The sequence below is a fragment of the Vigna umbellata genome, chromosome 3 (assembly GCF_029865625.1).
Source record: "Vigna umbellata cultivar VRB3 chromosome 3, Vumbellata_1.0, whole genome shotgun sequence".
Taxonomy (NCBI): Eukaryota; Viridiplantae; Streptophyta; class Magnoliopsida; order Fabales; family Fabaceae; genus Vigna; species Vigna umbellata.
Genome location: NC_142167.1, coordinates 31,905,391 through 31,977,479, shown reverse-complemented (window position 1 = coordinate 31,977,479; position 72,089 = coordinate 31,905,391). Strand labels below are relative to the sequence as shown.

Genomic DNA, 72,089 nt, shown 5'->3' with positions numbered 1-72,089 from the left:
GTTTTCTCTCAACGAATCCATTTTGTTGAGGTGTTTCAACACAAGATTGTATCCCTTTTTTCCTATAAAAATATGTCATTGCAAACTCATTACCATTATCTGATCTAACAGCTTTTACATCAATGCAAAATTGTGTTTTTATATAAGAAACAAAGCCAATAAGTTGTGATCTTGTATTTGATTTACTTTCCATCAATTTAATCCATGTGTATCTAGACATATCATCCACTATAGTTAAGAAATATTTGAAACCATTAACAGAAGAAGTACAATAGGGCTCCCAAAGATCAACATGAATTAAATCAAAAAGAGTTTTTGACGCAGTAGTACTTAATTGAAAAGACAATTTTCTTTGCTTAGAATAGTGACAAGTATCACAATGAGTGTATTTTGTATTAGGTAAAGTGGCATACATGTTGTGTAATTTGATATAACAAGAAGAAGAATGCCCTAGTCTAGAGTGCCAAATATCTATAGAGTTATGTCTTATTGTAGAACAAGCAATAGAATTCTCAGGAGTAATAGTAGCTGGTGAACCAATGGGTGTGAATGTAGGAACTATCATGATATACAAGCCATCTCTTTCTTCAGCTTTCCTAATCATCTGCAGGGTTGACTTGTCCTGTATTGCACATGAAAATTCAGCAATGGTAATTTTACAAGATAGAGATTTAGTTAACTTTGTGACCGAAATAAGATTGACTGAAAAATTAGGAACAAACAAGACATTATGTAAAATAAGGTGAGGGCTGAGAGAAATTGTGCCAGAAAAATGAGCAAATGAAGAGTTCTTGTTGGGTAGTGATATTGTAATTGGTGAGATTCTATGATAAGAAATAAAATGAGACAAAGAACTGGATATATGATCAGTAGCACCTGTGTCTAGAATCCATTGGGAATAGATATTACCTTGATCCTGAGAAGAAGTGGAAACATTATGAGAACTCACTAGATCGGTAGAATGTGTGACTGTGGGATTAGATTGAGGAAGAAGTGACAATAGACCATGAATTTGCTCTTGAGAAAGTCCGAGAGTTGAGGAATGTGACTGTGCCTGAGAATTATTAGAAGAAGGAACAACTGCAGAAGCCATTGAATTTCACAACCTCAAATTGGAAACAAATTTCACAACCTTAAATTGGACAAAAATTTCACAACCCGAATCTCTGGAAACTCCTCCAAATTCCTCAAAAATCAATCTAAGACTACGAGTGATTAAATTACCCAATTATTTCTCTTTGAAAACCCTAGAAAGCAAAGTCAAAACATGAAACATAACGATGCGAGAGTAACAGAGGGAGTAGCCATAAAAGGAGAAGAAATTGTAGGAAAGCCAAGAACGAAAGGTAAAAGATGGAGATATTGGTAGTGACAAAATTGGTTGCGGAAGAACGTGATCAAGAATTAATTTTCTTCTGATATCATGTTATGAGAAAAGAAAAGATGAAAATTGTATATCTTATTTAATGATAAGGAGAGAATACAACTTATATATATATAATTATTTAAAACAATATAAAAACAGAATATAAATATAGAGACAAAACATAAATATATCAACATAAAAAAAAATTAAATTCAATATTCTGCTTCGCATGACATCCGCTAATATTTAACAAAAATATATTAATATTTAACATGTAATTTTTCTAGTAAAACGAACATACCTTCATACATTACACATTTTATAAATCATTATTACCTTTTGTTTATAGTATTTTTAAATATTTGATTTTTAGTTTTACTTTCAATAAATATTTTAGTTTTAACTTTAATCTAAACAATACTATCTTTTCTAGTTTTTACAAATAAAAGCTCTTTTTTAATCACTATAAGATTATTTCCGATTTTAGCTTCTGGTAACCTATTATGTGAACATATCAATTTTGATGACGTTAATATATATGAAGTTCATAACTTACCATCATGTAATGACATTAGTCAAAGACAGGTTAAAAACTAAAACAAATTAAAATAAGACAGAGTCGTCATCCATGAGTTATTATTATTATTACAATCATAATAATAATAATTATTATTATTATATATATATATATATATATATATATATATATATATATATATATATATATATATATATATATATAGATAGATAGATATATATATCAATCATATCATAGCATTGATATCTTGGTTTGTTCTGATATCACTATCAATCCATTTTTTGCGGATCAGGGACTTTCCTAGCTATTAATATGCACTGTTTATTCCTATTCTACTCCATAACACATGTCATTTTCTATTTCCCTTTCATCATTCCATTTCATTTCTATTTCACACTGATATGCTTGAGTGGAATATTATGTTAATTTAAAATACAAATCTTGACTTTTTTAAAATTATTATCGATGAACACGATTTATAAAGATTTTACAACTATTAAAAGAAAGGACAAAAATGTTTCTGTTGGGTGCTCAGTAATTTAATCACCAATGATGTCCCTTTTGAGTTCTTTCAGTATAATACCTTAATGAAAGAATTTATTAAATTTTAATATTGGTTTTATTATATATTTTGTATATATGATTTTAATACTTCTATTTTTTTCACAAATATTTAAACTTAGTGTTTTAACAATACAAAATGTTTGAACCCTCAAGGCTGAGCCATAATAATACTCAAATTGGTGTAGTTTGGAGAATTAACGTTTGCATATTTTTCCCTTTTCGTTTTCGTTGAACATGTACCAAAATAAATGTGTCGTGATATTTGGTACAACATGGTTACATGAAAAAAATTTAAGGGTTAAATATATTTTTAGTCCCTCAACTATCAAGCAAATTTGTTTTTAGTCTCTCTTTTAAAGTAAGATACATTTTAGTCCTCCTCCTTAAGGAAACCTAAATTTTTGGTCCTCCAAAACTAACACCATTAAAAATCAGCTGATGTGGCTAACGTCTGTGCACGTGTGTTCACAGCTCTACTTCCTATCTCTTGCTACGTTGGTATTTTTTAATGCAAAGTGAGAATATTGGTTTATTAGGTTGATTGGTAAAGTTTGCTTCAAAGTGTATTGTGAAGGGTGAAGAGCGAAGACGAGAACGCCATTTAAGGTGGAAAGGAGGTTGAAGAGCAAAAGGTTAGATTTGATGTTCTTGAACATTGGTGTAGTTAGTAACGTAAGTTCATATTTCTCTTTGGTGTGAATAAATTGATGGATTTTTCGAATTAGGTTTTGGGTTGGGACTAAAGGGTTCTTTCTTGATTAACTTTCGAAGGGAAATGAAAGCTCACAGTGGAGGAATTGGTTGCACGTGAAGGAGCATTGGTTCAGGAAAGTCCCAAACATCTGGATCCTCCTCTCACTTAACTTCAAAAATGTGTAGTTGTGGGGAAAGATTGTTGGTGTTGAAGGCAACTACATTGAAGAACAAAGGGAGACTATTTTATAGATGTAGAAATTGGGCAGTAAGTGAGAAAAAATGCTTTACTTATTGTGATGAAGTTTGTATTACTGATTTGTAATTTCTTTTGCAGAGTAATGGAAGCTGTAACTACTTTGAATGGGTTGATGAAGGACATAATGAAATTGAACGAAGCTTACAATGGAAGAGTGAAGAAGTTGAAGTTTGTGTGGAAAAGACTGTATTGGATCTAAGGAAGAAGAAGGATAAGTTGAAGAGGAAATTAGAGGAGGAGAGGAAAAATTTCAAAATGTTGTTGGTGTTCTTTGTATTGTCATGGGCATTGACAGTGATGTTATGTATTATGTTTGTTTTGAAGATAAATTGTAATTAGATTCGTAGCAGATAAATTTAGTAGAACTTTGAAGTTGAGTTATGGCATTATGTTTGTGTTATGTTAATTTGTATGAAGAATATTGGTGTGATTTGAAATAGAATGAGTTTAAACATATAATTGGTGTTGTATCAATAAAGATGCAATTAAGCAATGCACTAAAGATGCAAAATGTAAATGGTAGAGGAGACTATGCTATCAAATGAAATAAATATGCAAGCTATCATATGCAAGCTATCATATGCAAGCTATCAAATGAAAATGAAAATGAAAATCAACATTTTTAAGCTGCTGGAATAGCAGAAAATACAACTGGTAGAAGCTGCTGATACAGAATGCATCAAACCAGAATGAACAGTACATGTAACACAGATTCAGCAGCTTTTTCATAATGAACACTAAAAATTTGACTTGTCAAACCTCTCATTCCTTCACAATAGGCAATTGTACCACTGAATCTTAAGCTGATATCTCAAAATAGATTGTGGACACTAAAATTAAGTGTAGGAAAACATTTTAAATCTGAGAAAGACACTAGAAGCAAAAATATAAGATGTTGAAGTATGAGTGATTTTTATCTCAGACTGCAACTGCTTTTGAACAAAGTGGCAGCAAATTTCAGTATTTCAAGTATTTGAAGTTAAAGAGAGGTGTATGGACTGTGATGTATAAGAAATCAGCAATAAAAGTAACAAGTATTGGTCATTGTAGTGGTCCCTGAACAATAAAAGTGAACATTGCATTGAATAAGAAAAAGTGGACAATAAAAGTGAACATTGCATGTGCTACTACAAGACAAAGAAGTGGTCCAAAAAACTGTACCCACTACAAATGGTCTGCCTAAGTGGGGCAAATTCAGTACATTAAATACTTCTTTAAAAAAAGTCACATGCCTACACTACAATTTCAATTGCTACTTGCTTGAGACCCTATAATTTGTGCAGCCAGCCTTCCAGATGATCTTCTTCCCCCCTCACGCATACTTGCCTCCCCTGCACCTGTGCTAGCTCCCTTTGTTGATCTTGTTGGAACTTGTGATATTGATGCAGCTCCTGCATCTATGCCACCTCCCCTTGCTGATCTTCTGGGACCTTGTGAGCTTGATGCAGCCCCTCCATGTGTTGCAGCTACCCCCCCTGACGGTCCAGCACTTGAAGTTTGTCTTCTTGATGTTCCTCCAAATGATCTTCCAGTTGTTGCAGATGCTACCCTTGTCTTCTATGAAACATGTAAGGTAGTTAGAAATAACATACTTCTATGACCTTGAAAATGTAAATAACCGAGGATGAATAATTACCTTGCTTGTCTGCCCCTTTTTACAACTTCTTACATTGTGTCCATATTGATTGCACCCACTACACTTCATACCAATATTTTTCTTGGACAACTTTGAATGGCTCTCATATTCATCAGCTTCTCTTCTTCTTAATTTTTTTGGCCTCCCAGGAGGTGTTTTGTAAATGGGTGGTAGTAGTGGTGCATAGTCAGATGTAGGCCAAAGTTGTTGTCCATTGATAGAAATTATAATAGGTGCATAACAAGTTTGATAGACATCTTTCTTGTAATAAGGATGAACATATTGTTCTGGATTTTCTAATTTGAAATGAATGGCAGCAACAGCATGTCTACAAGGTATTCCTACTAAATCCCAAAAATAACAAGTACAAGTGTGATTACTTAGATCAACTACAAACTTGTCCATTGTAAAGCCATGAGTAACTTCAAATTGTGAACCCCCTGCCTAAACTGGAAGCCAATTCCCACTCTTTTCAACTTCCCTATCCAACCTCTGTCTCGGTTTAGGCATAACATCACCAGGATATGTGTTAGCTTTTTCTCTAAGGGTTGCAAACCTACTCATTATGTATGACCTAATCCATTCCATCATTGTAATTATTGGTTTGTCTCTTGCTAGTAAAATGGTACTATTAAATGACTCAGACAAGTTATTGATCAACACATCACATCTAGGATAAGCACTAAAAACATATTTACACCAAGATTTAGTTGGTATAGTCATTAACCAATTATAAGCATCAAGATTCACATTCTTTAACTCACCCGTTTTTTTTCCCATTCCTGAATGTATATTGCCTTGGCAGCCCCTATCATAAGGTCTCTAATGAGCAGGCCTCCACTAAATTTCTTCTTGTAGTTATTGTACAAATGGCGTAAACACAGCCTGTGCTCCACCCCATTCAAGATATCATAAAAAACTGTCATTAATCCCTGCAAGCAGCAGTGTCATTACATCATCCATTACTACATAATCAAATGAAAATTCAAACGAAAGTGAAATAGAATGTGTCAAAAACCAAACAGGAGTTTACCTTTTGCTGATCAGAAATAAAGATCCACCTTTGACAATCTATGTCCCCAATATCATCAAGCAACAGTGTCAAAAACCACCTCCATGTGTCTTTACATTCATTTTCTACCACAACAAAAGCTAGTGGGAAATATTGGTCATTAGGGTCTCTTCCTACTGCCACTAACAACTGACCTCCATATGTTGTCTTCAAATGACAACCATCTACCCCTATGAATGGCCTGCAACTACCTAAAAAACCCTGCTTACAACCATCTAAACACATGTAAAATGACCCAAACCTTGGTGCCAAGGTGGGTTGGGGTTGATTGACCTTAATCTTGAAGGTTCCAGCCTTCACTCTTAACAACTCAGCCATATAATCATAAAGACGACCATATTGTCGTTCTCCATCACCCACTAAAGAATCCATTGGAATTTGCTTAGCTCTTCCCGCCTTCCAATGTGTTATTCCAACACTATATGATTTTTTTATTTCATCTATGATTTGGATCACTATCATGCCTCCTACATTCATAAATCTGTCAACCAATACTTGTGCAATCCATTGTACACTTGCACTTTTGTTACCAAAAACCCTTCCACATTTGTGCCCAACTAGAGTTTTCACTCTAAAGGTTTGCCTACCTCTTACCTTGCTAGCCATAATTAGAAAACCACATCCCTTCTTACAAACTGCCCTCACTCTCTTCAAATCATTCTTCACTAACTTCACTTCTTTTCCATTCAAAACGGTATGCTCCTTTAGCGCACTCTTAAAATCTTTCAAATCCTTAAACTTCATTCCCAATTTAAATTTGAACCCCTTGGTCATATCTTCTCCTTTATACTTTACAAACTGCCTCTTATTCTCAATCACATCCTCATCACTATCTACATTTGAAGACAACTCATCTGTATTGTAATCTTCATTTATCTCATGTTGTCCAACTTCTTCGTTAATCAAAAGGACCCCTCACTATCTTGGATTTTGCTCCTAACAGTTTTCTTTTTCTTTTTCATTCTCTTCCACCTATCTAAAACAGGATTAATATTTCTTCTCTCTTCCTCCACCCTCTCATTCTCCATCCCAAACCCATCATCATCATTTGGCATTCTTTCCTTTTCACTGTCATCAACATTTTCCACCACTTCCCCCTCAACGACATTGCCCTCTTCCTCTTGTTCTTCCTCTTCCTCACCCATCTCTACATTATCTCCATTAACATTCCCCTCTTCCTCACCCATCTCTACATTATCTCCATTAACATTCCCCTCTTCCTCTTCGTCATCCATTAGGAAGTCTTCTACTTCCACATTTCCCTCCACCCCACCAACATAAACATCTTCTTCACCTTCTTCAACAACATAAGCATGTTGATCATCCACAATAACCTCTTCCTCCATCTCCTCTACGTGTACTTCATCTGTCTCTTCACCAAAACTAAGGAAGTTAACTTCAACTGGCTGACTGGGTTGAAGATGTTGGACATAGATTTCAACCTCATCGTTATGTGCCTCTGCATAGTTAGCCAACAACATTGCTTCATTGTCATCTATGAGAATTCTGAGGTTGTTCATGGACTTTTGTTTCGACCCCTTCCACCAGAGCTTGAACTCTCCATCATACTTGAATTCTCTAACAAATCCCACTGCTTCAAAGTATGACCACATGTCGGCATCAATTCCTTTTATAATATGTATTTCTCCTCCGACATACTCTACTTCCTTATTCTTCATGAACTTCCCCATGTGATGCACAGAAACATCAAAAACCATTTCTTCCTACATGGTAAAATAAAAAATTTACACAAAATGCACAACAAACATGCCACAATAAACCAAAACTAGATAATTACCTTCTTCTTCGAATCGCCTTTCTTTGACACACGAACTGGAACCACAGCAATAGCGAAAGCAAATGCAAATTCAGAGAACGAACACGAACCCTAACTATTTTGAAGACAATTGTTACTAATTTTAAGTGTAAGAACCCCAATTTCATTCGCGTATATAAAAATCCCTAATTTTCTAAGTACAACAACCCTAATTTCATTCGCGTCAAAAATCCAATTAACACATGTCATCAAACAATTAAACACACGTGGCAAGAGATAAGAAGCAGAGCTGTCAACACACGTGCACAGACGTTAGCCACATCAGCTGATTTTTAACGGTGTTAGTTTTGGAGGACCAAAAATTAAGGTTTCCTTAAGGAGGAGGACTAAAATGTACCTTACTTTGAAAGAGGGACTAAAAACAAATCCGCTTGATAGTTGAGGGACTAAAAACATATTTAACCCAAAATTTAATTACCAATTTAGTTGTTATATTCTCTTGGAACAAATAATGAAAGTGGAAATACGTTTTTCACCAAAATCTTTCAAATAATATTGGTTGTAATTTTATGTAAATGCAAACACCTTTTTATATTTTTATAATATTAGTGTTGGAAAATTGAAATGTGATTTTAGGTCTCACATTGAGTAGAAATGAAAAAAATTTAACATCACATAAAAATAAAAACTCATAAATTTATTGTCTTTATATTTTAGGTTGGAGTTGGTGTCAATCTCTTATATGTGAGTTGATTTATATCATATTAGTGTTATGTCCTGTATCGAGAGTATTTTTAACGAAAACTCAGACAAACGTATTATTATCGAGATAAACAACTATACAAGAAAGGATACTCATGTAATGAAAGCTTAAGGAGAAAATATCAATATAAAAGACTTTAATGTAATATCTCATTTGTTATCCTCACTTGAAAAGATCATTCAATTAAAATTAAATAAAAGTTTTAGTGATCATAATTATTTTCTTCGCTCTCTAATAAAATCACACATAATGATATATGAGATAAATTTTTTTTTGAAAATCAAATATATTTCTTCATTAAAATTTAGTTTCAATTAGACTTAGTTTATATTAATAATTTGATTAGTATTTTTTAGATATTTATATTTTCAGAAACTATTTTTAAAAATTATAATTTCAATGTTGTTTCTTGAAAAGATTATTAGTGTATTGATTTTGAAAATAATTACAAGATTGAATAAACTGTGTCTTTGGAAAGTATATTTTTATATCAAAGAAGTTGTGCTTTATAAGTATGATTTTTGTCATGCAAAAGTCATGATTATAGTACATAATTTTGTTTTACGTTATATAACTTTGAATATTTATTTGAACTATTTATTGTTTTTATTGTGTCACAATTGTCTTATCTTCAAGAAAAAGAATTGTGTCATAATGATCTTGTAGGTGAAAGAAAAAATCGGACTCTTCAAGATATGACAAGGAGTATGATTATTTATTCCACCTTATCAGAGTCACATTAGGGACAGACACTAAAGATTGTAGCTTACATTTTAAATAGAGTATCAACCAAGGTAGCTGCCATAACACCTCATGAGCTTTGGATTAGGCGAGATGTCCAATTGAAGCAAGACCTTATAAAGCACAAATAGAGTATCAACCAAGGTAGTTGCCATAACACCTAATGAGCTTTCGGTTAGGCCTGATGTCCAGTTGGAAGTGAAAACAATAATGAGCAACTACTTTGTAGGTTATTCTGAAAGGTCCGGAGACTATAAATTTTATGATTCGAAATTAAAGATAATTTTTGTGACATAAACTACCACATTATTTGAGAATATTGAGTTTGGGGGAAGAATAAGGTTAGAAACTTTATCTTTGAGGGAGAAACGATGACAATTCCATATTTGATTCATACATTGTTTTTGTGAAGCAAGTTCATAACTCAAGATCCTCAAGAACCTATGCTTCATGAGCCAATATCTTTGCGGGGATCCATGAGAGAAAGAAGAAATGTTATTATAGATGATTATGTTGTATTTCTCCAAGAATATGAGAAAAATAATGGTATGATGGAAGATGATAACCCAATCATCTTCCATCAAGCTATGTAAGATCCTAATTCAGACAAATGGATTGAAGCAATAAATAAGAAGTATGAGTCCATACAAGACAATAAGGTTTGGAAACTTGTCATATTACCAAAAGGTGTGAAACCCATTAGTTGTAAATGGATATTTAAGATCAAGAAAGATTCAAAAGGTAATGGGAAGAGATATAAGACTCGATTTGTGATGAAGGGCTATACTCAAAAGGAAGGGGTTTACTTTAAAGAGACTTTCTCTCTAGTTTCATTAAAAGACTCTTTTAGAACAACCATGAATTTTGTTTCACATTATGATTTGGAGCTTCATCAAACGAATGTCAATGACGAGACAATTTATATGGTGCAACCAAAAACCTTTGTGTTAGGAGACCTAAAGAATATGGTTTGCAAATTGAAAAAAATCCATTTATGGGCTAAACTAGGCATCTCGTCAATGGTACCACAAATTTCATCAAGTGATTCTCTCATTTGGTATCGAGATGAATGTTGTTGTATCACAAATTCAGTGAGAGCAACTATTTTCCTGGTCTTGCATATTGATGGCATACTACTTGCCACCAAAATATAAACATGTTGCAAGAAACCAAGAGATTTTTATCTAGAAATTTTGAAATGAAAGATCTTGGTGATGTCTCCTTTGTATTTGGAGTTCAGATACACCAAGATCAATCTTGAGGTATTATACGATTATCACAAAAGGGGCTATTTTAAAAATATGCTTGAATGGTTTGGCATGTAGGAATGTAAATATGGGGATACTCCAATTGTTAAAGGAGACAAAAGTTCAGTTTTAATCAATGCCTAAAAGGAAATTTGAGAATTCAGGAAATGCAAGAGATTCCCTATGCATCAGAGTTAGGAAGTTTGTTGTATGTCCAAGTATGTACGCGTCTGGAAGTAACATATATAGTTGGGGTCTTAGGTAGATACTTAAGCAATCTAAGAATGGATTATGGAAAGCAGTAAAAAGAGTTATGAGGTATTTACGATAACAAATAATTATATACCCACATATAGGAGGTCAGACCAATTGGAGATAGTTGGATATTCTTATTTAAATTTTGCAAGATATCAAGATAATTTGAGATCCACTTCAAGTTACATTTTCTTGCTAGTTGGTAGATTAGTTTCTTGGCGTAGTACGAAAAAAACCCTTACGCTTCTTCTATGGTGACATAGAATTTGTGATATATGTTATGCATTATCAAATAAGAGAATATGATTGAAAAATTGTGATAAGACTCTACGTCATGGAAGAAATCGAAAAATCACTTTATTTATTGTGACAATAAATCAAATGTCATGATTAAGAAAAAAAAATTTATACTTGCTTTTATTATTGGATTAATATATGTATAAAATTAACTTTTTTAATAATATCCATGAAACTTTTTTTTTCTAACCATGGTTATATACTAACAAAAAGAGTTATAATTATTATTATTTAATTTTCAATAATAACTAAACTTACTATAATTCTAAAATTGTTGTTATAAATTGTTCCAAGTGTTTTTTTTAATGGCAATATCAGCCATTTAATATAAAATTTTACATTTAATTCCTTACATGATATATCCTTCAAATGATAGATAGGAAAACTAAAGTTAGAATTAACGAAAATTAAATTTGTTAAGACACACAAAAACAAAGGGGTAGTTAGACTTAAAAAGATGTTCATGATCGTTTCTATGTTAGTGTTTACCTTCAAAGTTGACAAAATGATAAAAAGAAGGGATGAAAAATTCATGATTAAGCATTGTAGTAGTAGTTCTTGAAAAATTAGCACTTGCAAAAGAGGCACCTCTTCAATACAAATTATTTCTCATTCATTTAAGTTTCCGTGTGGATCTAATCATTACTTTTATTAGGGATTATTAAAAATAAACAAAAAATAAATTTTAAAAGCAGTATATGATATAACAAGAAAAAAGTGAAAGAGTAATATTGATTTAGATACAATTACCAGATAAAATTATTATTAGTCAAAAATAACAATAAGTCATAATTAAGAGGATTAACCTATATCTAAACTATGTATAAAGAGGATATTTTTATCTTTATATCTTTTTTTCAATATTATTTTTTTAAAGTTTTTAAATTAAAATAATTATTTTATCAATATTTAAAATTTAATTTTTTTAATCTTGATTATTTTATTATTTTTTATTATCATAAAACACACGTACGTACACATATATTTTCACTAATTATTAATAACTACTTTTTATGTATTAATAAAGATATTATCTTTTTCTGGTGTATACACATATTTTTCTGCTCTTAGTAAATACTCTCTTAAACTTATATAACTATTCATAACAGAAAAGATTAGCAACACATTATTAAATAAATATAAAACTTATTTGCTTTTATAATTATATTTTTATTTATACTAATAATATAGAGTTTTTTTTGTATATATATATTTTTTTCAATTTTATTCTTTAAATAACTATATTTTAAACTAAAATAATTATCTTATCATTTTTACTTTTGAAATGAATGTTTATTTAAATTTAATTGCTCATTAAATAAAAATATTTATATAATTATTTTATCATGACTATTTATTTAAATTTCATCATTTGTTAAAATTACATTAATTATTTTAAAAAGGTACATATTCCATTAGTATATAATAAAAAAAATACATTTATTTTTTTTCTCAAGTAGATTCTCATTTTGAAAAGACAAGTTTCTAAAATGAATTCCTCGTTAATTTCTTCTCTCACTTCCACTCCACTCTTATCTTAAGATAAATAGTATATTGGGTCCTAGAAGGTGTCATTCATTCATTTATTAATTCAAAAACCAATCTATACATTTTAATTTCTCAATATTTAAAAAAAAATTAGGCTTACTGTTAAATTTTCTGAGACTATTTATTACTAAAATATATTTTCAAGAGCTAACTCGAAAACAAATAACATACTTCTTCATACATTAATTATAGTATTATAGAACCAAATTAATTTTTTTTCATTCTTTTAACAGTTATATCAAGAATGTCTCACATGTTGAAATTAAAAAAAATCACATTGACTTTACACATCTATAGTCTAATTCATTTTCATTTGTCTTCTCCCTAAGTCATATATATATATATATATATATATATATATATATATATATTATTTAAGAATATTGTGATTCATTAAAATTGGAAGTACTGGTTGAGTTTTTGTCATAAAAGAACATAAAAGAAGATTAGGTTGGTGAGTTAGAGCTAATGGTAGTTGCAACGTCTCTTAAAATGCACCTTAAAATATGTTATTCCATTGAAAGAATTGAAGAAAAAAGCCAAGTTTTTTATTCCATCACCTTTCTTCTCACTTACTCTGTCGTTTTTGAATTATCAACCAAAAATATTATTATCATACAATAATTGGATTCAATGTATATAATATTCAAGTGGTTGAGAGGGTTAAGAAACACCTCACCTTTTTCCTAGATCATGCCATATACGTAAGTGCATTATAGCAACCTTCTTAAGCAATTAACTTTACATTTAATATACAATATAAAAGTACTTTATAATTTATACGACTTTTTAAAAAATAAATTAAGTTAACACATTTTTATACGTTTATTTAATGTCAAATTTGCATACGTTTTTTAGATGTAACATGACACAAAAATAATTTATTGTTTAATTATTTTATTACTATCTGTTTCTCTAGTACAATTCCATCTCATTATTATTAAATAGCTCGGTTTGACCATTTAATGATACAACTGTCCCTTCCTTTTTCTTTGAATGGATGCTATTTGATATTTTTCATGTAAATATAATTAACGGTTTTAAATTGTCATTAAAAATCACTATTGATTAATCATAACTATAATCAATTGTTAAAGTAATTAAAATCGTTATTGATGATAGACATTTATGATGTTAAAAATAAGACGCAATTAGCTAAATCGAATGAATTTAAAAAAGTAAGGGACAAGGTTGCAAGTCTAATTTAATCAATAAAATTAAAAATAATAGGAACAATAAAATTGAAGATTGAATTAAGGTTGTCGATGGTTGGAATTCTTTTTCTTAAACCCTAAACCCACAAAATAATAACAACAAAATACCATTGTAATTGAAAGTGGGTCCATTCGTTGATACAAAAACGGTTAAAAATATTAAAATAACAACACACAGACTTAAAAAGTATTCTGTTTTTCTTTTCTCAGCCACACAACCTTTTCGATATGGTTTAAGACTTAAGTTTCGTGAGAAAAGGGTAATAGTTAGTGCATGAATTGCACATCTTTTCTGCATTAATTAATGATGAATTAATTATCAACTAATTGCGTATCATATCACCCTGTTAGCGACTCATAACACATTAATTTTTTAATAAATCAATCCTTTACTCCTTAACAACTCAATTAAGAACGTATTTTTAATAAAAATAAATGAAAATGGATAATTTTATTAACCATTTTAAAAAATAAAAAGAGACGATCACAATCACTTAATTTTCTAATCTTTATCTTTATTAATGGTTTCCTTAAGTAAAATAAGAGCTAATTACTTAATGCAGGACATAAACATTTTCAAAATCTAAGTATAAACGTTTACTAAAATTATCAACTTCTTTAATTCATTAAAGAAAGTGTGATTGTGTTGGAGATTGAAGGTATATTCAAAATTTTACATTACATAAAAATAAGTAACATCACTATTATATAAATAAAACAATCATAAAAAAGTTCGATTAAAAGTGTGTTACGATTTTTTTATGTGAACTTATTCACCATTTATTATTTATTAAAATCGATAATTCATCGGAAATTCAATAATTTATTATTTTTAAGTTCTAAATTAAAAGAAAAAGTATGTTGATCATAACCTTTTATATAAATTTATTCACCATAAAAAGACTTTCACAAATTTTCATTGTTACTATTATAGGTTTATATTAATCATTTAGTGTATTAAATTACCATGTAAACTTTCTTTTTCTTATAGACAGATAATACTTTTTACGTTATCAATTAATTAAAATAGTTATTAATATATATATATATAATTGTGTCCTAGATAAAAATCCATGATTTACATGAGGTTATGAAGTATGATCATATTATTATTGTTATTATGGAATGAGAATGTGCATCATAGGCTATGTGGCTATATACCATGTCGAGGCTGACACTTCGCAGTGATTTTTACATAAAACCTTAAATGGGAAGTGTCCAGAAAAAGAAGGTGAATATTTCCAAGGATGAGATGGAACGGCAACGGTGGAACTCACGTGCAAGACAGTGTTGTGTAGTTGTAACGTGAGATGTCAATGTAGCATAACAAGATTCTCCTGCATCAAACCAATCACCAATGCAAGCCAATCTACAAGTAGAAATGAACAGTAAAGTGTAAAAAAATAAAGTTTTTTTCTTTTTTTTGTTTGAAAGGTTAAGGTAAGGAAGCACGAGAAGTCCACAAAAGCAACCAGAAGGGACAAGGGAAGCTCGATCCCATGCCATGTGCGGATGGGGCATCATTTCAGTTTGTAAATAGCAAGTGTGTCTCTCAGCACAAACAGGCTTAAAGATGAGATCTTTGGTGTTGGATTTTCACCTATGAAATATTATTGTGGAGAAAGAAGGAAGAAGCCATGTGGGTGTCTTTCGTATATTTTAGTTCTCTCTTCTGACACTCCCCATCTCGTCATCTTAACTCCACGCACAATGGGAGTGTTGTGCTTGCTGAGTCATGGAACATGAACAAAAGCACCAGTGAAGGTTGATAGATCTGAAGACGGAACATGGAACATGCGTGAGTGTTGAGTGATGCAGTTTTAGATCTTGTTGAGTTGAACATGATGAGTGGGAGGAATGTGAGAGAGTCTCTTCTGGGATCTCTCAACAATCACCGTCGAGGGCATAGCTTCAATGGGGTGGCCAACAACAACCACGATGACAACCTCGATCTTTTCTCCAACAACCGTCGCTCCCTCTCTCTTGCTTCTTCTGATGAATCTTCTGATGGTGATTGCTTTGCTTACTCCTCCACCCTTTTCTTAATGCCTCCTCCGACGCTTCTGTTTCATGCTTCTTTGTTTCTAATAATAATGATTGGTTAGAGGGAATGACAAGGATGTCTTGTAATGGCTAACAGAAATATGATGATGATGATGATAATAATAATGCTGTTAAATGATTATAGATGATTGCTATCTGTGAAGGAATTACATGTTGATGAAAGTTGTGATTAATTTATTTTCCAATGAATGCTATGCTGTGTCATTTTTTTTTTTTGTGTGTTTTTAATGTGATCTCCGTGTTGTTGATTTAGTTTCGGTGAAACTGGGGAGGCTCTCAGTTGGAACAGCAAAACCGGTCAGAAGTGGGATTGATGATCTGTTATCATCTGCAGAAGGAGGGAAGCATGATTATGACTGGTATGTTATTCAAATTTGGAGTGATCTCAAGTTAGTATATTCAATTTGGTGAATAAAACCAAGAAATCATGTTTTTGAGAGAACTGACAGAACAAATAAGGAAAGTGGCTGTAAAATTTGTGCTATATTAGTTGTTTTATGTTCTTTGAGATTAATCCTAGATCCGGGATCAATTGCTGAATTTTTTTCTTCTTCTCAACACATCCTGCTATACTTTGACCGAATTCATAACCAATTCAGTTAAATTCAGATCAGAATGTTTTAGCTTCTGGGTTGGTGTTTATGCAATTTTTTTGAATTACTACATGCAGATAAACAGAATAAAGTAAATTAAGATTTCTATTGGTTGCCCAATTTGTAATTATTATGACTGTTTTGTGTTATTAGGCTTCTCACTCCCCCGGGAACCCCTGTTTTTCCATCAGAAGGAGAATCCCAATCAACCCTAGTTCCTCCAAGGAGAAGTTTGACTAGATCAACATCTACCTCTAAGGCCTCAAGGGTATGTATGTGATTTCTGCAAATTCATTTCATCTATGTTACCAATGTCCATGCTAACAGATTTGTTAGAGAGTGGATTGATGAGATATTAATATATTATCTGTAAATTTCAAGTGAAGGAGGATTATCCTTCTCCCCACCAGCAAGGAGCCAGGATATCTAGTTTTCATTTTTTTGGTGGTAGGGGGATAAAGTGATAGAAATGTGTGCTTGTTTTTGCTATTAGATGATTCCCAAGTTAGCTTCTCTAATGCTTATGAGAATTCACCAGTACCTTTGATTACTTAAGCAGCAGTTTCAAGTGCTTGTTTAAAATCTTTGTTCCAACTCAAACTCTATGTGAGCTGAATGCATTAGTGGTTATAAGAAGAAAGTAAGAAGGAAAAATGATTTGAGTTTTTTCCATAAGCTAAAACAAACTTGGTACCTAAACTTTTATAGAAGCAGTCAAAAGTTTACAGGAGAAACTCAGATCATCTAACTATCTTTTTTATGATATAATCTGTGACAGTTTCTGTGAGTTTGTCTGTCGACATGATGGTTCACAATAGAATAATATGATATTATTTGATTCATGGTGCTGACTGACTCTACCTAATGGAATAAGGCTTTGTGCTTGATTCAACTAGATGTGATTAAGTTTTAACTTGTTGATCATGTTTTTTTCAGCTTGCAGTCTCACAATCAGAGAACAGCAATCCCTCTAGACCAGCAAGAAGCAGTTCTGTGACTCGCTCTTCCATCTCTACTTCACACTCACAATACAGCTCCTATTCTTCAAACAGAAACCCCTCTTCAATCCTAAACACAAGTTCAGCCTCAGTTTCATCTTACATAAGACCATCTTCCCCAGTAACTCGTTCTTCATCGGCATCAAGGCCATCCACTCCCTCCTCTCGCCCCACAGTATCACGGTCCTCAACACCCTCCAAACCACGTCCAGTTTCCACCAACTCCATTGCTGAAAGGCATAGACCATCATCTCAAGGCTCAAGACCATCCACACCTAGTTCTAGGCCTCACATTCCTGCAAACTTGCATTCTCCATCTGCTCCATCAACTCGGTCACTGTCTCGGCCTTCCACTCCCACACGTAGGAGCTCAATGCCATCTTTATCTACTTCTCCTTCCCCTACACCGGGTTCTCTGTCTTCATCTAGCCGCGCTTCATTGAATGGACGCAGTTCAGCGCCTCCCTCAAGGCCAAGCTCACCAAGTCCACGAATTAGGCCTCCACCACAGCCAATTGTTCCTCCTGATTTCCCCCTTGATACACCACCAAACCTTAGAACAACATTGTCTGATAGGCCTGTTTCTGCAGGAAGGTCACGTCCTGGTGGTACCTCGTTGAAGGCAAATGGTTCTGAAACTCAAGCCTCCTCCACTACTAATCCAAGGAGACATTCATCTCCTGTTGTTAGCAGAGGGAGAGTGACAGAACCTTTGGCAAAAAGCCGTGGCTATGCCAACGGCCATCACGCTGATGCTCCTGAGCCTAGGAAAGTCTCACATACTCCTGAGCTTGCTGCAAGGAAATCTGTTAAGGCCTCAACTACTGGCACTGAAAATAATGGATTTGGGAGGACTATCTCAAAGAAATCCCTGGACATGGCTATTAAGCACATGGTTTGTAAACTTTACTCTTTCTGTTCTGCAGGATTAATAATGAAAATTTACTGAATAGATCAAACCCATCATATTCACTAATTTCACGTTTTATTCATGATCATAATAGACATTAGATTGAAGCTTTATACCCCTAAGTACTTTCACTTCGTCTGAAAATCATGGTCCAAATGATACAGTAATCATTGCATTTGATGCCATGATTCATCATTATTCACCTTGTTGTGCTTTATGAATTGGACTCTTCTTTTTGTAGTTTTTGTCGCCATAGTTCATTTACCTTTGAGCAATGTTACGCTGTTAGGCAAAGGTTCTGCTTGATTAGACTCTCATTAAGCACTTAGAGAAGAAAATAAGGAGGTAAAATGCATAAGTTTTTTCATAAGTTAAAATCAACTTATGAATGTTAGCTTTTGTAGAAATTAAATGAGAAGAGCTATATAAAGGATAGGATAAAGAGGGAGATAGAGGAAAGATAACAGGAGAAATGGAAGAAGGTGGCTGATTTGGTTGAAAAGATGTATCAAGAAAAAAGAAGAAAGTAGGGGATGGGTCCCACCACAAACTTTCCACTAAGGAATGAAAAGAATTGCATGGAAGTTGGCCGTGTAGGGCAGCATAATTGATCATGTTGCCCACGTGATCGATTATGTTGCAAAAATGTAGGAGATTGAAGTGTTTGTATTTCTCTTCTGTTCTTTTGTTTTCCAGACCCACCCTTTATTTCTTTCATTTGTATCAAATACAGTATAAAAGTAGTACTGGTGGAGAAAGTTATCCACACAAGGCCACAATCATAAGCATTTACTTTGTTGCTGGAGCTTTCTTTGAGTAGAGGCATACTTTAGTCAAGTTTGTTGTATCAACTGAAACCTGATTTTTCAATGTGTTTTCCATTTAACAGGATATAAGGAACGGCTCAGGAAATATCCGTTCACTATCAAACACCACACTCTTCCCTCAGAGTATTAGAACTTCCACTCCTAGGAGCCAGTCTCATCGAGTTTCGAGTGCTCCAGCATCTGTAGACATGAATGGAAGCCTGCTAAGCAGCAGTAACAATGGATCCAATTTTGATATGGGAAATGGTATCAGTAATAGGAGTATGATGAAAGCTAGAGAGGTAGATGAAAGACAATATTCTGCAAAAGTAAGTGAAGTAGACATCTATGAGAGTTCTCGTTATGATGCACTGTTGTTCAAAGAAGATTTGAAGAACACAAACTGGCTGCATGGTGTTGATGATAAGTGTGATCAAGGCCCCATATTTGATAACGGATTTGAGCACCTGCCAGAACCTTTTGGCCTCTTATAACATCATATCTAAAGAGGTTGTTCTTCCTAGTGCATTTGTAACATGCTGTTTTATGTTCTAATTATTATCTCGATTTTTTGAAAGGATGTGATGTTTCAACTTATATAGCTCAAAGGTGGAGAACAAGTGAAGATGCATTCATATGTTTTCTGTAATCTGCAGAGGAATCAGTGGATTTAACTTTGATCTCAAACTTATACAAACAATGCAGGAAAAAGAATTGCATGAAAGATGTTCAATTTTCTTTGGGAAAATTAGAGTTTTCAGAAATGAGGAATCTTGTGTGCATACCATGCATGCGTTAAAGAAAAGGCAAATGTAGTACTGTGAGTACATAGAAATGGAATGTTTTTATGCAAACACTATGGCTGAGTGTTATTTTACCTTCGTAATGAACAAAGTAGTGTGTTGCACTTCTACATTTTAGTTTTTTTTTTCTTAACACAAAAGTAAATTAATAAGAAAATTTGGAAATACATTGAGTATCTAAATATTTTTTACACTATAGTAGAATAAATATAATCAAAATAGTCATTATTGCTAGTAACATGGATGAAAGAAAAATGTCCACATCAATGAGTTAGCCAAACAGATTGAACCCTTTCTTTGCTTGAGTTGCAGTCCTTGTTATTCTCACCCCTCTTTTTCTTTTTTCAATCTCTAGTTTCTTTTAAGAAAACTCCTATTCTACCACTTTTTTCCACTTCTTTTCCCTGCTTCTCACTAAAAACTACTTTATTTATACCAACGGAAATTTATCTATATTAAATCTAACTTTGGAAAGAAAAAAGTTGTAGTGGAAGTGGAAGAAGGAGGATGAGAATAGCATGGACCTTGAGTTTCTTAGCATCCTGAAAGGGGCCAAAAGGTGGATATCAGAAAACAATTTGTCTATTTTGATAATTTATTTCTACACTACAATAATCTTATCTGCATCCCTTTTAAATTTCAGATTTACCATAATGTAATGAAAGAGAACACCTTCCAGAAATTTTAGATAAGGTAATTGATAATGAAGCATGCTCCATTTGATTTCCAAACAGAAAATGATAATGATAATTCTTCATTCGAAACCTTCTGTCAAATGAAACAGATTCTTAATTTATCAACCTATGCACCTTTCTTAGGCAATATAAATCACAATTATCAGATTTTCTTAATGTACCAGTTTGATTCTACTTGTAAAGTTAGACTAAAAAAATTGTTTTTGACTTCATTGAATCAGATACAAATTTCACTCTGGAGTTTCTTTTCCATTTATAAACAAACTCCTCCTTGCACTACCCTTCCCCCTTTACTTCATCCTCAAAGAACAACATATGAGGACACTCATACAGATGAAGTTTTAACGTTACTTCAAAGACTAAATTTCAGTGTAATAAATTATTTCTTTATTTGTATACTAAATGAAATTTTATCTCAATGTTGAACAACAATTTCGATGCTTTTTTGAGTTCACCTTTAGATGAATTCAAACTTACAATAACGTAAGGGTAAATGAACCTTTTCTTCTAACGGACACAAACGGAGATTGGACCCACAAAAATTTGAAACACATGGTTTGCAGGCTTACCATACTTTAGTTGTGGTCCTTTGGTCCTCCACATTCCACACATCATTTTCACTTACAAGAATGCAATGCTACACCATTTCAACACCAATGATTCTGTTTCTGCATGAGTGACCCTTGTCACAAACACAATGCCATATTACCATTTCCATTCCCATGCACAAGCCCTTCCAACCCTTCATTTAATGCAAAGTTGGAATCCAAAGAGAAAAACAATTCTATTCAAAGTCACAGCAGAAAGAATAAATTAAGTCTTTAGATATCAGCAAATTGTTACTCTGAATGATAAAAGATTCAGTTTTCTTAAACAAGTTTTCGAGTTTGAGTATTGTGAATGAAAAAACATAATTGAAAGAGAAAATCCTACAAAAGGGTACTCAATCAATTTCTTCCACAGAAATTAATCATCTGATATGTTTAACCCTTTTATGATTTTGTAAAATCCACGGAAACGTTCTTAGTCCTATTCAAAAACACTATATTCACATCCATGTAAATGAACCTTAAATATAATATATACTTTAAATTGGTCTTCAGAAACTTCTAACACAACCAAACACCAATATTCAAATTAAACCACTTTAACAGTTTTACCTAGTTTGAATAGAAAAAATGGTGTGAATAGTATTCCTAAATTGTTGTGTACCTTTTAATGTGTATCTAAAGCTCTTTTCTTAACTGTTTGCCCCATATATTTCACGATCCAGATCAAGTGAATCATTGGCGCTACTATTGTACCACGAGTTTTAGGTACTTAATATGAATAACAGATAACATCCCTTTATGAGTTAAATTAAACAATAAATTGGAAAAGTTAATTTTTGGATTAAACAATATGGAAAAATCTTAAACTTATCACCCTTAAGTTGCCCTTGGTGATCAAGAACAAGTAAAACTGGGGTAAATTAAGTTGTGTAACTGTAACTGAGGTAAGGGTCAATTCATTGGAAAATGGGAAACCGAAGGAAATCCATTCCTTTTCATCGAGATCTACAAGTTAAAATAGTGTCACAAGTTGCATTCAATAGTTCAAATATTAATTTATTTTCTGTAAAAAGAGTCTTGATCTTATTCATTCCTCATAATACCTTCCAAATAAATAGTTTAACAGTATAAAATTTCACCCTTAAGTATTTTTTAGATACCATGGTTATCCTGTGTTCATAGTTGGAAAAAGGATTGGAGTAGTGATTAGACACATTGTATTTGTACATTACAGAAATAATTTATTTAGCAAGAAATCTGGTGTTTGACTCATACGAAAACTTGTCCAACTTATAATATCAAGACAAAAAACAAGAGGAGAATCATTACGAGTATTTCACAAAGTTACATGCACAAAATCTAGAATTTTTAATTCATAACTTCAATAGTACGGTGAATCATATTTAGATTAAATTATTGTATTGGTCCCCGAGTAATTAAATTGGTTTATGGTGTGTATATATACTATATTATTACCATATGTATTACCACTATACTTTGCAGGTTTGGCTTAATGAGGAAGAAGGCTTGAAGTTGAAGCTGAGACTTGAACGTTGCCATATCATAAAGAGGAAAACCAAAAGTAAAATCTATACACAGTACTGTAGCATTGTATGATAGTTATAGTATGCTGCTATAATGCTTTGAATATGCTTCTCTTTCTCTCTGTATCTCTGGTTTTGTGTGTATGTGTGTGGATTCTGGCGTGTTCCTGAAGCTATGCCGTTAAAGCTTGTCTTTGCTTCCTCTTGGCCGTTAGTACCACCAATTACCAAGACCACATTGCTTTAACAAAGACTTTTTGTTTCTCAAAACCACATTTATACATTTTTCAGCACTTAATACTCTGCTCAACACTCCCTACTGTGGATTCCTCTTCCAGCTTGCTTTCCCTTTCTCCTGGTTTCAAGGTTTTCATCTCCCAATTGCTTTCATTTTTCTCTTCATTTTAGTTTTTAGCGAGTTCATGTTCTTTAAGCTTCGCATTGCTGCTGTGTGTGTGCTCAAAGTGAGTACAATGTTTATGGTGAATCCAAGGAGAATATTCTTTTAATGAATAAAGTGCTTTTGAAATTGATTTTAGCTAATTTTGTGGACTTCTGTTATTATATGTAATGATGTTCTTGTCTTCAAAAAATGTGAAAAATTTTAGTACAGCTTAACTAAGAACTCAAAAAACTAATTGTTTTTCTGCATTGCATGCTTGGTTATATGTTACAATTGTTCCTTTTGATCAATGTGTAATATTTTGTGTGAAATCTGAATTGCTAGGGAAACAAGTGGACTGCTGAAACCAGGCAACCAGTTCCATTCCAGCCTCTCATCTCAGGCACCTTGATTCAACAAGTAAATTTGATGATGCTACAGTCCTACTTTTCAACAATTCCAATTTTCCTACTCCTGCTAGTGTTTCCTCAAACTAAAGCTGATCTACACTCAGAAAAGCAAGCTCTTCTTGATTTTGCTGCTGCACTTCATCATGGTCCAAGAGTCAATTGGAACTCTAGTACCTCAATCTGCACTTCATGGGTGGGAGTTACATGTAGTCATGATGGGTCCCATGTGCTTTCTGTGAGGCTTCCAGGTGTGGGACTGCGCGGTTATGTCCCACCAAACACACTTGGTAAGCTTAATGGCCTCATTAGTCTCAGTCTTAGGTCCAACAGCTTGAGGGGGAACCTTCCAAGTGACCTACTTTCCCTTCCTTCTCTGCGCTTTGTATATCTCCAACACAACAACTTCTCAGGTCACATTCCTGATTCACTGCCACCCCGGCTTATCTTTCTTGATCTGTCCTATAACTCTTTCACAGGTCAAATTCCAGACTCAATCCAAAACTTGACACATCTAATAGGACTCAACCTCCAAAACAACTCTCTCTCAGGATCCATTCCTAATGTTAACCTCCCTACCCTTAAGATTTTGGATTTAAGCTTCAACTACTTGAATGGTTCTATTCCTTCATGTTTCCGTAAGTTTACTGGCTCCTCATTTAGAGGGAATATGATGTTATGTGGAGCACCTTTGAAACATTGTTCTTCAGATTCCACTTCTACCACATTGTCTCCATCAACAGTCTCTCAAAGACCAAGTGATCCATCAAACAGGAAAATGAACAAGGGGGCAAAAATAGCAATTATTTTGGGGGTTGTCACTTCGCTGTTTCTTCCAGGTCTTATGGTAGTGTTTTGCTGTTTCAAGAAAAAAGTTGGTGAACAAAATGTTGCACCTGCAGAGAAAGGTCAGAAGCTTAAGGAGGACTTTGGTAGTGGTGTGCAAGAACCTGAGAGAAACAAGCTTGTATTCTTTGAAGGTTGTTCTTATAATTTTGATCTGGAGGACTTGTTAAGAGCTTCAGCTGAAGTGCTTGGGAAGGGAAGTTGCGGAACGACATATAAAGCCATCTTGGAGGATGGAACAACAGTGGTTGTGAAGAGGTTAAAAGAGGTGGCAATGGGGAAAAAAGAATTTGAACAGCAAATGGAGATTGTTCAAAGACTTGATCATCACCCAAATGTGATTCCCCTCCGTGCTTACTACTACTCCAAAGATGAAAAATTAATGGTTTACGACTACTGCACAGCCGGAAGTTTTTCCAAGTTACTGCATGGTAATTACTCTTACTTTGAACCTTTCCCTGATTACAAAAGGCTCTAGGTTGATATTTCTCATAACTTTAATTTCTGATTGCATATGTCAGAACAAGATATACCACCATATGGTGTCAAAATTACTATCTACGCAGTCATGTTTTATGCTTTACATACATATAGTTTTAATTTCATGTCGGGTTTGTAAGATCTTAGTATCAGAACATGCCTAAATATTACTGTCCACATTATACAAAGTGCTTATCTTATGCCGTTGTATTAGAGGTGCTTGAAGATAAATTTTATGTAGATATGAAAATGGTTAAATGCATTGCCATTGTTGTGTCCTTTTTCATAATATGACTTATGAAACATGGTGACAGGAACCAGGGAAACTGGACGAGCTCCACTAGATTGGGATTCAAGATTGAAGATTGTGGTTGGAGCTGCAAGGGGTGTTTGTCATATTCACTTAGCCAATGGAAGGAAACTTGTCCATGGCAATATAAAATCATCTAATGTGATTCTCACAATAGATCTCCAGGGCTGTATATCAGATTTTGGCCTAACTCCCCTGACAAATTTCTGTGCCTCCTCTAGAAGTCCAGGCTATGGAGCACCTGAAGTTATTGAACAAAGAAAGTCCACCCAAAAATCTGATGTGTACAGCTTTGGTGTTCTCCTTCTTGAGATGCTGACTGGCAAAACACCAGTTCAGTATTCAGGGCATGATGAAGAGGTTGATCTTCCAAAGTGGGTCCAATCTGTTGTTAGAGAGGAATGGACTGCTGAAGTGTTTGATCTTGAGTTAATGAGGTATCCAAACATTGAAGATGAACTTGTGCAGATGCTGCAACTGGCAATGGCATGTGTAGCAGTGATGCCTGACTCAAGACCCTCAATGGTGGAAGTTGTTAGAACAATAGAAGAAATTAGAGCTTGCATTTATTAAAACCAGCCATCAGTGTGGGAGGACAGGTTCAAAGGATCCTACGATTTCACTCTATACAACTAAATGGATGACGGCTACTCAGCAGAGGAAGATACATGAATATTTTCCAGATGCCATGACAGCAAACTGCAAGATCAATATACATCCATTGCCAACATGCATAGTCAAGATTTGTTTGAGGCCTTAGCATCAAAAGAAAAATACTTGTATTTTTAAGCATCTTGCCACCTTTTTATTTTTTCATGATTGCTTTTTCTTGATGTTTAAAACCACACTGAAATAATAGGTCAAAATTCGATCAATATAAAATCATATCTATTCATTTAGCTTCTCGTGCCTTGCAAGTTTTCCCAACGTGATGTACTCAATAAGTAAATATGTATAAATTTCTTTTTTGACAAAAAAAACAGAATCGCACCATGCTAGTAATCCAGGAGAATAGTTAGTAACTCGTGAAGTCAATTTAGAAATGGGCTATTTTGCAATTTATCCAAAAATAATCATCACAAGGCTCGGGGCAATACATCACTCGCCAAATGAAAGAATTTATCACGAACAATGGAAGCTAGTCACCAACTACTGCATTCATATTCATGATGCCATCTTTTAAAGGTATCATTTCCAACTGTGAAAGCAATATGAAGTAAGAACACACATTTTAAAATTAAACGATATACTTTTCCCCGGTAAAATACTTCCTAGTGTCCAAAGAATTGACGTACAAACATTAAAATGGCCCAATTTAGGCCAACCTATATTGGTATTCTGCCTAATGTAAGTAAAGGTTATTGTATGTTGAGGGACATGCCAAGAAGGGGGCTATCAAGAATCCAGTATAAGAAGTCAATGAGCGGTGTTTGAAGATGTTTGCTCAACCAAGTCAGCACCACTGACGTACTTAGCAACAAATGATATCAAGCGAAATGGAGCTCCAATAAGGGGAGCATCTGTGATTGGCACATCATTTTCCACATTATTGTCATCATCATGGAAATCTGAATCTTGTACTTCGTTATCATCCAACGGAATTTGCACAATTTCTCCGGTATCATCAGATACCAAAGACGAGTTCGACATTACCCTGACAACACGCTTGGCATCAATTGATTTACCATTATCCTTCACTGATGTATCTTCTTCAGATGAGTTAAACTCTGGAGCTGATACAGATGCAATCTCAGCGGATTCAGGTACAGGAACGTTAAGACCAACAGGTTTAGTGAATTCATTGATCCCACCAGGCTCCGTAACTCCAGAATGTTCAACTTTTGCACTTCGTTGTTCCAGCTCAACACATAACTCGGTAACCTGAGATAAAAATGGACTAAGCATGCATAAAGCTATTTATTCAAACTAACCTGACCAATCTAAATCTATGAAAACTAAATTATCAAATCATTTACTAGGTCATCACTCATCATCAATCTGTGATAACTAAAAAAGTCACAGAACCTGGCATATTACCTTCTCAACAAGTTCCGCATTTTCTGACATCAATTTCTCCACCAACGTAAAGGTGGCATCAATTTGAGACTTCAAGTCCTCATTTTCCGAAGCAAGATTCTACCCACCATAAAGTGAAAAATTATAATAGGCAACATAATAAGGCAAGCACTGGCACTGAAGACTGAAGAATCTTCTTTCTTACTACTACTTCACACATTTGACAGGCTCATTTATGGATATTAAGATATGACAACTTAAAATGCAATATCAACAGCCATGGACTGCTATAATGCGGCATCCAGCACTAAAGATTTTAGTATCATCAAATATAACACATTATAAGATCATTGGCCAAAGCCAAATAACTACCAATGATCCGTTCCTTCTTTCAAAAGTAAAAATCAACAAAACTAATTTTTCCTAAGAATGAATATGTATTATGGATTTTATAGGGTAACGAAGGAAAACCTGTTGAGATGTGTCCCGCGAATGGGAAGAAGCATTGCTGTTCTCAAGATTCTGGACTATTGACTGAAGACTTGACACTTTTTCCCTTAATTGCTGGTTTTCTAGCAAAAGATTACTCCTGGACTCCTCCAACTCTACCACCTGCCAAACTTTGATTTTAATTTCGATATCAGAATTAACAGAGGTTTGTTATGAAATTGACATAACCAGATAACATGTGAGTGTTAGGATCCAATTGCAAGGTATGAAACTTGAGTGCCACATTAGAAATACGGGATTGTAGTGTGGTGTTTGTAAGGCCTTGGGTTCTCCGAGTATAATAGTTAGCTTTTGTAGTGTATTCCTCTCAAGGTTCTATCAATTCCTATCAAAACTTTCAACCTGTCCATCAGGTAAAAACGAGGGGCATAGCTGGTGAGATCAGGCTACCAAGCATGGTCAGATGTTAGAATCTATTTGCAACATATGGGACTCCAGTCCCACACCGGAAGTATGTCAGGAATTCTAGTCAAGGAATTTGTAGGCCCTTGGACTCTCTAACTACAATGTCAAGCTTTTCAGGTGTGGTTCTCCTGAAGTTCTTATCAATGAGAAGAGGGTTATTCATCAAATCAATGTTTAAAACTAACGAGTAAAAGGGAAGAATACTTAAATTAATGGAACAACGTGTGTATCAGAAGGTAACCTCAAACATTGCCAAAAGAACATAAGCCTAAATGGAGGCATCTTAAAAGAATTAGATAATGGATCTGGTATTCAGTCCAAAAAAGCCAGAAACATGTAGAAAGAAAAGTCAGAAAACAGCCTAAAATTCGATGGTCAGAATGTCTAAGCAAGAAAAGTTCAGGAAATAATTATACAGGTAATTTTATCCCCACAGACTTGTTCTTTAGCAAATAAAACTACTCTGACCAGTTTTTTGTACAAGCTTCAATAGCATTCACTACAAATCATTAAGAGGATACAAACTTGCAAAATAACATTACATGACATGGTTCATGTGAAAAATTGCCATATATTATTGCAACAGCCAGATTGAAAAGACAGAACTCTCAGAAAACAGGTCACTCTCCAATGGCATTCACTAATAACCAGCAACAGGATACAAACTTGCAAGATAACATTATTTCGCATGGTACATCAAAAAAATTGTCTTATATTACTGCAATTTGCAATGGCTAGGTTGACGCGGAACTTCCAAAAGACAGGTAACTCTTAATAGCCTTAAAGATGTCAGGAAAACAACATGCACTTGACTGATGAGTGATACAAATATTGCTGTCCAAGTAAACATTAAAGAGCTTGATAAAGTTTATTTTCTTAATTTCACATATACGGTTCAACACTTGAATAGATTATAACAAGCGTTTTGATGAATCATAAGGCTCACTTTAAATGGTTGCAAAGTGCTATAAATTATTCCAAAACTGAACTCTACAAGATAATGTTTACACGAATTACAAGTTCATAGCTCCTAAAAGATTATGACAAGGAAATTGCAGATAATGATATAAAAAAATTAATAATCTATAAAACTTTCCTAGGTTTTCGAGAAAAATATCCTTGTATAAACATGAGTTACATACCTGTGCTTGTAGCATGGCAATGTTTCCATTCAAGTTTGAAGTAGTTTCTTCAGTTGAGTTCTGTAAATTAAAGACATGATATTCCTCTGATAAGGGACAGATTTACAACTAAAAATCTTATGACTAAAAATTGTAGCTTGCAATCAGATGGATAAGCTCATGATATTCTAAAAGGCTCATGTGATGGATGAGCTCATGAGGCAGTGTGGTGGTGTGCATTGGAGCCACAAAGAGTATCAAATGGGGGCAAAAGCTAGCCTGGTGGAGTCAAGAATAGGATGCAGAGATACCCCAACTCCTCAACACCCTTTTATCTTACGTTGTTTTCTCTTTTGTTTTGCTCCCAAGGTTTACAGTAGTTTTCCAGCCCAGGGATCATCCTCTTATACTACCACCAAACTCCTGTTGATCTCATTTGAAAACAACCATTTATGTCTTTAAGGTTCACTCAATCAATATTTGTTATTTTCCAATCAAATCTCTAATTATCATCAACAAAAAGGAGTCTTAAACCTATACAATTAAACTAGACACGATAAGGGAGTTTTGGACACCAAAATGATTTTTTTTTTTTTTTGGGGGGGGGGAGGGATTCGTTTTCATAATGTACTAGAAATTTCTTTTAATTTAGTTTTTAAAGAACTTTTATATTATGTGCTATCTTTGTTTATTTTTGGTGTCAAAAATAGAAACTAACAATAGTAAATATACTATGTGAAATTTAAGGTCACTAATTAAGGGAAAAAAAACATATAAAAGAACAGAGTCATTAGACAAGTTATTACCGCCTTCTCAGCAAAAGAACTGAACTCATTCTCCAGAAGATATATCTTTTGTTCTAGACTCTCCTGTGGAACAATGCATATTGGATTTAAATACCAATAAAAGATATCAAACTATAGCACAGCAAGAGAGAAGAGGGGTGAAGGGGAATTAGCAAATGCTAAAAACAGTGAATGTCATAATAACAAATTCAGTGAAGCAAATCTTACCCCTTTCAAGCTCAAAACTGCCTTTTCATTCAGCAACTGATTTATTTTTTCTTCCAAAGTAGCCTGCATATGATGTACTTTTAAATATTAAATATATTGGTAAATCATTTGCTCCTATATCTTTCAAAAGGGAAAAACGTATTAGGTACCCCTTTTTGAAGTAAGGAATTATTTTCACTCTGCAACTGTGCTACTTCCAGTCCAACCTGCAAATAATCAAGTTAAATATAAGCATACAGATAATACCTAAGATCCATTCATACATTCATCCAAATTGTTCAACTAAAATTCAGTTATGTATTTTACTTTTATTAAAACTAAATGGTTACCCAGTCAAAAGATAGTGCTAATAGCTAATCCACAACATGAGATAGTTAAGTTTGTCAATTAAGCAAGCAACATAGTAAATGCAAAAAAACATGAAATAATAGACAAGTTTTTACCTCTTTCTCTCTAGAAAAACTCAAATCATTCTCTAGAAGATTTATTTTTTGCTCTAAACTCCCCTGTTGAATGATGTACATTGGACTTAGAATGTCAGCCCAACTTTCATTAACAAAAATCACTAAATATACAAAATCAGGAATGGTTAAATATGTAGTCAAGAAAAGATGACGAAGAAATTCTTATACATTTCGGGTTCAAAAATACCTTTTCATGCAGCAACTGTTTAGTTTTTTCCACCAATCCAACCTACATATGACGTCAAATTAAACACATGCGTTGAATTTATCAAAATCAATGATCCTTAATCTTTTAAAAAGGAAAAAATAATCACTCACCTCTTTTTGAACTAAGGAATTATTCTCAATTTGCAATTGTCCAATTCTCATTTCCAGACTAGTCTGCAGATAATTCAATAAAATATAACAGTCAATAATTAAAATTAGATAAAATAACAAGGTTCAATAACAAAAAAATCCATCCACACATTCATCAAACTACATTACTTGTTCTTGTGTCCGCAGTTCATTGTCAGTCCGTAGATTGTTGATGATCTCTTCCAAGGTAACCTGTAAAAGATAGGCAAAACAAATGGTAAAGATGACAAACCTACAGGGAAAGACGTTACTGGGAACAGGTTAATTTTTAATCATTCTTCTTGAACGCCAGTCGAGAAAGAAAATATATAGTTGCAATATAAGCAGTTAACAGATGTCCCTCTGATAATTGATAAAACGTGCAGTATATATATTATCATTTTCTTCTTTGAATTTTCTAATTGTCTCCTTTGCTGTGGCCTGTAGAAAGATAAGTTATATGCATTCGTACTAAACAATATTTGTGATTTAAGTGATTAAATAACTAATATAAATCTGAGATGAAGTTTATAGTAAAATTACCGCATTCTGAATTTGCAATTCATTTTCTTCTTTCAATTTTCTTATTGTCTCCTGTGCTAGAGCCTGTTTTAAGATTTACTATACGTGTAATGAGAAAAATGCTGCATAAACATTAAATTAGACATATCATACAGAATTTAAAATATTTCATGTCACCTCCTTCCTAATGTGAGTATCATTCTCTTCTTTCAAATTTCTAATTGCATCTTCTGATATGACCTGTAGAAAAATGTACTTGACATAAAAACAACGAAACATAAGAGCTCAAACAAATCAAGATATTTCCAAAAAAAATATTACCTCTTTCTGAACATGCATATCATTCTTTTCTTCCAATTTTCTGATACTCTCTTCTGATGCAATCTGTGGAAAGATAGCCCATGTTAGTTAAAAGAAAATTAAATGATAAAAACATCAGGAAAAATGTCATTCAGATAAAATTTAAGATATATTACCTTATTCCGCATATGCATGTCATTTTGTTCTGTTAGTTTTCTGATTGCCTCTTCCATTATAGACTGACAAATGATGGGATATATACATATACATAATGAGACATAATTGCTAAAACAAAAAACAGGTTCTCGGATAAAATATTACCTCCTTTTGAATGTGCATATCTTTTTCTGCCTTTAGCTTCCTGATTGTCTCTTTTGATAAGGTCTGTGGGGTGATAAACCATACATATTACAAAAAAAAATGAACATAATAAATCAAATAACATACACTTCTCAGATGAAGTATTACCTCATTCTGAATTAACATATCATTTTCTTCCTTTAATTTCCTGATTGTCTCTTCTGATATGGTCTGTGGAGAGATAGGATTTGCAAATTATAAAAACATTGAAATACTTGCTTTAAAACAAAGTGCAGAAATTACTAGAAAAAAATGAAAGTGTATGGAACGGCACATAAATTAGCTAAAAGCTAATTTGACTAACTTCATAGTTTGTTAGACCAAAATATGTTTGTCATTTTTCTTACCAAAATAGATATCTCAATTGCAAAAAAAAAAAAAATTAACAATGACATGCATGTAACTCTAGAGGTTATAAGCTCCTAGCCCTTTTTTGTGTGTGCAATTACAGCAACAAGGTTTGAACCAACATCCTCAGGCAAACTACACCACCATTAAGGTCATAGCTTAGCTTTCATCACTTTTATCCTCACTGTTTTATTATAATTCCTCTTTTAGTCCTGTTTATCCTTGGCAAGTGGTAATTTCACTTAGTTTAGCAAACCACTGGTTTCCATAACCGCTCAACTCAAACAAATTTGATAGTATGTCAGAAAAGGACAATAAGAAGCCTATACCATTTTTTGGTGAAACTATTCAGAAACCATGAGAAATTAAAACTACATTATCAGTTCCAATGAAAAAAGGTAACTAATAACATTATCGAGGAGAAATATTCAAAATATAACACTTCAGACGTTAGCATAAACATTGGAACAAAAGTGAAAATCTACAATGGTTGAAGACAAACTTACACATTCTTTACCGTTTGGCAGATGACCATTCAAACCCATACTAATACTCTGCCCGTCTCCATACTCCAATGTAGGAATATTCTCATCCTTTCCACTTTTCACTAGATTCTGATCAGTATTGGGGGCTTCAACAACCCCATTCCGAACTTCATTCACACTTTGCTCATTGGTGACTCCCGAAAGACGAGCAGGCTCATCCTTACCATTATTTACCATATTCTCATTCCCTATTGAAGTCTCTCCAACCCCATTTGAGTTTTTCTCATTTGCAGTCTCTGAAAGAATATGTTCATCCTTTCCATTACTCTTCAGATTCTGATCCGTATTGGCAATTTCCCCTACCCCATTCTCCGCATTCTTACTTTGCTTGTTCCTCTTCTTCTTGTTCTTCTTCTTCCTCTTGTCATCCTCCATCCACCCAGCTCCAATTCTCTATTCCAACTTCTAAACGGCACTGCTCACACACAAAAAGAAAAAAAGAACTTTCAGGTTGACAATTCAAACCTATCACTACAGAACACCAAACCCATGTATAGTCAACTCACACCCCAAAATGCAATCCAATGCCAACTTCAGGATCCAAGACCCAGATTCACATCAAATCACAATTCAAATAATGCGACTCCGAGCACACACACATACACGCATGAATCTTACAATTATCAGTTACAAACGCTACGCCTCTTGGAATCTTAAATCTTTAATCAAGTAAAAAGAAAGCACAAATTTGACAATAAAATTAAAAGAAATTGACAGCAAATTGAAAGCATTGATAAAAGTACTCACAGATGGAATCCGGAAAAGGCAATGAATGCAATGAAAAAGTGATGTTAGCGTTATACGTGAAATTAAGGTTGTGCGAAATGAATCTGGGAATGCAAAGTAAAGGGGGTTGCGTTCAGTGAGTAAGAAAGAAGCAATCGATGGGTAGGGCGTGTGTTGTTCTGCTATGTCGTGCCATGTCCTGTGCTCGTCTTTAGCATTGATTTGATTTGATGCCACTTTTCGTACAAAAAATCCAACGGCTTGTACCCCCGCTTTGTCGTGTTCTTTTTGGACTTGACTCCACTGGATTTATTTTCCTATTTAACGTTTTATTTATGTCCAAACTCCGTTTTGTTTTCCTCTTCTTGGAGAAAATCAATATAATTACTGTGAAGCTGAACGTGTTAAATTATATTTTTCCTTTTCAAAAGTAAAAAATTATATTTTTTTATACTCAATGTATGAATGAGATTTGTGTATTATCTTTGTCGTGGATATATTTATAACTATTATTATAAATCTAAATATTTATTAAATAACTTTACTTAAAATGCTAAAAAGTAAAAAAAACATATTATTAAGAATTTAATTTTGAAAATATATATAAAAAAATCTCTTTGAAATCTTAAATAACAAGAAAAATTTTAATTACATAAATTTTAAGATATAATATTAAGAAAAAATTTAAAAATATTTTAATAATTTAAAATAACGAGAAATATAAAAATGAAGATTAAAATGTATTATACTTTACTTTGTAGCCAATCTAGAAAGTTGAATGTTCTCAGTCAATAGAGATACTATGTTTTTTAATAGTCTTTCTCGAAAAACATGTATTAAAGAGTCTTGATTTAAAAATAAAATAAGATTAAAAAATACTAATGTTTCATTCAAAATGTTAATCGGTTTGAAATTTCTAAAAACAAAAATTGTAATTATTTAAGAGGATAAATACTTCTCTAGCTAACTCTTTTATATAGTCTTCATTATTGCGTGTTGATCTAACTTCTTCTACTCGGTTACACGTAAAAATGGGTTGATGTAATCTAGTTTATACAACAAGTAGATAGATAGGTTAGATTGAATTACTATTCTAACTCCTTTTTGCACAGTTTTTATTGTAAGTTCAGTTAACTTCTTCTAATTTGATTACAGATTAAAATCACTTGATGTAATCTAGTTTGTATTCAACGACTAAAAATAGGTTGGATGAAATTCAATTGTTTAATTTTAGGTTGAAAGTATTAATTCCGCCTAACTCTATTTAATTAGGAGTTGGATTAAATTTCTATAAATATTACAAAATGGACCATAAATATTCAGCCAAACTATAGAAGTTGGACATTTTCTTTGTACACTTTTCTATGCTATGGTTTTTTCGTTTATTCTTGAAAAACCAATGGTGTCATTTAAAAAAAAGTTAACTTAAATAAAATTATAATGTTTAAAAAAAATTATTATTATTTTTTTCTCAAATATTTTGTTTTTCTATTCATTTTGATTTCAATATATTTTTTTTAAAATGTCGTGTGTCAGTTTATAATATATTTTTTTTTTACTTTTTAAAGTTTTTTACATGTGTTAAGGTTAATGTGGTGTTATGTGGGATAGAGATTGATATCGTTTGGTCTCACAATTATCACTATAAGGAGTTTATGTTATCTCAGCAAGCATGAAAGCGTCTAATTGCTTACGTACAACTAAGAGTTACTACAAAAATAATGTAATATTTGAGGAGTTTCTTTCTGACGATTTCAGAAACCTCCAAAAAAAATTGGTGGATTTATTAAAACCATAATTAAGTTTGGCTTTTTTTATTTTTTTAAAGAAATTTTTGACGGTTTATCGAGTAAATCGTCGATGAGTGTTCTCTCCTTCTTGAAATCGCGCTCATTAATGATTTTCCTTCTCCTTCTTCTTCACTTATTTCTGGCCTGTCCTTTTTTTCCTTTCACTTCATTTCTTATCCACTTCAGTTGTGATTCTAAAATCGATTCGTTCTTCATCCTTCATTATTGAGTCTTCCTCCTTCGCCTTGTCCTTGTCCCATCATTGTCACCTGAGCTTCGTTCCTCACTATTAACTTTTATTCTCCTATAATCCCTAATTCTATTGTTGCCTAAACATCGTCTTGATTCCCTTTTCCATCTTCTTACCCTCTTTTGTAAACCCTATAAATTAAGAAACCTTGTCTCATTCAAATTTAGGGGTTTTCTGGTTTGTGACATAACTTTTTCTCTCGTCATTTAAGTATGTATTCTTCAGTTCACACCTCATTTACTAATAGTTTTTGTTTGCAAATTTGAATGGTTGAAGAAGAAAATGTCAAATTTGAAGACCACATGAGACTTGAGCAGAACAAGCGAGAATTGAGATATCACACATATCATAGGAGTTAAACCCTTAAGTAGATTGCAAGAGACTTGTTGTGAGATGAACAATACCTTACTTCTTTAATTTGATTTTTATATAGGTTGATATTATATTTTCTTTTTGTTTATTAATCAGATATTTTGTTTCAAATGACCAGTTTAACTATTGAAGTATTAAAGTTGGGAAGAGATTAGGTTTTAACATCTTGGTTTCGTCCATGTAAGTAAAAATGAAAAAGGCTTAATATCAATTTTGATCCCTTGATTTGTTAGGTGTGTTCAAATTGGTCCTACCTTTTTTAAAAGGTTCACAAATGTTCCATATTTTGTAAAGGGAAAAGAATACTTTGACATGCAAAAAGTTTTTCATACTCATTTGACACGCTGTGGAGCCCAAATTCTGTGAATGTGATGAAAGGTGACTTTGTCATTTACGGGCTAAATGAAACGTTGCGTTTTAGTAAAGTCTGTCTCTAATTTCACTTTTGCCTAGACCATTTCATTTTCGAAGATCAAGTGTTTGTGTTGTGCTAGGGTTGGGCGTGATAGAGAACGTGAGAAATCGAAGAGCGACTGTTCGTGTTGTGCTAGGGTTGGGGCTGATTTTTCAACGCGAGAGAACTGGAAGAGCAACTCTTCGTGTTATGCTAGGGTTGGGGCTGATAAAGAACATGAGAAGTCGAAGAGCAACTGTTCGTGCTATGTTAGGGTTGATGTTGATAGAGAACGCGAGAACTCCATGGGTGCCACTTAATCGGAGGGTGTATGCTTCTTGTTCCTTTCTTCTTTTCTCATCATTTGTGTATCTTTCCATTTATTTTTGCTTCATTTTCGAAAATCCTAGACTAAAGGGGGCAAGGTCGTCAGAGGGAGAGCTACGATAGGGAGAACACAAAATGCTCAATCCATGACGAGCGAGATCGGTGGTGAGTGAGAGGCACTAAGAGAACAAGGTTTGGGGAGTTGTCTCTATCTAATTTGAAAATGTTGGTTGAATGTGTAATTTGGGATGTTTGTTTGGTTAGGTTCCATGTTCGACAAATTTGATTGTCATGTATTCTAAGTATATTTTTATGTATGAGTCGATGAATATTACTTACTGTATTCTAAGTAATTGAACTTTTTGTCATCAATTATCGTTTTGGGATGGAATTTTACTTTTTACTAGTGTTTGAGACAGGTCGGTTTCATCTTTTCATTATAGTGGCTCATGCGAAAATTTTATTCTTGATGGTTTTGATTCCATTTTCGGTATCATTATGTCATATATTTAAAAGATTCTTTCTGAAAATTCCAAATCGCCCTAGTAGTCAAAACAATTATTTGAATGGCCAAGCCACTAAGGTTTAAACAGTTAGTTAATTTGTTTTTTATGCTTTATGTTTTTTTCTACCTTTTTTTCTCTCAAGAGGAATCCTTAATATTTGATTATGTATCTCAGATTTTTCTTCACTAAAATTTTTTCTTCTTTATTCAAAATTCTCTTGTAAAAGGTTTTGACATGAAAAATAGTCAATATTGTGATTTCTAAGATTATATGAATTTTCTTATGGTCTATAAAATGTATATTCGACTCTTCAAAAAGTGTGGAAACTTACTTCCTTCGTAGTGGAGGTTGTTGGCTTGATATTATGAAGGGAATAAGAGGGAAGTATCTCTCACTGCACAATCTACACTCATCTTCTATAGAAATTTCCTCACTTTTTGCTTATCTTCCATGTTTTCAATTGTTTGTTATTTTGTTTGCTCAAATGCACTCTCACAGTTTTTTGCGACTTAAAATGAGATGATTAAGCGAGTATTCAGTAACTTCTTAATAACAAATCAAAATGTGGATTTATTTCAAGTAAATCAATATGTGTGTGCGTGTTGTATGTTTGTTGATGGATTGACAAGTGTACCAAATCCCACAAGTAATATAAAATGGTAAGACCAAGTATCGTATCCAGAGGACTATCGGCACTAAACAGTCGTGTGATAACTTAATTAATTAAGACTTAAAATAAACGAGATCATTGGTTTAAAATGCAAAGACAGAAAATTAAATATGAATGCAAATTGATCAATAGTAGAGTAACACAAAGATGAACAGATAATGTTTAATATGAGAAGAATATGTTGTTAGGGTTAGATTTCACCAAGTTCCCTCTCATGTATATAAGAATTCTTCTTTATGCATTAATGTTAACATCACTCACTAAAGTACTTAGAACCCAATCCCTTGGAACAATAAGTCTGCCTTAATTCCTAGTTCGTGCAATTCCTAGCATTCCTAGAGAATTAAGTCTGAAGGACCAACATGGTAGTGTGGTCCTTTGTGACGTAGCATTTTGTTTTTCGAATCGACTTTCACTCTCATTCACCACTCTTCTTCATAATACAGTTTTTAGGCTTAACCCTTCGATGGATTTTAATTTGCACAGAGTCTTCCTTACCATTTTCCATCTTCATCTATTGATTGTCTTTCTTTCCTTTTTCATGTTTTTTTCATCATTAATCATTTGAAATGTCCATGTGACTTGATGTTCCTATTTGTAGGTGGGGTATACCTCATTTGTGCTAATGATCTATGTTGTCATTCCACAATAACGAGTACTTGAATTATTTATTTAACTAACATAAGTTTTAGATGAGATATGAATCTCTGTTACTGTTATGGAATTAGTTGAAAGATAGGGCAATTTTTAAGGAATAAAAGATTGTAAAAGTGGAAAGTAATTTAGATGATAGCTACAAGTATGAGTTGGTTCGTCTAAGTTAGATGTCTTTTTGGTATATGAGTGTTAGATGAAATTAAATAGGTGGAAAATGTAATTATTAGGTTTGGTTTATGAATCTGATTTTGTTGTGAGAAATCTGTCCAGATATGTCTTCCATTTAAAGGTTTTATGGCTTGAACTCTAACATTTTTATTTTATGGACATGCAGTCAAAGCATAGAGATTACTTCGAAGAGTGATTATGGTAAAAGAGGTTTGAATGCACATGATGATGTATTATCTATTTAAAATTGATTTCTTGAAATGGTCTTTTTGACTTGTTCAATTGTTTACTTTTATATATAGGTTTATGCACGACATTCATGTAGGACAAATTACTTGTCACATGTGAACATATTATTAACGGATGTGCAAAAGTCATGCATACAGACAACTCCTTTTGCATGGCTATTGTCCATTGTTGTGGATGTGAAAATGAGTAGGACACTACTTCTAGAATTGTGTAGTAGATGGTTAGAGAGGAGGGGCATATTTGAAGTTAGGTCTGTGTTTATTCCATTTACAAAGTTAGACGTTTGCTTAGGTTTAGGGGTTAGGGTTTATGGAGATATGTTTAAGTTGTTTAAAGAGGAAGTTGATTGTCATACTAGGAGATTATTTGATACAATTGATGTAAGTGTACATAATGTTAGTTACAAAACTTTTTGTGTTATAATTTATTATTGTTAGTTATTTGAAAATGAATTTTGTATTTAACAGATATGGGCAATGGAACATGTCTTATTTGGTCAAAAGAAGTTGGCTAAAACAAAAAGTTGTTTTCCTAGAATTCTTATTGGATACATGTTAAAGTTGGTGAAGCAGAACTTCAAAAAGCCTTTGCCACTAATGAAGTGAGATTATAATTGGTTGTAGTAATTACTTGTTATGTAATTTGTATTCATTTTAATATGATTTGTGTGCTAATTTGTATCCATAACACTCATTCAACTACAGATTTATTATTACCAAAATTGCAAACAACTTAACAAAGCTAAAACAATGTTACACTTATTCTCCCATGATATAACACACCGAAAAACAACTTATAATAATTAACAAACTCAAACAAATTCAGTATTGTAGTATTAAGTGATTTCATATCATTTACAACCTTAAATACCCATCTTATATTACACAAAATTTGCATTGTAACAACTTTATTTATCTAACCATTTTCACAGATTTAAAATTACCTAATAAGTAATTTATGTGAACTACAAATCATTAAAGTTGTGTTTTTAAAATATGAACAATGGATAATAACAAATATACCCCTTTGCCCTTATCTCATGCAACTTAAACCCCATCTGACTTCAATCGTTATTGTGCATCCTAACACATAACAATGAATGATATAACCTGCACAATTCTAGCATATACACATCGAATACATCCAGATGTATTTAACAACCCAATTCATATTAAGATTGATCATACTCCTTAACACTCCACTTTGACATAACCAATCAATCCATAGACAATGTATAAATCATACCATCAATTTACTTTTCTAACATCAATCGTGCATATTTTTTTTCCAACAATAATAACAAGGCATTATAACAAAATTATAATAACAACCAACAAGCATTTTATGCAATTTTTACAGCCATTTTATTCAACTAAAGAATTATATTAAACCAAATGATAGTCATGTCACACAAGCACTCCATAAACTGAAACACATATCTTCTATATGATTCATTGCAGCTTCATAATTTAAACTGGACAACAAGACTCTTTTATGTCAAAGAAGAGGTTCACATTGAGCATAACATCACTCTATGTCTGTCATATTTTTATTCTACCAACTCACACATTAAGGTCATAATTAAAACCAAATGATAGTCTTTGACATATTTTTATGTCAAAGACTACTTAAAACAACGTTAAGGTCATTATCTACAACGAATCATTAATATACTTTCAATCACTCATGCAATTCAGTTTCTACTGTCCATTATCCATCAATGTCCTTCTACTTCATACAACCCCTATTGCCAAGTCTATACATCCTAATGTAAAACAAATTTTATGTGTATTCATTACTAATTTTTCCCATACGAAACCCCAACAACATATACTTTTTAATAATCCCAAATATTCAAATGAAAGAATGTTCAGATAGGCAAATAGACATTAATCAAACAAACACAAATCCAACTCCTTAGACAAAAGCCTTACAATGTGAAACACCAATTTTCACGCCAACAGATAAAAAGGCATTGAAACCAGTTTCAATTCAGTAAACTCAGAACAAAAGTACCAATTTTACTGTCACATGTACACACAATCCAATTTCAATCAAGAAATACAACAATTTGATAATTAGGTGTATTATTGTATTTCAACCAAGTTCCCATTTTAGACATGGATGCAGTCAAATTACCATAGCCAATGATCACATAGTACTTGTACACAAGGCTTTTACCTCACTACTACATGGTATTAAAAATAAACATTGTCTCAAGGATATTCTAATAACCAACTCATATAATCAATGGTACACATTTTTTAGGTCTTACAACTTACCATGTTATCAATTTTTGCATGAGGTCGAAAGCATTGCAAGTCTGCTCTTGTCAAGATGTTGTTTGACACCTCCACAAGCATTTTATATACAAAACAATTTCATCATAATGTTCATTTCTAACACATTTATAAATCATTTCATTTATAAATATAACCATTGTGTTGTGTATGACTTACTAATCACCATCATTACAAAGCGCTGAAGTGCAGGTGGTGTAAACACTTGTAAAATCAATGTTGTCATCTGTGGAAGGTCCCTCCATACCTCATCCACAAAATTCACAATAGTTAAATCTCTAATTTTGTCATCTGTGGAAGGTCCCTCCATACCATCATTAAAAGATGAAATCTCATAGAAAACCTCTTCTTTAAGACGTCTTATTTTCATTTGTAACTCATCAAGCTGTTTTGCATGTTTATCAACTCTTCTCCTCAGCACCCTTTGCTCTTACACGACTCTAGCAAACTCAAAATTTTCATCATTTGACTTAGGATTAGTTTCCCCATCGGAAGTTAGTGATTTCTTTATTTCGTTATTGTGTAATTATTCTTCAGTCAAATTGCAATCCCACTATGTCTTCAAAAGCAAATACAATTTTACAAACGCTAACAAATCATATTAAGGAAATAACACGACAAATCTAAGGAACATATCAAAAGAAATGGGATTACCTTAGTTCGTTCAAAAGTTATTTTTATTCTTTTCTTTTTATCTTTAATTACAACCCAATCAAGAAATCGAGGATAAATACTTCCACCAACATGATACAAACTGATGTATTCAACAACCCACAACTGTAAAGTTCATCACAACAGTTATAAATCTTTCAAAAAATATCATAATTTATTTCGTAAGAGTTAAATAAATAAATGTATAAACATACATGCAAAACTACTGCACACCCAACTACGTGTATAACTTCGTGGTAAGTTCTGCAATTGTATTTATCGGATGCCCGATTCAGAGTACTAACTATCAAACCATGTACAACATCACCCCAATTATATATATTTAGTTCATTAATGTTATCTAATTTATCGAAAGTGATACTATTTATCACATTACTATTCCTAGGAAAATAAAATGCTCAAAAACCTAACAAAATATACAACCTACAAAAAATGTCAATGCTTTTTTTGGATTTAAATTTTTTATGTGTCAACATTTCCATTATACTTAAAACTGTGATGTCCTCATCCCTAAACAAGTTATTGACAATGCCACCAACATCATTTTCTAAATTAATACTTTCACCAACATTAGGTAAATATGAAAGGCATTAAATTCTCCATAATCCTAAACGCCTTATGAACCACATCCCACCTACTAATTAACTCTAGAAGAATGGGGCTAGAAATAACCATATTGTCAACCATCAACCACTTGAAAGGTGTTGACTTTAATCGTTCCTTTTGAAAGGATGATAGGCAACCATTCACTTCAACTATATGTTGTGTTTGGACTCGATGCCTTACTTTAAGTGAGGCCTGCAAGTACAAATCAAAGCATGTGTTAGTAAATTGAATACAACAATGTGCCTATTCAATATTAAATTTAAACAATTACACAATACTTACCATTTCACTAACTTTTTTGTCCATATCCTGCACATTTATCTAACTAATGCATGCATAAAGTGGAACTGTGTTATTAAAATACTACCAACTGCAACTCATTATAGAAAGTACTAGACAAATAAGAAATAAGTAAAGACAAGTTTTTTCTTAAATAACATTTTCAATCTTTTTCTACAAAACATTTGAAATGAGAAGCTTGTCATGGAGCTATAACGGCCATATATCCATGTATACATTATATATTTAATACTAGCATCATCCATTTTATGAAACTAAATCTAATTCAACATTTTAAATTAGTAAGGTTTATCTAATGTAGTTTCGTTCCATTTACCACCTAGCTGCATTACATTATTCTATCCATCTCTTTATGGTTTTGTGAGAAAAAAATTCTTAGGCAAATATGAGGTTTGCATAATGTTAAACTCGCTTTTAGTCGCATCAAAGCCAACAAACTCAGTTTTCCCCACTAATGTAGTAAAGGGATAACCAAGGATCAATCCAAGGACTCAACTATGATTAAGCTTCAGAATGTAGAGTTTAGTCTTGTATATTTACTACCTAATTATAAAAACAAGGTGGGGAAATAGAAAATGAAACAATGAAATTAAAAAGAATAAGAAAATTTGGTTAAGGAAAAAAAATACGAACTAAAAGGAAAAATAAAAGAAAATGGAACTCTAAACTACCTAAAACAGAAATAGAAATGAAACTACTATGAGAACTTAAATGCGACTAAAATGATCCTGAACTAATGAGCATTATTACTGCCTAATAACATAATCTAAAGATTATCACTACAATAGGTAAATGATGCAAGAAAACAAGAAAATAAACCTAACTAAGAATGCTAAGAACAGTGGAACATATAACAAAACTTAAATGGAAGGAAAATAAAATTCATAATCAAAACTAAGACTATTCTAATATCAAGTCAACAGAAATACTGAAAATGAAGAAGCAAACTAAAGATATTGGATAGAAAGCAAACTAAAGATATTGGATAGAAAGCAAACAATAGAGGCAAATGTGCAATAAAATGAATGAAAGAGTCTCAATTCCTCTTCAGAAAGACATTCCGAGAAATTTAAGCCCTCCTTGGGGTCTTTTGAGTTCGTATTTCAGAACTTTAAAATGGAAATTCTCACTCAATTATTCACTCAATACACACTTCCACAAGAACAGGATTACAACACTGAGATTGCAGAATTAAAATCACACAAATCAGAATTAATAAAAGAAAAAAATAGAAACACAAAACCGATTTGAATCATCTCTGACTCGAGAAGACATCCCGAAAATGTATGCTCACTATGGAGTCATTCAATTCCAAAAGGAACCATAGAATTGCAGAGTTACAGAATCCAAATCATTTTCTCAAAACACAACAATGGCAGAAATCAAAAACACAGCACAATCTCAACACAAACGAGAATACGAATTTGAACTTTATTAATATGAAAAGAAGATTACAACTATACCGGAAGTAACCAAGATTCGCGCGGCTATCACTATCACACTTGTCTCGGCGAAATCCAGAAGCAAGAACAATATTTCTACTCTAAGAAAAGCGTAAAAACCCTAATCTACAGAACGTCTGAAAATGTATCTCCAAAGTATATGAAGAAGTGTTCTCTCTATCTATTTACATTGTGAAAAACCCCTTTATATAGGGTTGGAGAATGAAAAGAGAAAGGGGAAAAAGAAAATAGGAGAGGGGAACCTTGCTGTGACGCTTCGATCTCTCTGATCAGACGGCTAGCCTTCATTTCGCTCCACAGCCCTCTGATCACCTTCTTCGGTCAGGTCCGGTCAGAGGTTCAAGCTTCTTCTTCTGTCCTAGCTCGAAGGTTCTACTCTCTTCTAAATGAATGTGCTTGAGAGAATGTAATTTTCTCAAATGAGCTGCTCTGCAACGACCCCCAAAAACTGCCTCCATTGAAACTCACCGTTTCACTTAAGCCCATACCAGCATTGGCAGCCCAATTATCCAATCAGCAGTAGTCTTCCAATTGCAGCACCATTGTAGCAGGCCAGCATTGCCTTCAATTTCACCTGCAGCAGCTTGATGTTAAAATAGTAGCCCAAAACAGCGGCCCAAATTCAATACAGCACCTCATTTCAATTCAACACCTCCCAATCAACTTCTATTATGGCCCAAATGTTGGCCCAATCTGTAAAAAAAATCAAACAGCAATTAAGAAAAAGAAGAGAAATTATGCAATTAAAACAAAACATTTTTATTGAAAGAATTTTAGAAAAATACTAATTTCCTAATTATTAACAAAAACTAAAAAATACACCTAAAAACCTCTTTTTAACTAAAATTTTATAAAACTAAAGAATTAAGAGAAAAACATAAAACTAATCTAATTCTAAGAAATTAAAAACTAAAGAAATCTAAGAAATGATTTTTAACAAAGAAAAATATGTAAATCTAGAGTGTTATCACATAAATAGTTTTACTTACCTTGGTCAATAATCAATAATCCAAATAGGTTGCTTGCATCTCCAATCATCTAACAAAATAATGAAATAGTGGCACAAAAGATTTTAAATTACTTCACTAAATGAAAATCAAGGTCAATTGAATGTGGAGAGTATATAAAGGGGATTTGTTGTTTCTGAACCTACACGTCCATCTCCTGTGCTTGTTTAAGCTGCTTGTTTAAGCACAAATGCAACAACATATCCAATCAGTTATAAGCTAAGGTAAAATAGAGGTGAATATGCTAAACAACTCCCCTATTCACATGCTATTTCTAGCTGTTGCGTTTCTTGAACATTGTTGTAGGTTCCTTTTCTTTCCTTAGCTCATTCATATTAACCAATACAACTCTACAAAAACTATCATACCAGACTTATGGTGCAAATCAACTACCAAACTAGGAACAATATGGAACGTGTATTAATAAAGTGGTTGGTTAGCTTTTCAATTCAAACATGGCTCTTCAAATCATGAAATCAGTTATAATCCAATACTCTTTTATCACTTTAGTTTCAATCAAAACAATAGATGCACAATCTATTTATTCCAAACATATTATACCTTTCACAACTACACCACACACAAAAGTTATATCAATCTAATTTGAAATGACTCACTTGGTAGTATCAAAGAACATACAAAAACAAAAACAAATGTTGTAATTTATAGCAATTTACTCCACCAAAAACATACACATCAATCTTCTCATTGATCTAACCATAAAGTGCATATTGTGGACCTAGATATATGTAAGTTCCAACCACTCTGGTTGTGAGATGAGACTGACCCTCTCGGCTTTGTTTGCCAAGACCAAAATCACCAATTCTTGCCCTCATATCCGCATGAAGTAGAATATTAGTGGCTTTGATATCTATGGAAAATTACAGGTTTAACTCCATAGTGCAAATAGGCCAACCCCTTTGCCACATCCAACATTATGCTTTTCCTCTCAGGCCATGTCAATGATCCCTTCGCATTTGGAGAGTTTGATGACACAAACAGATGGTCCTTCAGGTTCCCATTTGGCATGTAATCATACATAAGATACCTTTGGCTTCCCCTTTCATCATAATTATCACTCTCCTCAGCCACACAACAACTTCTCAAAGGCACCAGATTGTGATGCTTCAGGTTGGTAATAATCTCCACCTCATTACAGAACTCCACATCTCTTTGGAAATTAGATTCCAAAAACCTTTTAACCGCCACCACAGTCCCATCAAGCAAGGCTCCCTTGTAAACCAACCCAAACCCACCACGACCAATCAAGTTCTTAGATGAAAAAATTATCAGTGGCTATCTCAAGCAAGGCTCCCTTGTAAACCAACCCAAACCCACCACGACCAACCAAGTTCTTAGATGAAAAAATTATCAGTGGCTATCTCAAGCTCCCTAAATTTTAACCAAATCGACCCCATATTAGGCCTCAATATACGCCTACACCCTTCTTCCTCAAGGTCAAAATCAAACTGAAAAGTCTCAAGCTTTTTCCTCTTGTGCTTCCTGTCGCACCACACATAAAGCCCCAATAGAGAAGACATCACTAGCAAAGCCACCCTAGCTCCCGTCAACCCAAAAACAAGAGCCTGGTGACTCTTTCACCCATAACCCCCGGTCAATAGACCGAAATGCTAAAATATCACATACAAGCTATCTACACATAGCGACAAAAACTACAGAAGCTACGACAGAAAGAAAACTCAAAACCCCATACCTTAAAGCCACACACGACAGACGCGAGAAAAATCGAAACGCCAACCGAAAACCTCCACAACCCTCAACTTCACAACCACAAAAGCCTCCACAACCAACGATTGAACCGCCTCAAACATAGAAATGGGAAGCAACTGCACTAATGAAGAACGATGGAGAATGCTTTTTGAAACAAAACCTAAATGGGATTTTGGACTGACAACCGAAACCCAATTTACATTTTTCCACTTTTACCCTTAATCAGTATGCAATTTTTTTTAAAATGCTGACCTGGACTGTGTCAAATGAGTGTAAGTGACACGTAGGCATGTCAACCTATTACTACTCTTTGTAAAAACGATTCATGTTAGTCCTTTTTGCTTGCGACGTTAAAAACTAGCGACAGAGTTGCCCCCTGGCGAAAACTGAATGACTTGTACATTTATTCACTACGTGGCACCCTAAGTTGAAATGACTTTGCAATGTGTGTGAAAATTTTAAAATTAAAGTAATTGTTTAAAAGTAAAAGGTTAGGGTTTGTGCAAGTTCGTCCCTAAAGTTAGGAAAGTTTTCTTTCGAAAATTAAAAACAAAGGGTCAGGGTTATGAATGACTTCTTCACAAAGTTGTTCTTATTGTTCGAAGACATGGGACAAAGGATTTTCGCATTCCTCACAAGGTGGTGGTTCGAGGGGAGGTGGGATGACCCTTATTTGCAGGTGCTTCTCACAATGAATGACAAGGCTGTCTCGAGGTGTAAAAAATGAATATGGTGGAGTGATGTTGTGATTTGAGTTTTTACAGATTAGGAGTTTTCTGATTTGAGATTTTAGGGTTTTTTGTGTAGGTTGTATGATTGAGGTTGAAGAAAGAGGAAATTGAGGTTGAACAAAGGAGGTTTCTTTGTTTGTGAATTCACTCATCTACAGGAATAACATTTCATTTGTGAATTCAATAGAAAGCACGAAAATTGCATCAATTTCAAAATAGAATCAGAATTGAAACAAAACAAAATCAGTACAACATAATTAAAATTCATTAAAATGAAACTATAAATTACAAGGAAAAGTCACTAAGAAAATAACAATCAAGACTACCACGGATTGTCACCACCATGAGCCTCAATCAAAAGCCAAAGAATCCGGAATCTACACTACGAAAAGCACGTAAAACCCTAAAACCTAGCGAACTCAGATTGTCTCTCATCTTTCTCATGGAGTTTATCACCCTCCACATTACAACCTCTAAAAGCTATTTACATACCCTTTTATAGAGTCCAAACCAGAGAAAAGCAAAAAGGAAAAAAAAATATATAACCTATGTCGCTTTAGGCTTTGCTTCCCATCAGACAGTCTCTGTTCACTTTGCTCATGATCCACACATCTTAGCCCTTCGATCATCTTCAACCTCTTCACTGATTCAATCTCCTCCACACATGCATTGGGTAAGTGACTCGAGCTCACTTCATCTTCTCCTTTCTTCTTGCGTAAAGCCCTAGCTCGAGGGGAACTCTATTTTTTTCTCCAAATGAGGCACATATTTGAGCAACCCTTGCAAAACATCTTTTGCCAAGCTTTTACAAAATGCACAACTTCACCAATCCATAGGCCCATCAATGCAACCCAATTCTAGCAGTTCAAGATGTGCAAAACAGCAGGCCCAATTCCAACGCAGAAGTGCAGAACAACATACCCATCATTTTAAAGGTCCAGCCTAGTGCACCTGCCCAATATGGTGTAAATTTGAATGGGCCCAATCATAGCAGCAAACCCAATTCCAAATAACCAGCTCAATTTGACAAAAAAAACACATTTTAGTCAATTGATTAAGACCCAGGTATGCAGAAAAAAATAGTCCATAATTAAAGAAAGGGAACACAATTTATCAATTAAAAAGAAAGATTTTTTATTATAAGATTGTCTTAAAAAAATTAATTTCCTAATTATTTACAAATATAAAAAATACTCCTAAAAGTATAATTTTAACTACAATTTTATAAAACTAAAACTAAAGAATTAAAGAAAAAAACCTAAAACTATGCTAATTGTAGACAATTAAAGACTAAAAGACAATAAGAAAGATTTTTAAACACAAATAAAAGTGCAAAAATAGGGAGTTATCAACCATGCATTCCTTTACCGCGATTTGCATGAAAATATTCAAAGGAGTTTTCTGAATTAATGTTTTGTCTTTTTATGTCATCTTTATAAATTATTATTAATTTAGTATCACTCGAGTGTAAAAATATATATTTTCACTTTTATTGATTATATTAGAAAAAAAATTATATTTTTTTTTGTCATGAATAGAAAATTGTGTATAATAAATGAGACAAATATTTTTAACTTAAAAGAATATATATAAAACCAATATAATTTGGTATTTCAAAACCAATGTTTATTATTCTTTCTTTAATATGTAAATATTGAGCAACATATTTTAATTTCTTTCCATTCTTACATATTCTTGAACTGGGAATGTAACTTTCCCACGTCAAAACATCTCACTATAAAAGTCAGCATTGTTAGTCTATGATGTTGGTGCTAGTTTTGAATGAAACCCTAGAATATATGTTTCAAAGAAACATTATCATAATTCTGGATTTTTCTACGTAATTAGTATTCATTAAAAGGGCTATGTTGAAAATATGGGGACAAAGGGTGCAATAAAGAAAAAGGAAATGGACATAGATGTCATTTGGGTGAGTATAAATCAATCTAAAAAGGGGCATTTTGTGAGTATTGGCGTGTGAGAGAGAAGGGTTTCAGAAAGAGAGAGAGAGGGTTTGGGATTGGGAAGCCGAGGGATTGACGCTGCGTGTCTTCCTCTTCCATTTCGATCTGTCCCTCATTCCTGATCATCCAACCACCTCAGCATCACACCAACACCATGTCTCTCTCTTTTCTCTATCTATTTCTCTCTTTATTTTTTTACTCACATTTCTAGGGTTTCTTTCTGATCCCTCTTTCTCTTTCAGATCTGAACGTGTATCGTCTCACCCATGGCTTCCAAGCGCATCCTCAAGGAGCTCAAGGACTTGCAGAAAGACCCACCAACTTCTTGCAGCGCTGGTATCTCTTTTTCTTCTTCATTTCACACCCCACCACGATATTTTTGTCTCCTCTAACTGTGCTGTAAAAAAATCGTTTTTTTTCTGGGTTTGTGTTTGTTCAGGGGTTAAATGAAAAAAAAAATCTTGTAAAACTAAAAAATTGTTGTTTCTGCTGCATTTTGAAAGCCTTGAACGCGTGGACTGTCACTGACCATTGTAGAGTAAAGTAAAATTAGGTAAATAAAGAATAGTATAAATTATGTCTATGTTGCAGGAAAAAACATGCATCGGTTTTAAATTAAGGCTGTGGTAGTGTTCCTTCTCATTGCAGGAAATCGGGCACTAATTGATGTTGCAACAAAAATTGCAGTTGAAGACTGTTTTCTAAAACTATGTTATGTTTTTGAGTTTGAAGTTTTTTTGTAGTATTTGCAAATGCAAGTGTTTATTTTTCAGGTCCAGTAGCTGAGGACATGTTCCATTGGCAAGCAACAATTATGGGTCCTGCTGATAGTCCTTATGCTGGAGGTGTATTCCTAGTCACTATCCATTTTCCTCCGGATTATCCTTTCAAGCCCCCTAAGGTAATGTGTGAAGTCTGCTTGTGGATTTAGGGGCTTTGTTTTTTAAGTGTGTTCTAAATTTCTGACATTTTGGCTTAGCCAGGTTGCATTTAGGACCAAGGTCTTTCACCCGAACATCAATAGTAATGGTAGCATTTGTCTTGATATCCTGAAAGAGCAGTGGAGTCCCGCACTCACTATCTCCAAGGTTCAGTATTTTTCCCTTTAGTTTAAAAAATACGTGGGTATATGGATATTTTAATTGCATGGCTCAAATCGAGTTTTGAGGGAAAGTTACCAAAATGAAACTACTGAATAATATTTGCAGTTTTGTACAGAGTCACTACAATTTACTTCTTTGTTTTCATTACTTTAGTAAAAAAAGTCCCCTTTTCTGCGTGGGGCTCTGACTTTTTTTTTTTTGTATTTATTGAAATTGAAATTGTTAATTAAACTACTCTCAAGTTAAATTGGATCAACATTGTTACAGTTTTTTATGTTGTCATCTAATTACTGATTGTCATGTATGGCTATGGTGTGCTTGGTAACTTTTATATGACTTTTAAACTATTCGTGTATGACTTCTCATTAAAAGATAGTGTAAAATCTTTACTCAGACAGGGCATGATAATCAAACACTGTTGTTGACTAGATCATAGTTATCTGTACTGTACAACTTGTGGTACGATTCATATGATACAATTCTCAGTGCTGCCTACTGAGTCATTTAGCATGTCTCGTATTTGTGCATTCTGAATTACAAGAATCGTGATCTGCTACAGAAACACATTTCTGGTGAAACTGGTTTTTCTCCAAAACTGGGTTGAGTTGTGTGTAACCAATAGCTTTAACCTCATTGAGATCCAGTGTGGCCCATTTGCTGTTTTTCATGTTTCTACGTCCTCGCTCACTCTTTTTTCCCTTTTTCTTGTTCTACAGTTTCTTTTGCATTTACAATTTCTTTTCTTTCCTCTTACACTTTTTTGGGCCCTTGCTGTTTCCTGACTGTGTCTGCTGCTGATCCTATCTCCCAAAAATCTAAGTGGTTGGTTACTATTGCAAATGTTATTATCTTTGTTTTGAAGCTTATATGCCTCTCTATTAGCTATTATACTTCAAAATGCTCATACACACTTCATCTTTGTTTGCTTTTAGGCTTATATATCACTATTAATTACTGTACTTTCAAATGCTTATATATATGGATATATTTTTCATATGTTTCTCTATGTTAATGTTAAAAGGTTCCTTGAATTACTTTTTTTAGTTATTAGTGTATTTATGTCTTTTATTTTGTATGTAATATACTTTATTTTACCATTATATGGATCCGAATTCAAGTACTGTGAACTTTATGTAACTAATTGTTTCACATTTTCATATAATGTATACTCGTGTTAATGTTTCACCTCTCTTCATGTATATAACTGGTAACCTCTTTACCATACCTCTCTTTCTACACCCTTTCTCTGTGAACACTGGTGTCCACTGTGTATTTTTTGATATGTTTCACTCTATTTTTATTCAATCCTCATTCCTTGAATTGTCCATTTTAAATTAGCTTGACTTCAAGTCTGTGATGAGCTTTACTCTCTGCGGGTTTACTAGTCTTAATCCACCACCACAGCCACTGTTCATAGGATGTCATAGAGTCACTGCCATGGGTAGTTTCTGGCAAAAAAAGAAAGACTAGAGGGCCAAGGACTGATTAGTGGTTTATAGGTTGATAAAGAGGGGCTTTTGAACTATTCATAGTTTTCTAACAAGCATTGAAGGAGAGGTTTCTCTTAATTTACTCGTTGAAAAATTCTTCTCTGTTGTTTTCTCCACTGTTTTAGTTGTATTCTAATTCATAATCATCATAATCAGCAGTTGAGAATCTCCCATTCAACTAGTTGTAATTTTAATTTTGTACAGTCCATGGGTAGATTGATTTTTAGTTGTGGCTGGTTATTTTGCATCCTGACAACATGATTAGGGAGTGGTTCTGTTTTTAATTTTATCATCTTGAATTCTGTCTGATGAAATATGGCCACTGTAGCGTGGTGAGTTTATAGTCTTGTTCTATCAACGTTGTTCTGTCTTTAAAGTTCTATTTTGAGTGGGCCCAATGGAGGGTCCCCATCGAGACCCCGAAATAGCTCCTTGGTATTGCCTGGGGAAGGGGGGAGGAGAGCATTGGCAGGGATCAAAATCCTGCCAATCCAAATCCAAATTTTAACCCTATCAACAAGGGACGCTTTTTGTGTAATTGATTAGTAGGAATCTTATATAATCATTTGTTGTATGTGAATCTCATTACTGATGTTGAGAGGAATCTAAGGAATGATGGGTTTTGTAATTATTATGTTTTGCTTGTCACACCTCAGGTACTGCTTTCTATATGCTCATTGCTGACTGATCCAAATCCTGATGACCCACTTGTTCCGGAAATTGCTCATATGTACAAAACTGACCGGGCCAAGTATGAGGCCACTGCTCGCAGCTGGACCCAGAAGTATGCCATGGGCTGATTTGTGTTTAAATATTGTATATTGAAGAATGACTGGCATCTATGAATACTTTTGTGGGTTTGCTTTTCTCTTCCTGTTTTCCGGGGTGAGATTGGGTCTCTGTTATGAGGGATAGGGAAGGGCGGTGTCTTAATTTGATAAAAAAAAATAACTATGTTCAACCACTGTGATGTTTTATCATGATGCAAACGCACGAACAGGATGTTATTTGTGTCGTGGTTGTGTTGTAACTTTCTCTATCGAGTAATGTAGAAATAGTGATATGTGGCACAAGTTTCCTTTATGTTCTGCACAGCGTTTTCAAGTAAAGATGTTTTTGAAAGTCATCGATTTTTTTTCTTCAAAATAAGATTAATTAGATGGCACTATCTGCAAATATTAGACAGTCTCCAATAGGCACTACTTGGAAGGACTGTAGAAAGCTTAGGTTGTGGTGGTACTGTGTAAATGTAGCCTAAGATTAAGCTAGAAAACGTTGAACAGTGTTCAGAATACGTTTTATAAAGAAGCATTAGCTTAAGACTTAGAAAATCCTTTAAAAATGGTTGTACTTCCTGTCAAGAAAAGAAAAGTGCTTCTTTAATGTAATAATTTATTAAACCAGGAGTTGTGTACTTGAGGAGGGTAGGACCGATGAATTCAAGTAAAGATGTTTTTTACTTTTATATCTTACTCTCAGTGCTTGATATATATTTTGCACACTTCTCAAATGAAATGATGAATGAGTGTCTAATTTATAATAGTTTAAACATATTACATGGCCATCACCACTATTATTAAAAGTAATAGTAAGAAAAAGAGCATTGGATTTATTCCCCATGTGAGCGATGATTGTATTTTGAGATTTGGTTTGCGTGGTTATTAAGGTGTGTTTGGTTTGACAGAAAATTGGTGCTTTTGTTATTTAGCTCTGCACAACACAACTGTCTGTTTTGTACCTCAATTATCACAGTCCACACAGCAAAAAATAGTAGTTTGTGATTCTTTTGTGGGACTCACTCCAGCTTGCCAAAATTTAATGTATCCTAAATTTCTTTCTCTTCACTCTAAAATCTTAATCATACAAATTATTGCAAAAGTGATTTTTCTTTTTTCATAAATTGTTTTCTCTTTCATACATATAATTAGTATCCCGAAACTACCTTTCTTTTTAAAAATTTATTTAATCAAACAGACAAGAAAGTGTATAGTGAGCTTAAATTTGTATATATGAATGCCTACTTTTATATTATTCAAGATGATTATTACTAATATGTTAAATCTAGTTTAACCACTTTCAGGATTTTGTTGTGTTATGATTTTATAAGTGGAACAGCTTTATGCAATAACATTAGTATATTTTGTTATCATCTTATTTCTTTATTAGCTTAATTTTCATGCAATATAAAAAATGCAAAGCTAGAAAAAAACTATACATTTTAAAAAATAATGAGAATGATGATGCTTTGTTATTGGACCGGATGGTCACTCTTTGCAATGATTCATGAACGAGTCATCTTTGGATTGGATGATCAAGAAAGTAAATCAAATTATGTAAGGACAATTAACCTTAATGTTAACTAATTCAACAGTAAATTATGATTATCCACTATTGGATTGTAACTAGATTGGTGTTAATAAAAAAGTCACTCTAAAATTTCTAAAATTTATAAATATAGGTTTGAGGTAAAGAGGTAAATTATTTGCATTTATTGCATTTTTAATAGCTGAGCTATTGAATGTCGAACTAGTTTTGGCATTAGAGTGTCTTCTGTAGATACCTTTCGAATGGTTTGGACGAGCGACTTGGATAATTAGTTCAATCTTTTGGTGAGCGTCACCGTGGGGCTGAGTATTTAATAATTAACAACCTTTTGGTGAGCGTCACCGTGGGGCTGAATATTTAATAATTAACAACCTTTTGGTGAGCACAAGAGACATGACAAACAACATTATGCTAGAAGAATCAAATAACCAACCAAGCCAATTGGAGATAATAAGGAGCATACAACGACAAATGCAAGAGAGGCAACAAAGATGTGAAAAGGAACTCACGACTCTCAAGGCTAAGAATATAACATATGCCAAGAGCAAAGCGCTTGATAGTCGATGCCTTATGCCTCAACCTAACTACATTAACCTGTTTTAACCAGGCTCAACCTGTGTAGGACAGTCACAAGGGCAATACAAGTGCCAATAGGAGGAACCCGTATGTGAACATAGTCGACACAGTCGGTTTGTTGCCTTTCACATCAACCATCATGGAGGCTAACATGCCCCTGATTCCTCTAACCTTTAACAAATATGATGGATCAACTGATCCGGACGAGCACCTGAGGATGTTTGTGAATCAAATGGCCTTCTATATTGCAAGTGACTCGATGTGGTGTAGAGCTTTCTCCCTTTCCCTCAAAGGAGAAGCTTTGACGTGGTTCAACTCATTGGCACCCAACTCTATAGATAACATTACGATCATCCACTCGATTTTCGATACCTAGTTTGCCACGACGTGGTTCATGAATTCCACAACCCTTTTTCTTGAAGCATTCTTGAAGAGCAATTTACTGGACTGCATTGACTGAAGGTGCATCGTGTTTAATTAGGAGAGAAGATTTGCAATCTTTGATTTGCTGTTTCCCTGGACGTGAGCGTCAGGAAGAAGAGTGTGGGACTCTTGACTTTGAGAGGGGATTCTCAAAGGGTTGTTGCAATAGGGACGGAGGTTCTGTGCTGGCAGGTTTTGTTGTTCTATATTTGATTGAGAGTTTGTGAGGTGTTTACATTGAGAGTGACTCTGTAAAACCTTGGTTGTAATACTGATCATTATAGTGAATTACTCTCCAATCTAAGGTTGATTGGGAGGGTGACTGGATGTAGGCATTGAGGCCGAACCAGTATAAAAACTGTGTTTGATTTTCTCTCCTTAATCTCTTTACATTTTTCATACCAATTGCATTTACACATATTGTTTCGTTGCACACATTTGCATACTGCACAAGAAAGATTTCAAGAACACTATTATTTGCGAAAAAGATTTGAAAAGTGCAAGTTTTTATAAAACACCACTTCACCCCCCCTCTTGGTGTTGAGGAACAAAGTCAATATTTTCTAACACTTTAACTTAATAAAATATAAATAAGTTTAAATTTAAATTTTTTACAGGTAATTGATCTTGTAGGTATGGGTAGTTTTAAAAAGGACCACCCAACCCAACTCGACTCGACCTACCATAGGTTAACTACTTAGTGAGCCATCCTAGCCCAAATCACTTATTAGCAAGCCAAGAAATTTGAACCGACCTCGGTCCACCACAGATTAGTAGGTTAAACGGGTTGACTCACTAACTTACTTAATTGCAAGTTTTTTTTCAATTAAAAAAAATCTAATTCAAATCTAAATAAATGGGGAGTGTCTTAAATTATATTTTTTTATCAATCAAACATAAGATTTCATTCACACAAAGATATCACAAAATCTTTTCAACAAAATTTTTAGTAGCTTCAAAGCGATTCAAATTTAATTTTGCATAAAAAGTAAGTTCTTAAGTATAGATTTGTGAATTTTTCATGTTGTCTAATTATTTCATACAAAAATAATTTCATGCGAGTCTTCGCTTGAATATTTTGTAAAATGATTAAACCAACAAAAAGTTACTTATTAGAAAAATTAGGTGGGTTGGTGAGCCAACTCACCATTATTTCAATCCGAGTGATCCGAGTTCTTAGTGAGCTGAACTCAAAATTGGTTCGTATCGAAATTTCAAAATTTTCTTCAACCTAACCCGACCCAAACTTGTGGTGGACTGGGTTGGCTCACGGGTTCCAACCCGTTTTGACAACACTAAGTAATATGATACCCACAACGGACTAGTCTATAAACACTATTAAAAAATTATACCCGTATACCAACTATTAGTCGCAAAGTTTATCTGCAGATACTCGCGGGCACAAGTATTTTTGTCATTAATATCCTAGCCAGTTTGAATTATTTTGCATATAAAGAACAAATGGTACTTTCCTCATTCTCGATGCACAAGTCACAAACAATACTTCCTAGTTGAAAACCTCTATATGCTAGCTTTTTCTTAGTTGGCAACTTTTCCAACAACGCCCTCCATCCTATAATTTGTGCTTTTGAGATATCTTTCACACTCCAAAAGGATTTAAATAAAGTAGTATCTTCCCCACTTAGATTACTTATTAATATTATATGCAAATCTTACCGTAAATGATCTTTCCTTTTCCTCCGTCTACATTAAACAATTCACACAATCTCTTTTTGAATTGTTGCCCAGTTATGAGTTGCAATAAGTCTTGTTCTTGAATTCTTCCCAAGCCAACCAACCAGGATTAAAACTCGCAAAACAACCATATTCATGATAGGTTTGAGTCGGGTTGGGTTAAAAAAATTGTAAATTTTGATATGGGCTAAAAATGAAGATGTCTCACCGGTCAACCCATAATAGTATCAATATCTAATGAAAAATGAGGAGATATCCAACATCAGGCCAATATAACAGTATCAGTATCTAATGAAAATTCTAAACTAAATATAGTTTGGTAACATAAGTTTTTTGCAAATATTACCAAAATAACCCGAAACTTACACGAAGGCCAAGATGGCCTGAGTAAAGTCAGTTAAACTAAAAAGAATGTCAAACAAAAGCTCATGATAGTTAAACCAATATGATTTCAGATTATGGCACACCATAACTTCACTATGTATTGCATATTTGTGGGTTGAATACCTCCTTTATTACTATTTATAATCCAATTTGACCAACAACAGGAAAAGAAACCTCCCAGTCCCATAGAAGGGTTTTGCGACAATAAATTGAAAAAGAAATCCCTCCTTACTAAGTTAGACAAGGTTGTTCACTATCAAGTAAAATGATTTCTCTTTGACCATGCCTAGAACCTGTCTAGATAAACATTTTCATAATACTTTAAAGACAAGAAAATAAGAATGAAAAATTAAAGGCGTATATGCAAAAGGTGAAAACTCATAGAATAGAAAGAGTGATTACTGAAACAACAGAGGCACGACCTTAATTGCCTCAGGCAACTCATCCATACCGCGACCCGCGAAGCGTTTGTCCAGAAGCAGCAACCTCATTGAGCCCCTCCACTTGCTACTGACAAATTTTTCTCCAAGCAACTTCCTCATACCAACACTATCTTCTTCTTCCTCCTCAAAAACCTCAACCACGACAAAACTGTTCCGCCCCACGTGCCTACTGTCTTCCACTTCCATCCCCTCCTTCCTCTTCTTCCTCTTCTTATTCCTGTTCGGCCTCGAAATCTTCGCGAGGTTGCCAAACTTCACAAATCCACACGAGTTGAACATCTTTCCGAGTTTGTCACGATACAGAACCGGACTAAGAACGTCACCATCTCTGTCGGCCTTGCCATGGATCCGGTGCTGCACCAAGACGAGAGTTCTTTCTTCTTGGTTTTCGAATTCGTCGTCACCGCTACTTGGCTTAGGTAAGAGAGGAGCGATGTTGCAGACGCGGGGACGCGGGCGATGTTGGGGACGCAAAGTCAGTTGAGGAGGTGGCCGTAATGGCAACCGAAATGAAGGACAACGAAGGAAAACGTATGAGGGTACGAGAAAAAGAAAGAAATCGCATATCAGATTAGAGAAAGTATTCCAGGAAAAAAATTGAAGAAGAAGTGTAATTTTTTTATCCAAACTTCTACGCCGGTTTTAGCATTTATTAGGTATAGAAAAATTTGTTTAAGTTATTTTTGTATCGGTTTTAATATTTATTAAGTATAGAAAAATATTTATTTTGCTTTTTTATACCTATTCTGAATATAATCGGTGTAAAAAAAGTTATCTTATTTATAATATTGTCACTGCATCATTTTTATACCTGATGGATTTTAATAGGTATAAAAAGTCGCTATAAAAAGTATATTTTGCACTAGTGTATAAATAAATATTGGACGTTAAAGTTCATAAAATAAAACTGTAAAATATTGGATTTATGACCATCATAAATCCAACATACAAGTAAAACAATGATAAATTACACTTATTAGCCTTTGGACTGTTAGACCAAATCCTAAAAAGTTCACTCCGAAACCTATAAATACAGAGATAAGGTAAGAACGTAGATAACTGCATTTATATCCAATTTAAGATTCTACTGTTATAACCGATTGAACAAGTTTGACTAACTTGAGCGTCAGATTGTCTTTAAGAAGTACCCACCCGCTCGATTTGAAGACTGAAGGAGAAAGACTAAGAACTACTGTAACGGAGAGATCTAAGATAACATTAACAGACTAACCAAAAAGTATGAAAGAGTAATTCTCGACCCCACATTCAAACTGTGGGGCTTGAAGACGAACGAAAAAGTTCAATGGTAACCACGAGAGACATGGGCAATCAGCAGGACCTTATGGAGTTTTAAGGGAGATACAGAGGTAGATGAAGGAGATGAAAAGAATACATAAGGCTAAAATAAATGCCCTGAGAGCCGATCATGCTGCTAGTCAGCAAGAGCAGTCGACCCAACACGCAGTGTTATTCCCACACCCTCTAAGGAGAACAATCAGGTCGAAGGACGAAACAGAACAGGTCAGGAGATTAGTACCACCATAGCAAGGGCAACCCTTTTCGTCCAGATTGTGTAGGGTGAGGGTATGCTATGTTAAGAAAAAATCATCTATAAGACTTATATGTCTAAAACGCTCTCACGTTTTGAAGTTTAATCAAATAACATTAAACGAAATAAGAATTTGAAAATGTTATAATTAGAAGAATAAGATAGGCAGAAACATAAGTGTTAGGTTCAAAATCCCTAATCATCTAGCAACATAGGAAAACCTTAGGAAAACACTTAGGGATATATGAAACGTAGAACATATAAGTTAAAACATCCATATGTAATGCTAAATGACTCCTAAGTGAAAACGTCTAAGAGAGTTATATTAAATGCGTAAGCTATACTATACCCAATGGTAATCAGTTGAACTCTCAAGAAGTGAAAAGGTGTCGAGACAATGTCTTTGGCTAAACCCTTTAAAAACCTCAAATAAAAATCCAAAAACATGTAGAAGAGAGAACTTGCTAAAATAATTTCTCTGTAAAGGCAATATCTCAAAAAATGTTTATAACAAACTAGACGATACCATGAGCTAAACCCTTCACTTCATCCCAAGATGAAGTTCTTATTCAATGTTTGGTATCTTAGAGAAAAGCTTAAATGATAAATGGTACCTCAATGGTAAAAAGTGTAAAAGCTACACTCATGGCACATGACTTGACAAAACTGGAAATGAAATTTAAAAGCTGGAATGAACTGAAACAAATGATTTTCACTGTTTAAAATGATCACTAAACACTAAGAGACATTGGAAGTATAATCCCATCAAGCACAAACACGGAATAAGCAAGAAAACAAAAATTCAAACAGTGGTGATAGAAGAACAACACATGACAGAAACGAAAATTTGCACACTAGAGAGGCTTATCTCTTGAAGAAAAGCGTGGACATGCTAGCTCTTGATTCCAAATGATAGAAGCGGCTCCAATCTTCAAGATTCGAACGACTCCTTGATGCAGAAGTGGCAGCAGAATGAAGATTTGGTTGTAGATGACTGGCGCATGCAAGGTGTTTGTGAAAATGGTTTGCAATGTTTGGATGTGTGTGGAGAGTTTCTAACTTAGACAGCCTTCCAGCGGGGAAGGGAGATAAAGGAAGAACAAGCTAAAGCAACTCTAAGTCTTTGAACTCGAAGAAGTAGTGGCTGAATGCATTTCAACAACATAACACTATATCAATTCAAGTTGAAGTTTACAAAGGATTGAAGCTCTCTTTTATAGATGATGAGAAGCTCTCCAACGTGTAAGTAAAGATACATATTCAAAACGTGCATGAGCTAAGTGACATGTGCCGGAGCTGCTTCAAGGTTGGCCGTGTGTTCCATGTGGAAAATGTTGAAAACGTGCACAACTGAAGAAGCTACACGACTGGATGTGTTTCTCATGGAAAATGTGAAAAATGTGCTTCACGGTTGGCTGCAACATGCACTCCTACTTGCTTCCTTTTCTCTCCTTTTCTTGGCAAACCTTCTAAGATGTATATGCATGGGTTTCCACCTTTATTGGTGACCTACAAAACAATACAAATGTTATTTAGCAAAGTATATCTATCTAAGACTTAGATAAGGAAAGTACTTTTGTTGAAAGTCTTTATTCACTTCCCTTTCTTAGTCTTAGTGTAAGTTGATACTTCTTTGGATGGGAAATCCTTAAAGGACTTGCCATCAATTACTTTTTCTAAAATTATTTTGAACATGTGAGATAGCCTTAGTTGCATTTGCAAGTAAGTTTTCAAGTATGTCAATATCAAACATATGACTTTTACAAGATAAACATTCAATAGGATTCTTATTTTCATTAAAATCAGATACTTTTCTTTCTAAGTTGCAAATTTTATTTTTCAAAATTATTTTTCATCTAAAGCTTTCTCATATTTAATTTGCAAATCCTTAAACTCATTTTTCAAATTTTTATGAGTAGCATCTAATTTCTCATATTCATTTAACAATTCAAGAAAAACCTTTTGTAAATCAAAATCATCACTTGACTCAAAACTAGAATCACTTACTTGACTTCCTGCATCATCAGAGTCAACCATTAAACATAAGTTTGCTTCTTCATCTTATTCACTTGAGCTTGAAGAACTAGAAGCATTTTCTTCCCAAGCTATGCAAGCCTTCTTCTTCTTGGAAAATTTTCTTTCCTTCTTTTCTTCACTTCTTTTGTTTTTAGGACAACCAGTCTTTACATGTCCTCTTTCTCCACATCCATAGCACTTGACGCTTGATGGAGATCCTTCAGTTTCTTTTCTTTCTCCATGGTATTTATCCTTTCCTTTTGCTCTCATGAATTTTGCAAATTTCTTTATCATGAGGCTCATGTTTTCCTCATCTTCAGAGTCATCATCCTCGGTTCTTCTTGAACTTTTTCCCTTAGATATTTTAGATTTGAAGGCAAGAGTCTTCCTCCTTCCTTGATCCTCTTCTGCTGTCAATCTATTCAACTCAAGCTCGTGCTCACGAAGCTTTCCAAACAATATTGCCTTTGACATTTGAGAGAGATTTTGAGATTCTGAGATGGCAGTCACCTTTGGTTGCCAAGACCTGTCCAATGATTTCAGAATTTTTACATTTAATTCATCAGTATCATAAGTCTTACCCAACCCTGTCAAATAGTTTACAATATGAGCGAAGAGCTTCTGGACATCTGAAATAGTTTCACTAGGCTGCATCTTGAACATCTCATACTCTTGGATGAGTGTGTTCTTCCTTGCGTGTTTCATATCATCAGTACCCTCATGTGTGACTTTGAGGACTTTCCAAATTTCCTGTGTTGTCTTACAAACAAAAATTCTATAGAACTCATCAAGTACAACAACAGATGAAATAATATTACGAGCCTTAATATCAAATTGGGCTCTTCTTCCTCAATAGTCCAGTTAAAGTATGGTTTTTCTACTTCTACACCATCAACAATACTTTTTAGAATATAAGGACCATTTAGTACAGCTTCCCAGATGCCGCTGTCAACAGACCCCATAAAAATTTTCATTTTGACTTTCCAGAAGGCATAGTTATCACCAGTAAAAAGTGGTGGTATGTTGATGGAAGCAACCTCGGCATATAGTTGATTTTGATGATCGACCATTTTCGAAAAATTTGAAAGAATATCAAAGCAAGCTCTGATACCAATTGATGAAACAATCGCTACCGATTTTGCGCAGCGAAAATATTAACATAGAGTACGATACAGATTGTTAAAAGCAAAGAGCTTGTTCGGTCAATTTAAAAAATGGTTCCTTTAATTTTCTTATAAACTTTTTATCAAACAGTTGATGAGCTGAAAATATAAAGAGTGTTGGGAGTAGAAAAAATAACACAACTGATTTTTATCCTGGTTCGAATCAGAAGATTCTACGTCTAGTCGTTAATCACTATAATTAGTGATCAACCTTTTCACTAAAATATTGTTTGTACAGATTACAAGTATTTCAAATAAAGATTAAGAAACAAGAACACCTTTCGTTCGATAAACGAACAGAAGAATGCAGCAAGAACCTTCCTTCGACAAACAAACCGGAAGAGCCTCCTTCGACAAACGAACCGGAAGCAACAACTCTGCCAACTTGAAGAGAACCGCTCCGACCTTTGACACACAAAGCGCGAGCTTCTCTTATTCATAAGACTTGACAGGAGCAAGAACTAACACTTGAGAACTTCCTCAGATTTCACTGTATTCTCAAATTCGCAAAGTGTTTTTGGAAGGGTTAGGAAGAGAGTGTATATAGCCTATTGGTCTGACATATTACAACTGGCAGTGATAATCGATTATTGTAAGTGATAATCGATTATATACGAGACTTGGAATAGTTAAGATATTTAACTCTTCAACCGCTCGGCTCAAGTTCTTCGCATTCTTCCACCGTTCGGTTTGAGCCCTCACAGCCTTTTGCTGTTCGACTTCTTTCTTCTTCTTTCTTACCGTTGTCCACCATTCGGTCTTGTACATGTGTTGTGTTTATCTGTCTTATTCGGCTTTCGACTTCTATACGTTGTTCGGTCTTTAACTGTGTTCGGCTCGAGTCCTTATCACCTTTTTCCGTTCGACTTGGTTCCTTGCATCTTTCCAGCGTTTGACTTGATTCTTCACTGCCTTTCATTGCTTGGTCCGAACTGTTCGGTCTCAGCATGTCTTACGTGGTCTCGGTCATGCCCTCCACTGCTCGGTCTTGGTCATAACTTTACCACTCGGTCCTAAGTTCTCGGTCATGACTGCTCGTGTCCTGACTGCTTGGTCTTGGTCATGCCTTCTACCGTTTGGTCCTTACCGCTCGGTCTTGACTCACTTTAGTTATCCAGAAATGCTTTTAAACTTAATACTGCAAGGGTCTTCATATTCTTCACTTTGTAGCATCATCAAAATCATTAACTTCAAGACACCAATGCTCCTCATTGGTAACAGGTTTCTTACTATACATTAACTAAATACCATTGCTCACATGACTTTTACATTTTAATTAATTTATTATTTTTATGCTAATATATTTGAATATTATTTCGGATATGGGATCGAGAATTATGGTCAAACCCTCCTTTACACTTTTTTCCTGATCTGCTTAGGTTATTTTGAGTATACTTAATCCAATTCTTCTATGTCCCTAATGCTGGTACTCTAAACAGTATAGACAAATACTTGTCAAAGACATTTCACGCTCAACTCAGTAATCTAACTGATCGGGGATCACAATAAAATCTTAAATTCGTAATAAATGTAATCACTTACCTCCTAACCTCAGACTTGTATTTATAGATTTTAGGATGAGATTATGATTAGCACAGCTATAATCATGGCCCAATATCTAATAAGCGAGACATGCTAGTAAACTTGATTAGAGGTTGCGCTTAAGGTTGCATGGGAGTTGGGGCTGCTTAGGCATTCTATGGCCAACCAGTCTCCCACTTGCCCATACGGGTGTACGATACACAAGTCCCCCAAGCCCTAACTAGGAGCTCCTAACGTTGAGGTTTGTTAAAAAGGCCCTTCGGGTACTAGACCATGCTTGTGGGTGTTCGCTTTTTGCTCAGTCGGATGTTCTACCTCTCGGCTTGATTTTGAATCTTGGTTGTGGATGGGCACTAGCGGGAGAACGTGTGCCTTGCCTTGTAGTTTGTGCCTCGGAGAAGTGGCAGAGGCCCTTGATCTACCATTGATCGTGGCTAAATCCAACGATAGATGAGTGCTGGCTGTTACATAGGATTCTCTTATAAATAAGAGTGAACTTTGGCTATCATTTTCACAAATTTCTCTCATTTCCTTTACCTACCACACGGTTCATTCTTAATTTCTGGTAATAAAATGTCTACCATTCAACTATCTTCGTTTGAGGAGTCGTTAGGAAAGAGCAATAGAGGGTTTACCAGAGATGACTCGCGGTCCTCGTCTTTGAGCTTTATGTCTTCTTCAATGTTTGAGACAACTGAGCGAGATAAAGGCTCGACCAATATATACAGTGATAGGGTCTTTTCTGACATAGTGACTAGTCTTCATTATGGAGGGGTGGAGATTGATGGGCAAAATGAAGGGGATGAGTTTCAGCAGACCTTACTAGTGATCTCGAATTATGTTGGGTGTCTCGCGAAGTAGGTAAGTATGTCACTTGTTTTCTCTTGAAGAAAGACATGGATGAGTGGGCTGAATGGGTCTGCGTCATGCGGAACGTAGAGGACACCGCTCTAATTAAGGATTTAGTTTGTAAGGGGGAATGAGCGGGTATATCATGGGAAAGGGAATAGTGTTGAAGACTTTTTCTTCGTGTACACCTATCTCTTCACCCAAATATTTTTTCGAGTTCCCTTTACCATTTTTCAGGTGGCTGTATTGAGGGAGTTAAATGTGGCTCCTACCTAGCTACATCTGAATGACTGGGCATGTATGCAAGTGTTTACGGTGATATGCTCCGCTTTAGGTGTCTCTTATCTCAATGGAGAAGAAGTGGTTGTTTAAAATGTTAGAGATTTTCCAAAGGGTTTAAAACCAAATACTTCAAAGTTACAATAAAAGAGACTAGGAGCTCAGAGTGTTTTTTTATGATTTCGGGGGTTCAAAATTTTGTTTCTATTGGACGAAGAGTCCTCGGAAGGTGACCTCTTGGTCTCGAACCTTTATGACACCGACCGAGATTGAAGCGACCGGGATCATTGATAGCCTACCCCACTGCCTTCCTGCCCAACATCTTATTGAGTGCCTCGACCATGAGGATTTTAGTGCTGAGGCGTTCGATATGATGTCTTCTTTTTTATCAATTTTATTAGGTGATTGGTCTTAACGTGACTAACTTTTTGGTTTTCTTTTAGGCATCATAATCACCCCTCTGCCAAAGAAGAAGAGCCTCTTCAAAGAAGTGGCCGCCGCGACCAAGGTGAAGAAAAGCATTGAGGCTTCAAAGTCTTGGGACCCCCCCTCAACGTTTTCCAGCCAAGCAGTCCATGTCCCTGACAAGCCTAATCGCCCTCCTCTTGTACAAATCGGTCCTCGTGATGGTTGCCAAAATGTTTCGGGTGTGGGGTTGAGAATCATTGTCAAACACTCCTTTAGACTTTTCTCCTGATCCGCTTAGGTTATCTTGAGTATACTTAATCCAATTCTTCTATGTCCTCAACGTTTGCGCTCTAAACCGTATGGACGGGTACCTATCAAAGGCACTATGACGCTCAAGTCAGTAATCTTACCGATTGGGGGTTATAGTAAAAGCTTAAATTCACAATAAATGCAATCACCTACTGTAAGACCCATGAAAAATATTTATAATAGTAAATTTTAGCATTTTATTAGTAATAATAATTTTAATGGATAGAAAAATGTAAATTTTGGATATAAAATTATAGTAATTATAGAAGGAGAGGTTCAAATTTTTGATAACTTATTTAGGATTTTTTTAAGAAAATTGAATAGAATAGTGAATAGTAAAAAGTGAATAGTGAATAGTGAATAGTGAATAGTAAAAAAAAAAGAAAAGAAAGGATAAGAATTCCTTAGCATGGAAGGAATTAGAATAAGAATTCCTTAGCATGGAAGAAATTAGGATCAGATTTAACCAAGTGGATGACTAAAATATTATTTTTAAATAATATTAAAATAATAAATAATATTAAAAAAATTAATGAATAGTAAATTTTTTTTACCTATAAATAGCCATGGGAGGGAAGGGTATTCTGCACCAAGAGAAGAGGAATCAAGTGAGAGCTTGAGAAATAGAGAAGAAAGAGTTAGGGAGAAATGTTTAGTTGCAAGAAGAGTAGAGGTTCTGAAGAGTTTTCGGAGAAACAAATTCGGAGCAGGAGATTAAGTCTGGAATAGAGGTAGGGGAGCTAACCTTTCTATGCTTTTATATTATGATTTAGTATTGTTTTATTACTATTCATATCTTGAAATTTTGTGTGAATACTGTTAATGCTTACTGTATATCTATCTATGTTGAAATTCGGTGTAAATATTATATGCTGTTGTTTTGAATATGTAAATAAGAAATTTGTTAAAAACTAGTTGAGGAACACTTTGGCTAAGGAAAGACTTGGTACTTAAGTTGTCCATTGTGACACACCTCTCTTTCTTGGAAGTCTACTCGATAAGTTTTTAACTTAAATCCTATTGAACAGATTTTGTACTGTTAAATTATTGTGTAATATATCTTGTTGGAATATATTCAGTTTGTATGATTTCTGAAATGTTTGGATTTTATTAGATTTGAATTTATGCATCTGAACATGATTGTGAATTATAATGATGTGATTTATGTGGAAAGTATGTGAATGTATGAGATATGTTAGATTCACTGTGATAATATGATGGTATATGATTATTCATGTCTTGGGTTAAGTTTCAAAGTGACAGTATGATTCATGAACGTAATTCCATGATCCTCAAGGAGAGGATACATGGTGGTGATGTGGGGTGTATAGAATGATTACATGGTAGCTCAGTTTTGGGGGTCATCCTGAAACTCCAGTGGTCTTTCTTCTCATGTAGAGAGGATTGAACCATGTGGTGAGGAGTAGCAGGAGGTCCTTGTCTTGGGTGCTTCCATATGATCCAAGGTGAGTGATGACGGATTAACCTCGTGACTGTGGTAGGGCGGTAGTGCCCAAGTTTCATAAGGCGGTAGTGCCGGGCGGTAGTGCCCAAGTTTCATAAAGCCACCACGAGTGCAAGACCCGCCATAGCTCGGTAATCATTCTAGTCCGGACGAGTCGAGTTATAAAGTAACAAGTCTTGTGATGTCAATTTACCATATGTATCAAAGTAACGGATGAGTATGTATGATGTGGTTGTTGTATGATGGTATGAGTATGTATGACATAATTATTATATGAGGTTTGCATGCATGTTTCATAAATGATTGGTTGCATGTTAGCTCACCCTACTTGTTTGTGTTTGGGTATGTGCGATGATCGTATAATTCGTTATACGGGAGCAGATGGCAAGGAGGATACATTGGAAATAGTACTTGATGGGGAAGACAATGTTGCAGCTTAGATTCGCTAGCTTTTATTAGATAGCTTTGATGAACTTTTGTACATTTAAAGCTTTAAATTCTATGTAATTTCTAGGGAGAAACCCTAATACTCTAAGTTTTCAATTCCATGTTATTCTAAGGATGATTGTAATCCTTAAATTACTCTTGACTGCTTTCCTATATTAATAAATGATGACATCTTTATTATATATGCTTTATATATATAATTGGGATGTCACACCTACCTCCTAAACTTAGACTTGTATTTATATGTTTCAGGATGAGCTTATGATTAGCAGAGCTGTAATCACTATCCAATACCTAATAAGTGAAACTTACCAGTAAACTTGATCAAAGATTGTGCTTAAGCTTGCATAAGAGTTGGGGTCTCCTACTTGACCGTACGGGTGTACGGTACAAATATCATTTTTAAAATATATTTTATACATGCATTATTATATGTAAATTATTATTTAATAATAGTTTTAATCACATAGATAGTCCCTATTTTTGGTGATCTTTCTCAAATAGGTCTCTCACTTGTTTTTTTTATCTCAATTGATCTCAATTTTTCAAAAATTTAAGTAATTAGGTCCTTGAAGCAATTGGATTTTTTAGGTATTCTTTTTAATAATTTTTATTTTTATAGTTTATTTTTTTATTTAAAAAAAGGTGTCATGTGACAAGCTGACATTGTGTCATGTTACAATGATAGTGTGATATGGCATTGATAGTGTCACGTGTCATTGTTAGCCACATGTCATTGCATTAGTTTCAATTTGGTCTCCATATTTTTATTTTGTCTCAATTTGATTCCTGTATTTTTATTTTGTCTCAATTTAGTTCTAATTTTTTTAAAATTAAACAATTTTATTCCTCTCCAAATTTAAACAAAAGTTAATTTGTATATAAGTCTTTACAAATTTTTTATTGAAATTGATATTTTTATTAAATATTTTTTAGAAGATTAAATTTATTTGTATTTATATTTAATTAATTATATAAATGTTAATTATGTTCTTTAAAAAAATGGTGACATGTTAATATGAATTTTTCAAATGGTAAGTTATTGATGTGAAATTTCATTATTTTAAATATAAAATTGGAGAAAATTTTCGTGAAAACAATAATTTTAGGTAGTTTCTTCTTTCATAATCTTCCACATTAATTAGAAATTTTATGAAATTTTATTCACTTTTTTATTTTAAGAAAATGAAATTCCATGTTATTAATTTGTTCATTGATGTGAAAATAAAATTCTAAGTCATTGATGTGAAATTTCATTTTTTTTAAATAAAAAATTGGAGAAAATTTTCATAAAAACAGTAAATAAAAATAATTTTTTCTTTCATGATCTTCCACATTAATTAGAATTTCACAAAATTTTCTTTAGTTTTTTATTTTAAGAAAGTGAAATTCCATGTGTCACGGTTTCTTTTAACTTTTATAAATATTTTTAAAGAACACAATTAACATTTATATAATTAACTAAATATAAATATAAATAAACTTAATCTTGTTAAAATTATTTAATAAAAATATTTGTAAAGATTTATATATAAATTAAGTTTTGTTTCAATTTGGGGAGACGAAATTGTTTAATTTAAAATAAATTAGAACTAAATTGAGACAAAATAAAAGTAGGGTTAAATATGTTTTTAGTCCCTAAACTATTGGCCGTTTCTGGTTTTCGTCCCTCTTCCAAAGTAAGGTACAATTTGATCCTCATTCTTTAGAAAAACGTTCGTTTTAGTCCTCAAAATTTTGTTTTTAGTCCTCGTTTTAGTCCTCAAAACGTTCGTTTTTTCGACTAAATTGAAACAAAATAAAAATACATGGACCAAATTAAGACTAATGCAATGACACGTGGTCTGACAATGACATGCACACCAGACTGTTATTGCCACGTAGCACAATGTGAGCTTGACATGTAACAATTTTTTTTATCTTTTTTTAAAAAGAAATTAAAAAATAAAAACTTCAAGTAAAAAAAGTTTAAAAAGGTATTTAAAAAATTAAAAAAAACTACGAACTAACATGTGGTATCTCTTTACCGGTGTTAGTACAAAACTAACAACAATAACCTAATTGTTTCAAGTTTTGAAAAGTAAAAACTTAATTGAGACAAAAAATAAATGAATGAGTATTTTAGAAAAATCACTATAAATAGAGACTATTTGTATGATTAACACTAGTAAAAAAAATAATCTTTATGACAATTTATTATACCGATTATAATTTATTTAGCATAATAAGTAACGCGGTAACAAAATTGTAAATATAATAAATGTTTCTATGTCAAGTAAATTTTTTTTATAATTATGTTTTATATCAACTTTAAAATAACCATCTTTATTTAGTACAAATTATTTCTTTCTTCTTCTCTCTATTATGTTGTTAATTTTTCTTTAGCTCAAGTTCGACAAATGAGTTATATATATATATTATTGAAGTTAATATATATGTATGTATGTATGTATGTATGTATTGAGTCGAGCATTAAACATGTCACCAACTTAGTCGAGCATTCCCAAATGAATGGCCAAGTTGAGGCGGTTAACAAAATCATAATGGTCGAGCTAAAGCAACTTAGGAGAGGTGAAAGGAGCATGGGTGAACAAGTTACCTAAATTTTTGTGGGCTTACCGCTGCTCACCACACAAAACCATTACGGAGAAACCCTTCAACCTCATATATGGTATTTTTGTCAGGCACATAATTCAAAGCGCCACGTGTCTCTTCCTAATAATCATATTTTTAAATACCTCAAAAGATATTCAACCAATACACCAAACAATTTGAGGGCCTGGAAGATTTTAACCACCCTTAGTCCACACTAATAGTGACAGTCATCTAGCCAACTTAAAACCCTTCGCTAGTCATTTTAGGCTCAAGCTTGAGGGACCTATGTACCGTATGACCACTCAGTCAGTCATGGACCAAATGGTCAGCCTTTACAACAACCCATGAGCGAACCACCTTTGGAATGAACAATTAGGAAAGTAAATCAATCGTTAAAACTCTGGACAATTAACCTTAATGCTGACTAAATCAGAGGTAAAATATGATTATCCACAACTAGGCCGTAATTAGGCTGATGTTAATAAAAAAACTCACTCCAAAACCTATTAACACAGGTTTGAGATAAGAAGATAGGTGATCTACATTTACTGTATCTTTAATAGCTAAGCTATCAAATGTCGAACTGACTTGAACATCAAAGTCTCCTTTGCAAGTACTCTCTAAATGATTTGGACAAACTATCTAAAAGATCGGTTAGATTTAGCACTCAATTTTGAGACAACTTTCAAACTCTAGACGACTCACCAAAATTTAGATTATTAACCTTATCTCTATACCCGAAATTATAATAAATGTTTTATTATGTTAGTTAATAATAAAAACAAACGAAGATATCTGGACGATTGGCATTATTAATTGAAAGTTGATGAACAATCGATCTACAAA

General features: G+C 33.7%; 4 protein-coding genes and 3 pseudogenes across 6 annotated transcripts; 3 read left to right on the top strand and 4 right to left on the bottom strand.

The window, feature by feature from the left end:
* Window positions 1-4,665: 4,665 nt before the first annotated feature.
* LOC148202252 (uncharacterized) lies at window positions 4,666-5,982 on the bottom strand (annotated as a pseudogene).
* Window positions 5,983-6,041: 59 nt separating this feature from the next.
* On the bottom strand, window positions 6,042-7,846 carry LOC148202251 (uncharacterized; annotated as a pseudogene).
* A 7,505-nt stretch (window positions 7,847-15,351) lies between these two features.
* LOC124839852 (serine/arginine repetitive matrix-like protein) lies at window positions 15,352-20,254 on the top strand. Its single transcript, XM_047315787.2, has 5 exons — window positions 15,352-15,980; window positions 16,288-16,393; window positions 16,781-16,895; window positions 17,564-18,520; window positions 19,425-20,254. Exons 1-5 carry the CDS (start codon window positions 15,812-15,814, stop codon window positions 19,833-19,835), a joined length of 1,758 nt encoding a protein of 585 aa, XP_047171743.1. The 5' UTR covers window positions 15,352-15,811; the 3' UTR covers window positions 19,836-20,254.
* Window positions 20,255-23,026: 2,772 nt separating this feature from the next.
* On the top strand, window positions 23,027-26,297 carry LOC124839851 (putative inactive receptor kinase At5g58300). The gene is made up of 3 exons (XM_047315786.2): window positions 23,027-23,300; window positions 23,662-25,000; window positions 25,364-26,297. Exons 2-3 carry the CDS (start codon window positions 23,746-23,748, stop codon window positions 25,930-25,932), a joined length of 1,824 nt encoding a protein of 607 aa, XP_047171742.2. The 5' UTR covers window positions 23,027-23,300; window positions 23,662-23,745; the 3' UTR covers window positions 25,933-26,297.
* A 162-nt stretch (window positions 26,298-26,459) lies between these two features.
* LOC124839850 (Mitochondrial ATP synthase D chain-related protein) lies at window positions 26,460-34,215 on the bottom strand. 3 transcript variants are annotated; one of them, XM_047315783.2, is made up of 20 exons: window positions 34,047-34,215; window positions 33,808-33,882; window positions 33,261-33,714; window positions 32,515-32,577; window positions 32,368-32,430; window positions 32,223-32,285; window positions 32,068-32,130; window positions 31,924-31,986; window positions 31,768-31,830; window positions 31,375-31,437; window positions 31,207-31,269; window positions 31,076-31,117; window positions 30,868-30,930; window positions 30,574-30,630; window positions 30,425-30,487; window positions 30,218-30,280; window positions 29,433-29,492; window positions 27,847-27,987; window positions 27,397-27,495; window positions 26,460-27,240 (listed from the first exon to the last, which is right to left on the bottom strand). In XM_047315783.2, exons 3-20 carry the CDS (start codon window positions 33,672-33,674, stop codon window positions 26,776-26,778), a joined length of 1,971 nt encoding a protein of 656 aa, XP_047171739.1. In that variant the 5' UTR covers window positions 33,675-33,714; window positions 33,808-33,882; window positions 34,047-34,215; the 3' UTR covers window positions 26,460-26,775. The 3 variants fall into 3 exon arrangements, with proteins under 3 accessions (XP_047171739.1, XP_047171738.1, XP_047171740.1); XM_047315782.2 differs by lacking the exon at window positions 33,808-33,882 and having other exon boundaries at window positions 34,047-34,214; XM_047315784.2 differs by lacking the exons at window positions 31,768-31,830; window positions 33,808-33,882.
* A 12,167-nt stretch (window positions 34,216-46,382) lies between these two features.
* LOC124839853 (putative receptor-like protein kinase At1g11050 pseudogene) lies at window positions 46,383-47,588 on the bottom strand (annotated as a pseudogene).
* Window positions 47,589-50,175: 2,587 nt separating this feature from the next.
* LOC124839849 (ubiquitin-conjugating enzyme E2 28) lies at window positions 50,176-53,858 on the top strand. Its single transcript, XM_047315780.2, has 5 exons — window positions 50,176-50,338; window positions 50,425-50,518; window positions 50,956-51,083; window positions 51,166-51,270; window positions 53,432-53,858. The coding sequence occupies exons 2-5, from the start codon at window positions 50,449-50,451 to the stop codon at window positions 53,573-53,575; spliced, it is 447 nt and encodes a 148-aa protein (XP_047171736.1). The 5' UTR covers window positions 50,176-50,338; window positions 50,425-50,448; the 3' UTR covers window positions 53,576-53,858.
* Window positions 53,859-72,089: the final 18,231 nt, after the last annotated feature.

Excerpts from the sequence above, each read along its gene's own strand:
- LOC124839851 (XM_047315786.2), top strand. The coding sequence starts at position 23,746 with ATGATGCTACAGTCCTACTTTTCAACAATTCCAATTTTCCTACTCCTG. Across the intron at positions 25,001-25,363 it reads TTTTTCCAAGTTACTGCATG|GAACCAGGGAAACTGGACGA; the intron begins GTAATTACTCTT and ends ACATGGTGACAG.
- LOC124839849 (XM_047315780.2), top strand. The coding sequence starts at position 50,449 with ATGGCTTCCAAGCGCATCCTCAAGGAGCTCAAGGACTTGCAGAAAGAC. Across the intron at positions 51,084-51,165 it reads ATCCTTTCAAGCCCCCTAAG|GTTGCATTTAGGACCAAGGT; the intron begins GTAATGTGTGAA and ends TGGCTTAGCCAG. Across the intron at positions 51,271-53,431 it reads CCGCACTCACTATCTCCAAG|GTACTGCTTTCTATATGCTC; the intron begins GTTCAGTATTTT and ends GTCACACCTCAG.
- LOC124839850 (XM_047315783.2), bottom strand. The coding sequence starts at position 33,674 with ATGGAGGATGACAAGAGGAAGAAGAAGAACAAGAAGAAGAGGAACAAG. Across the intron at positions 32,431-32,514 it reads ATATGTTAATTCAGAATGAG|ACCTTATCAAAAGAGACAAT; the intron begins GTAATACTTCAT and ends ATCACCCCACAG. Across the intron at positions 31,118-31,206 it reads ATTCCTTAGTTCAAAAAGAG|GTTGGATTGGTGGAAAAAAC; the intron begins GTGAGTGATTAT and ends CGTCATATGTAG.
- LOC124839852 (XM_047315787.2), top strand. The coding sequence starts at position 15,812 with ATGATGAGTGGGAGGAATGTGAGAGAGTCTCTTCTGGGATCTCTCAAC. Across the intron at positions 15,981-16,287 it reads TTCTGATGAATCTTCTGATG|TTTCGGTGAAACTGGGGAGG; the intron begins GTGATTGCTTTG and ends TTGTTGATTTAG. Across the intron at positions 16,394-16,780 it reads GGGAAGCATGATTATGACTG|GCTTCTCACTCCCCCGGGAA; the intron begins GTATGTTATTCA and ends TTGTGTTATTAG.